This window comes from Peromyscus californicus, unplaced genomic scaffold (assembly GCF_007827085.1).
Source record: "Peromyscus californicus insignis strain IS unplaced genomic scaffold, ASM782708v3 Scaffold_9__1_contigs__length_137607984, whole genome shotgun sequence".
In the NCBI taxonomy this organism is placed as follows: Eukaryota; Metazoa; Chordata; class Mammalia; order Rodentia; family Cricetidae; genus Peromyscus; species Peromyscus californicus.
The window spans coordinates 120,574,773-120,646,861 of record NW_026294617.1 but is presented as its reverse complement, the minus strand read 5'-3'; the positions used below and the strand labels follow the sequence as shown (position 1 = coordinate 120,646,861).

The 72,089-nt window shown below is 38.4% G+C and overlaps 1 long non-coding RNA gene across 1 annotated transcript; it reads right to left on the bottom strand.

Moving 5' to 3' along the window:
• Positions 1-16,311: 16,311 nt before the first annotated feature.
• Positions 16,312-63,417, bottom strand: LOC128106454 (uncharacterized). The gene is made up of 4 exons (XR_008216715.1): positions 63,308-63,417; positions 61,974-62,102; positions 59,527-59,598; positions 16,312-17,032 (listed from the first exon to the last, which is right to left on the bottom strand). It is a non-coding gene; the product is annotated as an uncharacterized LOC128106454 (long non-coding RNA).
• Positions 63,418-72,089: the final 8,672 nt, after the last annotated feature.

Here is a 72,089-nt window from a genome sequence, read left to right as displayed (position 1 = left end):
TTTCATTGTTAAGAAAGTTAGATCTCACTCCTCAACCAAAATATTCATACTTCAGGAATTCACAGTTAGGAAAGATAGCAATAATTCTAGATTAGTGGGTTTTTTAATGTAACTGCACTGCAATAAATACCAGAAATAAGAGTCCATGCTTAAGATACTATATATCACACAAATGTTACTTTCTATCGTGTTTCTTAGTGGTTTATGGTTACCTGATAGATGTTGGACTTTTACATTCCTTTCCATGTCCCAAGCATCTATTACATTTACACGTTTATACATCTCTAATATTTTTGCAATACATTTTCCTGAATCAGCTGATGACATTTAATAGAATATTTAAGGCACAATATAAAACCTTAAATGTTCTTGCTTATTTTAGTAGGGGGTGCACATAGATTGGATTTCAAATTAAAACCTACGGTGGTATACCAGACATTTTTGCTTCTGCTGTGCATATTGAAAAATGACTGACTCCTTCTTAGGCAATACTGCAGCATCAGTACAGACAACAAGCTTTTGTACTTGGGAGCAAGCGAGATGATTAAGGAGCTATTAATGAAGGGAAACAAAACCAGAGTGCTGGAAGGTAATAGTCCATGAAATCCTTATTGGTAGAAAGGGGATCTGCAGTAAGTAAATATTAACCTAAATGCTATGGAAAATACAAAGCCAACTAGGGAAAAATGTGTTCTTTAAACTAAAATATAGGTTAAAAATCGCTGACAATGTAAGGAAAGTCGATTTGCATACAGCAGGGCTCCATCTGCTGTGGAAAGTATAAGCTGCAAGAATGATTTAATATTTAATAGAAGTAGTGGCCGTTGTTAATTATAATTTGCACATTTACAAATCAGCACTGATAGCAATACAAATTATGAAATATAAGGGTGTTCTGCCGGATACTAGGGAAAATAAGATGACAGACAAAGTTAATGGAGTATCCCTAACCACAGCTCTGTCAGAACACATCAGAGAACTAATCCAGTTACAAAGAGCCTGCAATGGAAAATCTATTTAAAATATTAAAATGCTGTTTTGTAAAAGCTTTTTCATAGTGCATTTTACTTAAACAGTTGCTTATTGCTCATGGGTCATTAGCCATATACTCAAATGCATTCTGCAAACTGCCATTTAAAAGAATAGTAGAAATTAAAGAAGAAATATATTTCCATGGCTCTTTTTTCCCCCTGATACATAGAAAGTCTTTGGTAATGTCTAGTCTGGATATGGAAAACCTGGCATGTGATCCCACAATAAGTGGATAGCTGTGGAATTAAGCATTGGTCTTTGCCTATACTGAGCTGTACCATTCCACACAACTTTTCCCTCTAGACCTGATCTTATTCCCATTTATATGAGATGCTAATCGTGATAATACAAGGAGACTCTTATTTAGTATGAAGACAGAAATTGTCATTGATTTTTTTCATTAATCTTCTATTTCACCCAATTTCTCTCATCATTGTATAATATGGATTAGCAGAGGAAGCATTTTGGGCACAATGTTTGAATGGTAAATTTTTTCCTCCTCTAAATAATAGACATTTTAGCCTCTGGATTCTCTAATTTATGGAATTGGTTCTTTATCCAAACTCCTTCAATTTACCATGATTAGGGAAACTTTGCTCCATGATCATTATTGTTAACGCATGCTAAGGATGTTTTTGCATCTTTGAAAAAAATATGAAGAACAACAACAGTACTAAACATTCACCTGAAAATATATAAGCCTAAGTGAGCCAAATTATTATAGATCTTACTTAAATATGAATTTGATCATTATCAAATTATATCAGGATATATTAGCAATTATTCATTTCAATTCAATGTATACTATCATGGTATTTGTTCGATTGTGGCAAAGGTTAAAACAGTCAGTCTTTGCATCAAAAATTTCCAGGGAATGTTTATTTTAAGCATCTTTAAAAAATGAATTTGAGCATTTTAGACAGTGTGCCCACCAGTTCTTAGTGTCTTACTTTTAGTGACTCTATGTCTTTGTTCTATTAATCCTGACTTTCAAAATTATTTCATATATTTTTCTATTTTATTTGTTCTTGGATTTGCTTGGTGTATTTTTCTTCACTTGAAAAATCTAGCACATATGTTCACAGTTATAGCCCAGTAATGGGTCCATGAGATGTAGTTGGGGCCGGGCAAAACAGCTTGACCACACAGCTGCCATGACAGGCTTAGAGACCTAGACACAGCTTCTGTCAGGCAACACCTGGACCTTGGAAAAGGAAATACCTGACATTCCAAACATTCCCTATACTAGACAAATGTCAGCCAATCAGGGTCCAGAACCCTGGAAATCCCCTCACCCCAACCTCTGCTATGATAAAATCCTACCCTTCCTGGGCTCTGGGCTCTCTGCTCTCACGGCTGCATTGGACAGAGAGTCCAAGCTCTGAGCTTGAAAATAAAGGATCTTTGCTTTTACATATGGGATTTGGTCTCCATGGTGGTCTTTTGAGGGTCCCCACGATCTGGGCATAATAATAGCAGCAATAATCTGACACTAAAAGGGCTATTTATTAGTTTAAAAAAAGATATTGAAAACATCTATGTACTAGAATGGAAGCTCATCAAAAAGTATCTGTCTTTATCAGAACTCTGTGTGGGAATACACACACACACACACACAAATAGAATGTTTCCTGAGAATTATTTCATAGACCTGTTATCAATCAAATCATGGTTTCAAATAAATATTTTCTTTACATCTGGAGACATTCATAGCATTAAGGTTGTTTCCAATTTTATTAAATAATATCTATCAAATTCTCTCTGTAATATAATGCCAATTAAGCATCCAAGATTCACACCAAAGTTCAATATCACATAAGTTCATAACAAAGTAATGTTAGTGTGGATATCAAGAAGTATTCTGTCATGTATGTATAAGTGAAAACATGAGCAAATCGAATCAAAGGATTATCCTGTCTTCCAATCCTTATTGTTCTAAAAGTATTAGTTATAGAATATGAAATAATTACAAAAGAAAATGCATGCTGTATGATCAAGGAACAAGAGACTGTCAAATATAGCCAGTCAGATATAGAACATATATACAGCAATTGTTCTGAAACAATACCACATTAAATTTTGAAAGTCTGTGGGAGTTCAATTTCTAATAATAGGCTAGATATTTCAAAACAACCCTAAAAACAATTAATAATTGTGATTTAATTTGGACAACATATGTGAATTCATTGAAACTACAAGAAAGCACAGAATAATAAATTCAAACTTTAGAAGTGATAAACCAGAGGAACCATATACTTGCATAAGCTTTCCCCAGTGAGTGACTGCTGCTGTGGGATGTTCTGCATGCTTTGAATGTGTTGCTCTGATTGGTTGATAAATAAAAAGCTGATTGGCCAGTAGCTAGGCAGTTAGTATAGGCAGGATAAACAGACAAGGAGAATTTTGGAAAGAGGAAGGCTGAGTCAGTAAATGCCAGCCCGCCATCCAGAGAGCAGCATGTAATGGCACACAGGTAAAGCCACAGAAAACGTGGTGACATATAGATGAACAGAAATGGGTTAGTTTAAATGTAAGAACTAGTCAGCGGTAGGCCTGAGCTAATGGCCGAGTAGTTTTAATTAATATAAGCTTCTGAGTGATTGTTTTATAAGCAGCTGCGGACTGTGGGGCCAGGCAGGACAGAAGGAAAACTTTCAGCTACAGACTGCTATTTCCAGGACAAAGAGCTGAGAGGCTGAGCAGAGCTTCTCACATGCTGAAGATACCAGATGGAGAGAAATGCAGGTCTAGAACTCTCTGAAAAGGAGTGACTGAGCAAGAATAAGCAAAGCATACACCTAACTTTAAGTGAACTAAAACCCTGTTTGAATCATAGCAAACTTTGATGAATGCCCCCTTAACTACAAGTTAGAAGTAAAAATAAATTTTCTTTGGTGCAATATGACATCACTGTATATGAAACTTACCTTTCCATATTTTCATTTACAATGACTTAAGTCAACAAAAAATAATCAGGATATAAGCAAGCAAGAAAATGTTGTCAGAGCCTAAGAGAAGAAACAGGTCATAGAAACATCCGCAGGGAATCCAGATAGCACATTTTTCTTATTGCTGAGATTAATTTTGAGAACTGTTGTCTCAACTCTACAAAATGATCATATCCATGAACATAGTCCATTTGTAATTTAAAGACACTTTAGAAAAGAACTTTGAGACTACACAAATTTGAAATTCTGGAACAAATTAGTATTACAGGCAGACTTAAGAATTTCATAGCTAGGCCAGGAAGAGTAGAGCTCTCCTTTAATCCTAACACCTGGGATGCAGAAGCAAACAGATTTCTGAATTAAAGGGCAGCCTAATCTATGTAGCAAGTTCTAGGCCATCCTAGGTTACATAGTGAGACTGTGTCTCCAATAAATAGTAATAATATTGACATTATATTATTTTTTTCTCATGGCTGAAATTAATTACAAAACAGACATAACTAAAGAATACTTAATAATTTAGAATGTAAACACATTTAAGATATCTTAAAAGATATGTCAACAGAAATAATAAATCAGTAAAAAAAAAAATCCAGGATGAAGTACAGAGCGTAATGAAAGTAAGTGAAAAACAGAAAAGAATGTAAAAAAAACAGAAACTTCAATTCAAAGTTTAGGGTTTTTTTTATTTATTTATTTATTTATTTATTTATTTATTTATTTTTTTTTTTTTTGGTTTTTCGAGACAGGGTTTCCCTGTGTAGCTTTGTGCCTTTCCTGGAACTCACTTGGTAGCCCAGGCTGGCCTCGAACTCACAGAGATCCGCCTGGCTCTGCCTCCCGAGTGCTGGGATTAAAGGTGTGCGCCACCACCGCCCGGCTTTTTTTATTTTTAATTGCATCTTTTTTATTAGCATTGGTTACTGTGCTAGCATACAGCCGATTCTGCTTTAAGAGTTTTTTAAATTTAATTTAATTTTATTTTACAATACAATTCAGTTCTACATATCAGTCACAGATTCCTTTGTTCTCTCCCCTCCCGCCTCCCTCCCCTTCCCCCCAGCCTACTCCCTATTCCCACCTCATCCAGGGCAAAGCCTCCCCCGAGGACTGAGATCAACCTGGTAGACTCAGTCCAGGCAGGTCCAGTCCCCTCCTCCCAGGCCAAGCCAAGCGATCCTGTATAAGCCCCAGGTTTCAAACAGCCAACTCATGCAATGAGCACAGGACCCGGTCCCACTGCCTGGATGCCTCCCAAATAGATCAAGCCAATCAACTGTCTCACCCATTCAGAGGGCCTGATGCCGTTGGGGGCCCCTCAGCCATTGGTTCATAGTTCATGTGTTTCCATTTGTTTGCCTATTTGTCCCTGTGCTTTATCCAACCTTGATCTCAACAATTCTTGCTCATATAAACCCTCCTCTTTCTCGCTAATTGGACTCCCGGAGCTCCACCGGGGCCTAGCCATGGATCTCTTCATCCAGATCCCTCAGTCATTGGATGGGGTTTCTAGCATGACAATTAGGGTGTTTGGCCATCCCATCACCAGAGTAGGTCGGTTTGGGCTGTCTCTCAACCATTGCCAGCAGTCTATTGTGGGGGTATCTTTGTGGATTTCTGTGGGCCTCTCTAGCACTTTGTTTCTTCCTATTCTCACGTGGTCTTCATTTACCATGGTCTCCTGTTCCTTGTTCTCCCTCTCTGTTCTTGATCCAGCTGGGATCTCCCGCTCCCCCAAGCTCTCTTTCCCTCGACCCTTGCCCTTTATTACCCCCACTCATGTCCAGATTGTTCATGTAGATCTCATCCATTTCTCCGTCATTGGGTGATCCCGTGTCTTTCTTGGGGTCCTGTTTTCCAGGTAGCCTCCCTGGTGATGTGAGTAGCAGTCCAGTCATCCTTGTTCCACATCTAGTATCCTCCTATGAGTGAGTATATACCATGTTTGTCTTTCTGAGTTTGGGTTAGTTTGGGTTACCTCACTCAGGATGATTTTTTCTAGATCCATCCATTTGCCTGCAAACCTCATGATGTCATTGTTTTTCTCTGTTGAGTAGTATTCCATTGTGTATATGTACCACATTTTATTTATCCATTCTTCAGTTGAAGGGCATCTAGGTTGTTTCCAGGTTCTGGCTATTACAAACAATGCTGATATGAACATAGCTGAGCAAGTGCTCTTGTGGTATGATTGGGCATTCCTTGGCTATATGCCCAAGAGTGGATCTTGGGGGAGATTGATTCCCAGTTTTCTAAGAAAGCACCATATTGATTTCCAAAGTGGTTGTACAAGTTTGCATTCCCACCAGCAGTGGAGGAGAGTTCCCCTAGCTCCACATCCTCTCCAGCATAAGGTGTCTTCAGTGTTTTTGATCTTAGCCATTCTGACAGGTGTAAGGTGGTATCTCAGAGTTGTTTTGATTTGCATTTCCCTGATAATTAGGGATGTTGAGCAATTCCTTAAATGTCTTTCAGCCATTTGAGTTTCCTCTGTTGAGAATTCTCTGTTTAGTTCTAGAGCCCATTTCTTAATTGGACTGTTGGGCATTTTGATGTCTATTTTCTTGAGTTCCTTATATATTCTGGATATCAGTCCTCTGTCAGATGTGGGGTTGGTGAAGACCTTTTCCCATTCTGTAGGCTGTCGCTTTGCCTTGTTGACCGTATCCTTTGCTCTACAAAAGCTTCTCAGTTTCAAGAGGTCCCATTGATTGATTGTTTCTCTCAGTGTCTGTGTTACTGGTGTTCTATTTAGGAAGTGATCTCCTATGCCAATGCGTTCAAGATTACTTCCTACTTTCTCTTCTAGCAGGTTCAGAGTAGCTGGATTTATGTTGAGGTCCTTGATCCACTTGGACTTAAGTTTTGTGCACGGTGATAGATATGGATCTATTTGCAGCCTTCTACATGTTGATATCTAGTTATGCCAGCAGCATTTGTTGAAGATGCTTTCTTTTTTCCATTGTACACTTTTGGCTTCTTTGTCAAAAATTATATGTTCACAGGTGTGCGGATTAATGTCAGGGTCTTCAATTCGATTCCATTGGTCTGCATGTCAGTTTTTATGCCAGTACCAAGCTGTTTTTATTACTGTAGCTCTATAGTAGAGCTTGAAGTCAGGGATCATGATGCCTCCAGAGGTTGTGCTTTAAGAGTTTTGAATGCACTGCTTTGCATTTGTGGCAGCGGTCTCTCAGGCTCCAAATTAATCACCATACATCAGCACAAGTTTATACTTATGAGAAGAAATGAGCTAAACAATACTTCAAACTTATACTGAAACTATCTTAGTAATATGCATGCATATTTCCAAACAAAGGTTCATTCATCTGTTAAACCAATAATGTGTTTTTGAGAAAGTGGGATAATTGATGTGACCATCCATGCACTTTGTACGTAATTTATCTGTCTTAAAGTGCCAGAAGAGAGAAAGTGTAAAGGCAATACAGACCCCATCTTAGGCTAGGGCCACCATCTTAGATTACCTGTTGTATTCCGTTCCAGAAAGGACCCCAGGAATGTGCCATGACAACTCCAACAGATACAGGGCAGTATGCTCCTGTAGACATTCTGTCTGTGGTTTATGACCCTTGAAGCTATCTAGACCAGTACAGATTGTCCTGCTCAGCAAGCTGTGGTTCCCTGCCAAAAAGTCTAACGCAATGGTTTCAAATATGGTTTCGCACTCAAAGTCTACACCAATAGTTTCAAAAAAAAAAATCACCTTGCCCCATATCCCTTCTACCCAATCCCAAGTTGCCAATTCCTGGATTATGGTTTTTCCCTATAAAAACTCTACACCTGGACTTGTCACTGCTGCCCCATTTCCCTCCATCTGCCTGGCAGTGGCCCAGGTTAAACTTGACAATAAAAGGACCCTTATGTGCTTGCATTGGAAACTGACTCCTTGGTGGACTCTGGGGGTTTCAAGAAACAGGTACAACAAAAGAATGAGCAGAATTGTAATTTGAGATATTGATGACAAAGAATATTTAAAACCTGTGGAGAGATACTTGGTCACATTTTTAAAAGTATGATAAATTTTAAATAAGGGAAACATTAAATGTACCAAATATAATTATATCATAGATTAGAAGAAAAAAGTTAGTCTTGACCTCAGACCAAGTAGTAACTTCTTAAAAAAAAATGGGAAATCCATAAGATGATAAGATAATTTTTCAAAGTATGGGAAATAAAGTAACTGTGCCACAAAATTTTATGCCCAGATAAAACAGGACTCAAAAATAAAAACAAAAACATAATGCTTTTCAGACAAAACTCAATTTAGGCCTGAACTACTATAATACTAACATATATTTTAGGCAAGAAATTTACAGTAAATATAATGTAAAAACATAAATGAATTGACAAATAAGTATATTTCATGGATAGGATCATTTAATATAGTTAAGAAAATAGTTCTCAAATATACCTCAGAGATAATACAAATTACTCATAGTCCCAGTCAAATATTTGAGAATTTTAATAAATTAATTGTGAAATATATATAAGCAAAGCACTGAAAACAAATAAGACATCCCTGAGAAAGGATTTCATCCAATCAAAAATCACAAAGAAGTAAAGTGAAGGAGCCACCAGTATGTTAAGGAATCATAGGTTCCTAATGTAGAAAGAAAAGGTAAATCACACAAATCAAGCTAGAGAATTGTGCTATAGCGTTATAATCTCAAAAACATTTTAAAATTATAAATGACTGTACAATACCCTGAAACCACAGAAACTTAAAGAGCTAGGCATAACAGATAGACAGCCAGGTGTACCTTATAAATATAATGTTTAACCATGGTTTTACTTTCTAGGGTTTTTGTTACATGTGGCCAATCATGGCTCAAACATTAAGTAGAAAAATCAAGAATTAACTCAAAAGTTTCTAAATTATGTAGTGTTCTAAATAGTGCGATGAAATCATATACCATCTCATTCTGTCTTTCCCAACAAAATGAATTATCAATTCGTCCTGTGGAGGATCCGTAGGGCATATGCTGCCTGCATCTAGCTACGTGGAAGCTGTCTTGTTTATCAAAGTGACGGTTATGGCATCTCAGTACTTTTATTTTACTAATATAGTATTTTACTTAACAGTGGCCACAAAATACAGTAATAGTGATTTTACCAGTATAATTATGGTATATTCTTATATTCATTACAAGTGCTCTATTGTATTTGGTTATTGGCCTCTTACTGTGCCTAATTTATAAACTATACTTTGTCATAGATGTGTATTTATAGGGAAAAGTTTGGTATACTTAGAACACAGAGCTATCCACAGTTCCAGGCATTCACTGTGGCTCTTGGAAAACTCTCACATAGATAAGGATTAACTACTACTTGCATTTTATAAGGCTGATGTCATACAGGCATACAAGGATACAAAACAAGCAAGATAATGAAAGACAGCAGATCAGAGTTGTAGGCATATTTTGCCCAAAGAGAAAGGGATGCAACTGAGGAAAGGCAGAGAGAACTACAGACTACCCAGCTGCTTTATGTCAGGGGATGATTCATGGTATTTATTTTATTATTATGGCTTATAATATGAATAAATGTGTTACATGTTTTCTTGTGCAACAAATGTTGCATATTAAAGACATCTAAGATAATCAGAAGGAAAAGAAAAACAAATGCAACTATAACCTAATCCTGTTTGAGAAATATCTGAAGTGGGCTGGCAAGAGGACTCAATAGACAAGGTGCCCTGCCACCAAGCCTGAGACCTGAGCTCTGTCTCTGAAACCCATGTGGTAGAAGGAGAGAGCTGACTCCTGCAAGTTGCCCTCTGATCTCCACATATGTGCTATGGCATTCCTATGCAATGCACACACACAGTAAATAAATGCCTTATTTAATGTCTAAGGGCTATAGATGCCGTTTGGTGATAGAACACTTGCCCAGCAGGCATGAGGCCCAGGGTTTTATCTCCAGCAGTGAAGAAAAATAAGTCAAAAATAGATGATGCCCTTGGCCTGTACTGTCTACAGATGGTATCTGTGGCCTGTGCTGAGGCAGAGGGCCATGTTGATGTCCATGGCCTGGCCTGCCACCAGAGATCATGCTGAGGTCTGTGGGACATGCTGATGCAGGAGAACAGGTGGATGTCCATGGCCCATACTATAACCAGAACCCATGTGGAAGTCTGTGATTCATGCTTACACTGACTGAAAAGGGCAAGGAAGCTACTTTTGCAGTGGTATCAATGACTACAGACTCACAATTGAGAAAGAGGGTCATAGAAGACTTCTGGAAGAGTTGGAGGTGGGGTGGGGAGGTGGGGGAGAGATTCAGTTTTCTTTAAGGGACTGGCCACTGGGAGTTTGACCATGCTCCAGTGAGGATATGGGCAACAGAAATTGGACTTCTTTCTTTCTTCTTCTTCTTCTTCTTCTTCTTCTTCTTCTTCTTCTTCTTCTTCTTCTTCTTCTTCTTCTTCTTCTTCTTCTTCTTCTTCTCCTTCTCCTCCTCCTCCTCCTCCTCCTCCTCCTCCTCCTCCTCCTCCTCCTCCTCCTCCTCCTCTTCCTCCTCCTCCTCCTTGCTGTGGGATGGTCTGTATGTCAAATGTGTTGCTGATTGGTCAATAAATAAATCACTGATTGGCCATTGACTAGGCAGGAAGTATAGGCGGGACAAGGAGGAGAATAAAGCTGGGAAGTGGAAGGCTGAGTCAGAGAGACACTGCCAGCCACCATGATGAGAAACAGCATATGAAGATGCCGGTAAGCCACGAGCCATGTGGCAAGGTATAGACTTATAGAAATGGATTAATTTAAGCTCTAAGAAAAGTTAGCAAGAAGCCTGCCACGGCCATACAGTTTGTAAACAATATAAGTCTCTGTGTTTACTTGGTTGGATCTGAGAGGCTGTGGGACTGGCAGGTGAGAGAGATTTGTCCTGACTGTGGGCCAGGCAGGAAAACTCTAGCTACAACAACAACAACTACTACTACTACTACTACTACTACTACTACTACTACTACTACTACTACTCCTGCTCCTCCTCCTCCTCTTTGTCCCTCTTCCTTTTCCTCTTCTTCTTTTCCGTTTCTTTTTCTTTCCTCCTTCTCCTCCTTCATCCATTTTTGGGGGGCAGGGTGGGTCACAAGGGTGAGGGGGTGGACCTGGGACAACTGGGAAGTAAGTGTGGTTGGGGTTCATGTTGTGAAATTCCCAAATAATCAATAAAAATATTGTGTTGAGAAAAAAGTAGAGTAAGTGGAAATTGTATATTTTCCTGCCATCTTGGTTGCTGCATCCCTCTAACTAACTGCATGATCTTCTTACTGGTTTGGTTTAGCAACCAGGTCTCTGGAAACAATAGTATTGCTATAAGAGGAATGACTCCGAGGGTTGAGAGGGAAATAATAAGGAAGCCTTAACATCGATAGTCCAAAATATGGTATTATTTGGAAATAGAGTCTTTATATAATTAATTATGTTAAGAAAGATTTCACTAGGGTGTACTCTAATTCAGCACAACTGGCATGTACATACAAGAGGAAAATAACACCTGGACTTAATATGACATATTACTACATTATATATTTTATGTATGTATTAAAGGAGCCCACAGTAACAATAATTATTATTGTTAGGATATCATATCACAGAAATGCACCAGAAAGACAATGTAAAGAGACAGAAAATGTTCTAGAGCTTCTTCAACACCTGCAATTTTTCCCCAGAAGCTGGGACAGACACCTGCAGCCGACTCTTTCTCCCCAGGTCTCAGAGGGCATAGGCACACACATACACCCTGATTTTGAATTTGAGCCCCCATAACTTAAGCGACAACACACTTTCTCAACCACTCAGTTTGGGGTACCTTGTGTTCAGAGCTCTAATTAACCAATGCAATCATTCTTAATATAATGCAATCATTCTCAATATTTTCAAATCATGAACTAACCCTAATAATTTCCACTTCTAACCTCACAATAAAACACCTGACAGAAGTATCAAATTCTTCTCAAGCTACCTAATACAAATTCTAGATTATTTGAAATGCAATGTGGATGCTGGTACATAGATTATTATGATATTAGGTCAACAAACACACATTTTTTTAAGTCAGGATCTCTAATGCCACATCTAATGAAGTTCTGAAAAACTATGTGTTTGAGTAAAGATGCCAGCCTCCACGTTGCCAACCCAGTGTTTACTGTCACAGTAGGGATGGCATCCAATCCCTGAGATTCTATTGGTGATCTTCCAGCAGCCACTATTCTGGATGACTCAGTGCTAATGCAGTAATTTAGCATATTTCTGCATGCCAAATAATAGATTATAAAAACGGTGTCATCTGAACTCCAAATTGATTTAGCCAATGGCAAATAAGTTGGCTTTGAGTGTTTTTTTTTCTTAAAATCTATTAAAAAAAATACTGTAGCACATAGGGTAGTTAAGAACACTTAAGTTTATCTGTTAAATAGAATTTAATAATTCAAGCATCTTTGTAGATTGACAAAATGAGTCGCAATATTCACTTATTTATTTATTATTTCTAGAGTTACTACAAAATTATCAACTGAACTTGAGTAAGCCCACCAAGATAACAACAAAAGAACCACCTTTCCATTCAGGGTGATGTTAATAAATTAGTGAGTCACAGCAAAAACTTGCCTTCTTGTCTGAAAATGAAGGATCAAAGCAATTTTTAAAAAACACACAAAATATGAAGCTTTTTGAAAAATAGCAGACTTGGTGTCTATGTGAATGTGACGTTAATCTTCTTTCTCATCTGCTACATAAAGCCTGAAGTTCAGTGGCTTCCCATGGTAGTTGTGAACGCAAATTAATAGTTTAGAAAGTACTTAGCAATAGAGAGTTCCCCATGTATGATGAGCATTGGTATTCGTGAAATAAAATGCCTTATCCCATTTGCTTTCTATTGCTGTGACAAACGACTGATTTAAACTAAATTGAGGGGGAAAGGGTTTGTTCAAGTTTACAGTTCAGAGTTTATCATCAAAGGAAGTCAAGGCAGAAACTCAAGGCAGGGTCTTGAAACAGAAACCATGAAGAAATGCCACTTTGTCAACTTCCTGTTAGGCTCATGTTCTGCTACTTTTCTTATATAGTATTGTTCTGGTCCACTTGTGTAGAAATGGAACACCCACAGTGGGGTGAAGCCCTCCTACATCTATTAGTAACAAGGAAAAACCCTCAGATATGTCTATCAGCCATACGACAGAGGTTCTTCAATTGAGGTTGCTTCTTCCTAATTGTGTCAAGTTGACAACCAAAGCTAAGTATCCCTAACGACTAGGTATTTTCTTAATTCTTTCCATACTGGGCAATATGTCAACTGTTTCAGAAGGATGCATTATGTGTATTATTGAGTCTCTTTTCACTTTTGATACAAAATAAGTAATTCTGTTTGTGGCTTAAACTGATTTAAAAAATTCTCAAATGTCTACAAAATCTTTTTTGTACTCTTTGGATAACATCCATTCTTTATGATACATTAAGAATAGTCAATATTCTTCATCATTCCATTTTTCATATTATTATTATTGTAATCAGTATTTTGTGAAATTCATTCACTAAGAGATGATGAGAAAAGTGAGGCTCAAGACTGGGGAGGTAGCTCAGTAAATAAAGTACTTGTCATACAAGCATGAGAACTTGAGTTTGGATCCTCAGAACCAAGGTCCAAAGGCAAGCACAGTTGGCCGAAGCCTGTAATCCTAACACTGGGGAAGCAGGGACAGGAGGATCCCTGAAGCTTCCTGGCCAGCCAGCCTAGCCAAATTCCTGAGCTCCAGATTCATTCAGAGACCCTGTCTCAAAACATAGGGTGAAGAGATATTAAGGACAACATTCAACATTGACCTTTGGCTTTCACACACATGTGTACTAGTACAATATGCACACATGAACATACTTACAATAGTAATAATGATGATGATGATAGTAAGTAATTCTGTATTTAGACTTGGCATTGAAAGAAAGTTTATAATGTGTCTCATCTCACCAACTCTGTACCTGTGGAGGATTTGCTTTAATGACATCTCTGGACAGTGACCATCTATCTAGACTTTAAACACTTTCATTGAAAGTATATTTATTGTGAAGAGGATGAAAGCCACTCGAGCTGCTTATAAAATAGTTAATTGAAAACTCATTCTCCAGTTGGAGTCCTCATTTGCTGCACTGAACTTCGAGCCATTCACTATGTTTCTTCCCTGAAATAATAGAGAACAAATCGATTCACACCATCACATGATCTCAGAATTGGAGGTACTTGTTCACATTTTCCAGTCTTCTCTATGTGGTTTCTGCAACATCCCTTTTTGTACTCTTACCAAGCTCCACTTTGCTTAAGGATCTCCAGCCTAAGACACGCAGGACTGAAGGCTCCATCTGACTTTCATGTTACTCTGCCAAGACTAATTTCAGGAAGATGGCTGTCCCCACAGTCTCTTTTTACGTATTAGGGAAATATATTAATTGGCCTTTGCACACTGGTGTCAGGAAGGGAAAAAAGTGGAAAGAGAAGGAAGAAAGGCAGGGTGAAAATTCTTACCTATTAGTTAATCTAGGATGTAAGCTCTGAAAAATAAACTTATTACACATTCACCATTTATCTCCACAGCACTCATCCCAATATTGAACCCACAAACAGAAATCTGTCTTTCATATAAAAACTAAGAACAAACCTTTAGAGACATGGAGAATGGACTTGATGTCATCTGTGAGCTGGTATAAGTGGACTAAGCGTACAGTAAGTAAAAGTTGAATGAACTGAAGTAAGCATGTCGTTAGGAGCTAAGCAAACACGCAGGCTCTGAAACAGCTCTCTAGGCATCCGGTAAAGGTTCTGACATAATTGAGAGGCTATTGAACCAATCTGTGAGATACTCAGTTGCTGACACAAAGAAAAAGGGAAAGGTTGCTCAGGCAGATTGATTAGCTAGCAGGCTCTCTACCTGGTGAATGAAAAGAACTATTAATGAGGCCAAAGTGAAAGGAAACCTTTGTTCTGGAGTTAAGGTTGGGGAGAAAGGTCAATGAAGGGAGTGAGGTGAACCCAGGGGACAATCAATTATAGGTCACAGTAGATCAATTACTGCCCTATCTGAGCATATCCAACCAGAAACCCAATGTCAGCTCCATCTCCATTTTTTCTCCTCAATCTCCTGTGGTTCCTAAAACCATCAATTCTAATCCTGTAGTCAGTTCTCTGCTCTGTGTTCATATCGTCCATGACTTAACAGAGACCTTGATCACCTCTTATCTGAAAATTGTTAATGATCTTTGAACTACTATCTATAGGTTGTAAACTTATTCTCCTTACTGTTGTAAGAATTTCCTTTAAATCACAAACCTGGCCACAATTTTAGATAAAGCTCTTTGATCAATTCTGTTATCTGCCAGATAACGTTCTAGTCATGGAATCCAATGTCATTCATTATCAGATCTCAAGATATTTTTCTAGAATCTCTTTCCCATCAGCCCACCCTACAACTCACACTAGACTTCAATCACAAATGACTTCCTCAGTGGCAGTGCTGGCTAGTTTGTAAGTCAGCATGACATAAACTAGAGTAATTTGAGATGTGAGATACTCACTGGAGAAAATGCTCCAAACACACTGGCCTGTAGGCAAGCCTGTCGGACATTTTGTTGATCAAGGATTGATGAGGGCAGATCCAGCTCACTGTGGGTAATGTCATCCTAGGAAGGTGGTCCTGGGTGGTATAAAAAAGCCTGCTGAACAAGCCACAGTAAGGTCCTTTATGGATTTAAGGATCACTCCTCCATGCCCTCTACTTCAGTTCCTACCTCTAGATGCCTGCCTTGAGATCCTACCCTGAACTCCTTCAGAATGTTGTATGATGACGTAAACTCTTTCCTCCTTAAGGTGATTTCTATCATGGTGTTTTACCACAATAGAAAACTAAGAATTGCTATATTTCTTTTTTAAGTTGTTCCCTCTGACTGGAAAGTTCTTTCTTCTCTTTACTAGATACATTTCTATTATAATTTGGACTAAATTAAAATGTCAAATTATTTCCTAATAACTTTTCACTTCCTCTACAAATTATCTCTCCCATTCTCTGTATGTCCTATACTGTCATGTATCTTATTTTTTACCTGTTGACTATGAAAGTCTTTGTCTTAGTATGCCCATCAGTTCCCAACTGATTGAATGAATGAATGAATGAATGAATGAATGAATCAGACAGCAGATAAAGCTCAAGAGGTGATAAGTACTCTCTTGATTATTACTTTTAATTACTCTTACAGTGAGGCCTATAAACCTCTAAAACATTGCAATATACATAATTTAGACATGCATTAAATTATAAATTTTACAGTAATATATTTTTATAATTTGTTACCAGTAACCTTTGTCACTGTGGGGGGGGGGGGAATAAAATATTTAATACTTCCAGAATCTCTCTACCTAGACACTTGAAATTACTTGTATTAGACTCTGCTCTAAGCATTGGAACTCCTTAGGGAGTGTGATAGTCAAGGTATTCTTATAAGGTTGACATTCCAGTGATACTTAAACTGGAAGGCAATAAGTAACTGAACAAATAATCTTAGTTGTATTGCTAAGTAGAATGGAATCATATGTTGGCCAGATTGTTAACAGGAAAAAAAAAGTGTTCATGGAGCTGGTATTTCAAATGAAACCTAAATGAAGTCAAAGCCGCCAGCAAGCACTGTGTCTGAAGGTGTAATGATCTTGTGTTTCAAGATAAGTTTCCTGTGGTTGGTGCTCAGCAGAAAGGGGGTCAAGAAATGCCATTAGGAAATGAAGTTGCAAAACAAGAAGGAGCTATACCAGATGCAACTTTATAAGCCAGGAAGAGAATAAAATTTATCTTTAGTAGAATAGGACACATGAGATTTCACAGTAGACCATTGAGTTACAGTGAAACAAATGTCTTCAACAGTCTTTAATTTCTGTCCCCACTGACTCGATTCGGGAGCTCCTGTCTTCCCTGATGAGTCACAGTAGCCTTTGCATGGTCTCCTTGACACTGCTGCTCCTGCCTTGATCTGAATTATTGTCAGAGCTTGTTTCTAGAAAACAAATGGGATCATGTTATACTCTGCTTACAGACCTATGAACTGTCCACATGTTCACCAAATTTTCAGTGTTACCCATTTTATGTGAACTATTTGACATGAATAGATTCAAAGACTCTGAGACTGATTCAAAGACTACCACATACAGAAAGTATGTTTTAGGTTTTATGAAATAATGTAAAACATCTCTCAACATATATAAATATATATTTATTAAAGAGGATGATAGACTAAAATTTACTCACATTTATTTAGATGTTGTTATATTTATGATACTGTTTGTCTAAGCCCTGATTACCATAAATTTGTCATGAATAACAGAAACATCTTAAGTTCCTCTTGCTCATATCTACAATCTACATGCAGATACAGACTCGAACCCCCCAGAAGCTCAGAATCCTACCTGAATTCCTGCCATTTTTATGTATCCTCTTTTGTTTTAAGGGTGCTCAAATGTTCTGTTCCTTTTTAATGGGATTATTTAATACTAATATTTACCACTAAAGTGTTCTGAAACTGTTTTCTGCACATAAGACCTGTATGAACTGCAAACACATTTTGTGAGTACCTAGATACTTCACTTTCATTTCCCTAACGGTGTCTCTTTGAGGGAGCTGACGGTTTTAGTTTTGATAACAGACTGTTCACCAAAGTTTTAAGTTTATATTTTCTTTTTTTTAGAGTAACAACATCATTTATTTCAGCTTCATGGATCCTATCAACCTCAGAGAATCAGCACAATCACAGGAATTAGCACTGCTCCACAGAAGCACGTCCAGACATTTTGGCAAAGTCTTGGAGCATTCTCAGTCTTAGGAAGAATCCGTGTGGCAAAGTCACTGAGGAAAAGTTTTAAGTTTATGTTTTCAATACCTTAAGAAATGTTTGCCTGTCTCAAGGGTGCAGATCCTCTACTGTGCTTTCTTCTGGATGCTTTACTGCCTGGGTGGGGTTACCATTGCTGCTTTAAAAACCTTTCTTCTTTTCTAAAACACACACCCAAAGCTATCTGGATGATTTCCTGTAGGGGCTGTTGCAGATGTTGAGGTTTCAATCACTTCTCATCTGTGTTTCAGCTGAAAATCTGTACATGGCATTCTCATAATCATTTAGTTCAAAGTATTGCCCGGCTTCTCTTTTGCTTATTTAATTGACCCGTGAGTAGTTTACATGTTTAATTTCCAATTATTTGGAAATTTTCTAAATGCCATTTTGTATTTGTAACTAACTTAAGTTGATTACGGTCAGCAAACAGTCTATGTGATGTCACTCATTTAAAATATGTGCGGATCTGTTTCATAGGACATAATGTAGCCCAGAATAGCTCTCGGCAAGGATTTGCATGGTATATTGTTGTTGGCTGTGCTATCCAGGAAATGTCCATGAAGTTAGCTTGATTAGTACTGTGATGATGTTTTTCAAGAATTTTACATTATTGACTTTCTGTCTATCTGTTCCCTCAACTGATGAGGGAAAAATGTTGATATTAACCATTATAATTGTCAATATTTTTCTCTTTTCAATACTGTCAAAATTGTTCTGTATAATTTGAAATTGTCATTATGTACATGTGCATATGAGTTTGCCATCTACTTAGTGAAGTGATTCTTCACAATGTCTATTATCTTGGTCTGTTTTCTATTATTATGATCTAATTCTGGAGGCTGTACAATTTCTTTTTTAAATTTTTTTTTCTTACAGTACTAAGGTGGGGAAGCACAAAAACATCACTACCATCTATTTGGCTACCAGAGATGGCCAAATACCAAAATGACAGGGTAGAAGAAATGGTTGGACAGAGCAAGCCTGCCAGAGAGAGGTCACTTTTGTAACCACTCCCTCAACACCTGTTTGTCTATCAACCTATCCCCTGAGTATCATTAACATGTGAATCTGGAGAATGAGTTTCCAGAGCATGAAGTTGGTTGAGGACACTAACCCCACCATTTTTCCAAAGCTCCTCTCCTTTCTCGCTTTGCAGTCTACCTTATCTGCTTCATACAAAGACAATCCAAATTCCTGCACACTCCTATTTATGTTTACAAATTATCTCTAAAACCCCTAGGCTGTCTTCAATCTATACATTAAGGTAGATATAATGCATCTATGTATATTAGAGCTTTTATCGGGTTAGATTTAGGTCTACCACTTTGCCATTTATCTCTTCTACCTGTCTTTGCTTTCTTTTTTGCTTTGTTATTCTCCCTTATAAAATATTGACTTTTCTTTGTAGTAATAAACCATCTTCTTTGAGTTTATTAGGTATATCTCTTGATTTTATTGTTACAGTTGTTTTTCTAAGGTTTACAGTATCATTAACCTATCAAAATCTACTTTGAAATGAGTGTAGAACTTCACATGTAATTTAAGGACCACACACATGTAATTTTCTAGTCTTTCCAACCTTCTCCATCATTTCACAATTACTTCTTATTTTTTTTTCAACTCTCCCAAACATTGATTCTTAAGAAGTTGGATGAAAGAAATGTTTACTATTTACCTATAGCTTGGCTTCTCCCAATGCTCATTATTCCTTTATAAAAATTTGAGTTTCCACCAAATATAATTTTCCTTCAGTTTGAAAAACTCACTGTAGTATTTCTTGTCAAGATGTAACAATGAATAATTTGGTCTTGGTTTTCTCAAAATGTCCTTATGTAGCTTTTATTTTTAAAAAATACTTATGTCTGATAAGGCCTTCTCAGATATCAAAGGTTTCATTGTTTTGGTCTATGTATTTGAAGTTATTTGTTTCTGTAGAAGAAACATGTTCTTTTGCCTTCTGATTGGCATTGTCTCTGGTCACTCACTCCTTTGTCCATCTGCAGGCAACATGTCCATCTTTATCTGGCTGTCCATGGATTATGTACAGAATTTCTTCAGTGTTTATTACATTTATTTTTTGTTGAGCCATTGAATTCTGTTAATTAATTTAGTTTTTCTAAAATCTGGAAAATTTTCAGCCATTATATCCTCAAATATTATTTCACCCACCCACCCCCAACTTTCTAGGCTGGTAATCAAATGTACGTAAAGATTACTTAACACTGAGCCCACGTCTGTAGCACTCTATTAATTTTTTCTAGACTTTTCTTTCTTCTGTGTTTCAGTTTGGACAGATTATATTGTTCTACATCCAAAACGACTGAGTTTCTTTAATTGTTCTGCTCTTAAGTACATCAAGAAAATTTTTTCTGAATATTGTAATTTTCATCTCAAGAACATCCATTTGTTCTTTTAAAATAATTTGTTTCTTATTTATTTAATTTATGTTTCCTCAAAATTACTGACATGTTCATAATAAACATTTAAGCTTGTATTCTGATTTCATTATCTCTCATTTTATGGATATGTTTCTATTGTCATGATTTATATTTTCCTTCTTTTTCAAATGTCATACAATTTTTATTTAGACCTAGACACTATGAACATCTTGTTATTTAACACTTGAATTTTCTTTTTCTTTTTCATCGCTGGTCTTGACCTAGTTGAATGCTTATCACAAGAAGATGAACTTGATTCTTTAGTGACCTTATGTAGTTGCTGTCCATGGATGTTTGGTCCTCACTTGAAGGTTTTAGTTTTAACTCTAAGGCTTGTGCTTTCTTCAGTCTTTATCAATGATCCTAGGTGGTCTTCATGCTTTTATGCTAGCTTGGTTGTTTTCATTTGACTTTCTGTGTGTGCCCCATTATCTTTTGATTACAGTTCTTCATTAATTGTTTTTCTTGTGTGATTACTCTGTGAACTTTGTCAAGTCTTAAAGGCACATGGAACTTATTCAACCAAATTTTCAATAGAACCCGAGGTCATCTTTTAAAATTATTTATCTGTGTAGCTCTTTACTCTTAATTCTACATCTTGCAATTTTTTTTTTTTTAGTTTTTTGAGACAGGGTTTCTCTGTGCAGCTTTGCGCCTTTCCTGGAACTCACTCTGTAGACTAGGCTGGCCTCGAACTCACAAAGATCCACCTGCCTCTGCCTCCCGAGTGCTGGGATTAAAGGCGTGCGCCACCACCGCCCGGCCTTACATCTTGCAAATTTTGACAGCCTTGGCTTCCCTAAAAATACAACCTCTGTGTCTTCAGTTCAGCAAGACCACCATGGTCTTCTTGATTTCCTTTTGCTGGGTCTAAGAAAATGCTTCTAAGGAAAAATGAAAATGGTAATCAGTCTTGCCTTTCTCACTAACACTTATGGAGTTGACGTTCTGCCTCTGTCAAATGTCTGAGGGTAGTTGTTTTACATGTGGCTACTTTTCTAGTTGTTTATTCACTATGTATGAGAAAAGTGCTATTCTCAAACCAACTGTTCCATAATAAGTTGAAGCAGAAGTTCATTCACAGATAAAAGTGATACTGTTCTAGAATCAGCCATCTTATAAACTAAAAATAACTAAGAATACCCACAATAATGTCCCATCAATGAGTATGACAATCACCAGTCTACCTGCTGCACCCAACCAGCTTCTTTCAGACCCAGAAGAAGATATCAGAGAACTGGTGAGCAGGGAAGATGGTACACTAGGAGTAAACACCAACTAATTTTGGTTTTCCCTTTAACCACAACAAGACTCTCTGTGAATTGTAGATGCACACACTTTCGTATGAATCCAAATGCTGTGTTGAGTCATACTTAATTCAAAGGAAAAACCAAGTTAAGTGTATGTCCTGACATAGGTCACATGATTCTCAGGGCTTCACTTCTAACAGTGCCTCCACTCTTTCCCCCAGTTACTCTCATCTCGACCATGCGCCAGCCTCCATTATCTCACGTCAGTTCTAGAACCCATAAGCTCTTTACTCACTGCCCACGTTTAAATGTACCACTGCTTCTCTGATGACTGTCTCTCTGATGTTTAACCCCTTTTCTGAAGTCAGGTCCTGTCACTTTTGAATAACCCCACCACCTTGAATTTAATAACTCATTGGACATTAAAACATTTACTAAATGCTTCCTGTTCACCAACAACTCTGAAAGTGCTTTATGTGTATGAAATCACTTAAATATTATGGTAACATTTTGTCCAAACTTTAAAGATGAGGACAATAAGAGTTTAAGAGCTTGGATCCAGAGAGAAGGCTTGGCATTCAAGGCACTGGGTGCTCTTGCTGAGGACCCATGTTCAGTTCCCAGTACCAACACGGTAGCTAGAGCTGTCCATAGCTCTAGCTCCAGGTCTGATGTCCTCTTCTGACCTCCACAGACAAAATGCACACATACCATGCACATGCATGAAGGCAAAACAATCATAACACCTAAAATAAAATCGTAAACACCTAATTAAATCTTAAAAAGACTTAAATGCTTTTTCAAAGTTATTCAATTATTAAGAAGAAAGTATAAATATAACCCCAGCTTTACATGCCTATGAGTGGTACACTTACAATTTTTAATTTGTCTTACATTATAATTAACTGAATAATTTAAATGTTTTTCAAACTAAATCAGAATTTCTGGGAATAAAACATAACTATCAGGTCTTAAAACCTTACAGATCGCCGGGCGGTGGTGGCGCACGCCTTTAATCCCAGCACTCGGGAGGCAGAGTCAGGCGGATCTCCGTGAGTTCGAGGCCAGCCTGGGCTACCAAGTGAGTCCCAGGAGAGGCGCAAAGCTACACAGAGAAACCCTGTCTCGAAAAACCAAAAAAAAAAAAAAAAAAAAAAAAAAAAAAAAAAAAAAACCAAAAAAAAAAAAAAAAAAAAAAAAAACCTTACAGATGATACAATTTTTCAGATATATTTGAGAATCAGTGTATAATACTATACTTTTTCCCCCCACATAAATTTGTTACTAGTTGATAAGAACTCAAGGAAGTAGCCAACACAATTTTATTGTAATGAAATTTAGCATTTGCCAAATGATTACTGATTGTACTGTGTAAAGAGGTCATGAGGGAAGCAGAAATCAATTGCTCAAAAAAGCAGTCTTAAGTCCAAGCACCAGGCAACTGTTGAGTAATTGAATATTAGAAGTCTACCATTAGGGCAATAATAAGACATGCCTCACTTGTTACTGTGGTTGGCTTATTCTGTCTAAGTTACTGTTCCCTGGGCATTGCAGGATACCATCAAGTAAATAGGAGACATTATGAAATTGCTTTGTAAGTGTAAGTACAGAATATAATACTGTTATGTTGTTAACTACAAACACTAGGCAATGTGTGCTATTAACATCCTTTGAAGGATAGGGTCAAATCTGGGCTTATGCTCATATCAGAAAAAATGCATTCATTTTTCCATAATTATTGTAGAATATAATATTAAAACACAATGCTTTGAAATCTAGTGTCCTAGATGACACTAAGAACACCCTAGACATAGTGATTTTGTAGAACTAAGTAGAGACTCTGTATGTGTTATGTGCCTAGTGACTTGTTTAGAATACATCTCTTTCTAGTCCCAGTAGGAAATCAGCTTCTAGATTAGAAATAATGAAATTCAATTAACTCCCTAAGTTGGTTTTTATGCTTACAACTACTTATGTCTCCAAATTCTAGCTGTGTCTATCCTCTTTTCAAACTCTGAGATACATATTTTTATGCAGTATTACCAATGCTCCATCAGGATGGTATTTTGCAGTATAATGGGTAATGAGACATTTTAATACTCTCTTCTTAAATTTTATTCATTATCATTATTTGCATCTATGCACACCTGCACAGCAGGAACACACATGCCAACAGCAAGAATATGGAGGTCAGGGGACAACACTCGTCAGTAAGTGTTCTTCCACTGCAGGTTCTGATGTCAAATTTAGGTCATCAGGCTTGCACAGCAAGCCTTTACCTGCAGAGCCATCTCACCAACCTGACACTTTTGTTATAGAGTAAGATTGCTTCTGGGGAACTTAAAAGGTTCTTTAGTATGAGAACGTATACCCCAATATTGAATAATAGTTAGGTGTTTAAAAAGAGTTTACTTCATCAATATTCAGTTGATAACTCTATTTTCTATTGAGGGATATATCTGTCAAACTCGGGTAGGCCATAATGCAGGAACAAATAGTCCCTGAACTAAGGATGCTTAAAAAGAACATTGGCTTATTTCTCAAATACACTCTGACCCATTTGAGACTTCAGGATGCCATGGTCTACTAGAATTGGAGCTGATGGAAAGATTCTTGAGACCTACTTGTACCAAAAGGGCACATCAATCACTTCCTGCTTTTAAGGCTTTCATGTAGAAATAATTTCTGTTTAAATCTTTAGCCCAAAAGAGTACCAGACAATTATAGTAAATAGAATTGATGATAGCAGTAACATGAACTCCTGACTACTAACGGTTGTCTTGTCCCCGTTCGTTGGGTAGATAAACATATCTACCCAACTCACAAGCTTCACTATTCAGTGTCAAGATGAAGGCCCAAGACCTAAAATAGTACATAGGTTGCTTCTCCATCATTAATTAACAATCTGTTCATTGGGTAAACAGCAGAGACCACAGGAGTACTGCTCAGAGGTAAATTTAAAATTCTGAGTAGATTAGCTGAAGGTTCCATTCCTGGAGGGGCAAATAGTCCTTTTTTTGGCCTTAACTTGTTCCTTCACAATTGTTTTCTGTGGTCCTTATTTTTCTCTTCTGGATTTTGTTGCTTTTTCATCATATTCCTAGGATACATACAAATGGGTATCAAAGGACACTCTACCCCTGAGGGCCAAAGAGTATCTCAGAAATCTTCTTGTGTACGTGTAGATATAATTCCTATAGATGTAACCCCAATAGTCATTTGAAGTGTTGGATTTCTATGGGCTAGCAATCCTATTGGAAGTGTGCAGTTTCTAAAACTTAGTAGATGTTATTCTTTTGTACCAGTAACTTCCATTTACCAATATGAAAGGTCCTTTCTAGATGGAACCCTTCCCCACTCTAACGCTGCTTTGTTGTCAACCATGTCTACCCTTTGCTGTAGTCTTCATTGCTAACACCTGGAATCTTAGACGCCTCTGGTTCCCTCTTCAGGCAATTAGTTTATGATTTCTTTCTCCCTTTTCTCTTAGAACCTTTGTCCTATTAGAAGTATTTTCTGGGTGTCAACTAACTACACCTAAAGGTTTTAATAATAAATGTGCCTTGTAATAGTTAAAAGAATTTCCTTTCTTTTCTCTTTGACTGTTTAACTTGAGAAGAAATTGCACAAGCACAGAGCTTTTGGACTGTGTCTATTTCCTGTCAATCCTGCTTGCAAATACACTACATCTTCCAGGGGGAAAAATGGAGTAATAAAGTCTTCCTTATAATGCCTCAATAAATATAATCAATAAAAAAGGCATACTATAGTTCTTGATTTTATATTCTAATTAGAACAACACCTAAAATTCTAGGTATAAATTTTAATGTCACTCAGGCTTATGCTGCAATAACAAATGACTCCAAGCTTCAGGGTTGAGAATAAACAGGGGACTTTCCAGTTTGTATTGCATGGCCACTGCCAACAGTCTTTTTATTGTGTCATTCAGAGTCCCAAACAAAAGTGAGAAATGACGAAAAGTTGTTGGCTACAATAGCAAACTCAAAGAGAAAGTCTGTTAGAGGATACATTGCTTCTTAAAGCATTTCCAGAAGTGATATGTGTTCTATACACCAAAGTAAACCATGTAGCCACACTCAGTCCAAGAGAGTCAGAAACGGAAAGATTTCAGGGCGTACTTGACACTCAGCCCTGAGTATGACCTGAGTATGAGGGCTCAGCACAATGACTTAGTGACTTCATAACTGATCAGGGCTCAGCACAATGACTTAGTGACTTCATAACTGATCAGGGCTCAGCACAATGACTTAGTGACTTCATAACTGATCAGGGCTCAGTACAATGACTTAGTGACTTCATAACTGATCAGGGCTCAGTACAATGACTTAGTGACTTCATAACTGATCAGGGCTCAGCACAATGACTTAGTGACTTCATAACTGATCAGGGCTCAGCAAACAGCAGGATGAATCATCATCCTTGCCATCAACTCCTACATAGAAAGTTCCCCTGTTGTAGAGATGACCCCAAAGGAGCAGAGTCCTCTTGGAGAACAGAAATCAAATTCACTTCTTATTTCAGCAAGAATACCTTTTCTCTTTCTACATCTGCTTTTCACCCAAGGTCAGAACTTAATCTGGAAATACACCCCAAATGAAAGGACTTACTACTTTTTGTCCATTTTTAAAAATGTATTTGTTCTACATGGTTCTACCAGCAAACTCTAAAGCCTCTTGAGATAATATGAGCTATAGAAGAAAAATCTGAGCTAAGCCTAGCACAAAAGAGAAATGAATGCTTCTCTTAGCCACAACCTTGGGCAAGTCTCTTATGACTCACTAAGGAGTCCTCTTCATGAGAGGTTGACAACCATGTCCCAGCAAGGGTGCTGGGAGGATGAGAATAACTTTGAACTGCCAAACACCAAGGCATTAGAGCCAGGAGGAAAGATCATTTTTTTAGTATGATTTCTTATTCCTCTACTAAAAATATTAACAGGAGCTACAAAAAAAAAATGCCACTGTTTAGCTGAATTAGCAGACAGTTCCTTCCACGTGTCAACTGCATAATCAGAATGATTGCACTCCATTATCTTGCCATTTTCCCGTGCTGTTCAATACCTAAAAGCTCTTCAAGCTTCGCTATTCAAAAGCTGAATGTGGGCCATCAATTTCTCCTCCTGTGCAGCTTCCAGTTGCCATGGTCTGAAGAGATCCTCAAAAAAGGGGGTATTCACAGGGCCCTCAGTCTCATCAATAACTCATTATTCCCATAGTCGGCAAAGCCAACTGGTCTGTGCCCACAAGATGGAAAGCAAACATGAGCCAGAGGAGTGCACCACAGAATGACATAAGCAGTATCAGTGTCCATCGGGGCTGACCTTGAACTTTCATCTCTCATTGTGATTTTCTACTCATTGTGCTCTCCTTGGCCTTGTTTTAATGCCTCATTCCATCACACTAGCTCAGTGCCTGGAGTAACTGTCTAATTAAGATCACTTTCATTAATCATACACCAATGTATGCACTAATGCAATTCTTCTTTTCTTTAAAAAGTAATTTTTTTCTTAAGCTATTAAGATTAAATTAGGGATTTTTTTTTTTTACAATTTCATGAGATTACTCAAAGCCCAAAGTCTACCAATACCACATAAAATAGAAATTCTTATTATATTATCTGTTGTGAAATGTGGTATGTGGTCAACAAAATAGTCATTATAATGTTAATAAATAGTATCTATTTGTGAGTTAGCAATTTATAAATAACAAGAATAAGATCAACTGATTTCCAAATCAAGATGAACAATATATTGTTTTTCATCAAACGTTTCATTCAAAACCATAATGAAACACAAGTTCATTTTCACAAAGTGGCTTAAAGGTATATCAGAGATTGAAGTGGACTAATTTTGTTATTGTCTAAATTAATGACCTTTGTGTATGAATGTCTTTTGCCCTGTGATATTGTTGTCACCTCTGGCTCTGTGTCTACTCTCATGAGTGCCCTTGACAAATTATACAGAGATAAATTTAACAGTGGCAAAGGTTTAGGAAAGTTCTTCTGCATTCGTTTGCCATTGTGTTCTGCCATCACTGTGTGACTCTTCCCAGGTTAGCCTCCTAGGGGATGAGATACATGGAAATGAGTGCTATTTTCCCAGCCAGTGCTGTAGACACTAGAGACCATAGCTACCCTGCTGACCTGCTGTTAGCAAACCGCCTCACCCATCTTACTTTAGATGTTCTGAACCATCCAACCCACCAACTCATGAGTAAAAATGGTCATTGTTGTATGTCGCTTAGGCTTTAAAGTTGTTACATGACATTTTTATGGCAATAGATATCTGCAACTTTGAAGAACTGTTTAATAGAGTTTTGAGTTTAATAGAACATCAGACAATAGAATTCATGATGCCTAAATTTAGTCTCAAAATCTGTCAGTACAAAATTCTCTTCTACAGTTACATAGTAACATATTATGAAACTTCTGAGGGAAAAATATTAATTTAGAATGTTCCTTAAATGTCACTTTACCATATTGAGCAAGCAAACATGCCTCTGAAAATCATTCAACTCCTTTCTCTCTTCTTTTTTTTCCACTCCCAAGCAAATAGAGAGTCAAAGAAAGAGAAATGGTTTGACGGAACAGGAAAAGTTCAAAGTTGAAGAGGAAAGGAAGTTCTAAGCCCATACCTACTCTGCTTCAGTTAAAACTCTTAATGCTTTCAGATCGGGACAAAAAAATGAGAATAGCTATGACAGGTCCCTAGAAGGTTTCTGTAATAACCTCCCTGAGACTGAAGGTGTGCACAGGACACCAACCTAAAGGAGAGGGCTTGTTAGACTCTTTCCTAAACAAGAGCTGCTTAAACAATAGGATTATTCTCAAGGCTCAGGATTGTTATCCCTCTGACTCCAAAATGGGACAACCTCAAAACCAAAGAGCCAAGCCTTCAGGGATCAGAAGGGTCCAGTTTAGCTTTAGCTGTTCATTTGATAATGCCTTGACATCTGAGAGCATCTCAGTTGAGGGACTGCAAGATCAGATTGGCCTGTGCCCATGTCTGCAAGAGACAATCTTGACTGGTGGTTGATGTGAGAAGGTCCAGCCCACTGTAGGCACACCAACCCTAGGCAAGTGGCCCTCACCTGTATAAAAGAAATCTGCTGCTCTACACGAGCCAGTCAAGAAGCCAACATCCCTCCATGATTTCTACATCAGTTCTTGCTTGAGTTTCTAACCTGAATTACCTCAATAATGAACTATGATCTAGATGTGTAAGTGAAATAAACCTTTTCATCCCCTATGCTGCTTTTGGTCATGGTATTTTTCACAGCAACAGAAAGCAAACCAAAGCAATGGGACACCATACAAGTTCAGCACGCTGTTAAACCACATTATAGAAATGCGTTTGATGGCAGGAGGATATCTTGGGCCTTGAAACACAACTTGAAACTTGAACTGCTACCTCTACCTTGTGCTTTGGAACTGCAGGTGTCTCACACATCTTCTTAACCAGGAACTGCAAAGAATGAAGGTATATTCCTTTGAACATAAGAGGGATGATGTGGTTGCTCTGTCTATTCTCATCCCCTTGGAAATGAAGCCCCCAGCACCTCAAGACCCTCCACAGCTCACAATCTGAAGCTTAAAGTCCCTCCCTCCCTTAGCAATCCACAATACATTGACATGGGATTGCATATCTATGTGAGCAATTCAGTGTTGCTGCCTTCATTGAACAACTAGGAAACAAGACCAGACAAAAGTTTGATCCTTGAAACAAAGTAAAAACAAGACTAGAAAAGAATTTGAACTTTCTAATTCCCAATCCAGTGTTCTTACCATGAATAGTAACTGATATTAGTTGTGAGGAAACAGTATATTAAGCCACATTAACATGACATTTTCTAGTGGGGGAAAAGGGGATTAGTTCTGGGCCAGAGGCATTTATCTGATGGACACTCATAGCAGTAATCCTCCACTTAGTAATTGTTGTTTGAATGTATTCTCCAAAGTCCATGTATTATAAGGCTGGCCTCCACATGGTACCTTTAAGTATGGGTGGCTAATGAAAAGTCTTCAGGTTGTTGTGGTTTTGTCCGTGAAGAGGATAATGGGACCCAAACCTCTTCCTCTTCTTTCTCATTACATAATGTAAATGGGCTTCCTCTGTCATACACTCTCACCACAGACTTCATCCCAAGCAGTGGAATCAACTGGCCATGCACTGTAAAAAATAAATAAATGAATAAAATTTTTCTCCTTATGAGTTGATTAGTTCCATTGCTCTCTTAAAGAAATGAAAAGCTAACAGGAACATTTCTAAAATCTATTTATTTTTTCTTTCAATAGGACTTATCATATCCCATTCCTCTTTCCTCACCTGTATTCCTCCACTGCCTCCAACTCTTTCTTAATAGTATCACATGGGATTTACAGGTATAATTCAGAACTTCAAACTTCATTACTGGTGAATAAATGCATTGGTCTCACCAATACATTTCAGACTTTGAAGAGAAAAATCCAAAAGCTCTTGAAGAAAGTGTGCAAGAATTTTATGCTAAATGTTAGATGTCTGAACTTCACTGGCTTTGGATATATCACAAAGAATTTAGGGAATGAAGTGAATTATGTAACATACAAAATCTGAATATGCAAATTCATAAGCCTTTCTTGTTAGGCAAAGTTAATGCACATAAAAAGATATAAAATGAATAAGAACAATATTTAAAGAACTCTTTATGCATGCCCATATGAATTTCATACATATTTTAAGTTCCATATTCTACTATTCTTGCAAAAATGTTTTCCTATATGCTTATCTTATATTTAAGCCATTTATATGACATCAGTAGGATGAATGACTAGAAATTCCTTCCAATCTGCCTCCCTTTCCCCCCAGAAAAACAATGAATAAACAACTGCAGGGTTTTTTGTTTTGTTTTTTAGCTTTTTGCCAAAATTACTAAAAGAATATACCATATAACAGCCAAGGCATAGCATAAATTCTGTAGAGCACTAAGACCAGAAGAGCCACAGGCGGAAGGTAAGAAAACACCCTGCTACTACCCTACCATCACCACAGTCAGCTCTCAACCAAGAGTTGCTTCTCCCTGAGAGGAAAAGCCTGAACCACTGAGTCAACTGCCGTCATCACTAATGTCAATGATAACAAATGATGCTTCAAGGAAACCATATCCCTGCATCTAACCAGAGCCAGCCACTATGCCCCGCCAAAACACGACCCTCAAGTTTATCTTCACATGAAAATCTGCCCCTATTAAACAAGGTAAAATTTATAAGAGAATCAATGGAGGGAAGGGGGACTGTAAAAAGAAAATATGATGCCACCACAGGAACACAATAAATTTCCAGTAATCAAAACAAAAAATGTGGGGATTTATGAATTTCTTGAAAGGGAATTCAAGATAGTGTTCTTTGTAAAAATTCAATGAAACAAAAGAGAACACAAATAGGCAATTCAATGAATTCAGTACAGCAATTCATGCTCTGAAGGAGAAATTCAACACAGAACCAACCAGAAATTGTGACACTGAAGAATTTAATCAATGATGTAAAAATTCAAGAAAGACCCCATGAACTTGAAAGTATCCTTAAATGATTCATTCAGAAGAGGAAATGAAAATGAATGAAAGGGAGAGAGAAGCTACAGAACTTAGGAGGCACCATTCAATGAATAAATACTCAGATTATGGTCACTTCAGAAAGAAAAAGGACAAGAATAGAAAGCTTAATTAATGGAAATAGCTACTGAAAATTCGCCAGGTTTTAAGAATGATACAAACCTCAAAATCTAGAAAGCTCAAAACCCTGGACACATATATAACCATAGTCTTCAGGGTACATTATGACAGAATTACCCAAAGTAAAAGATAAGGAGAGAAGACTAAAATTAAAAAGTCACATAGGAGAGAATTCCCATCAGGACATCAAGTGATTCCTCAGCCAAACCTTATAGGCCATGGGAGAACTGGGTGATATAATCACATTGAAAGACAAAATAGCCATCTAAGAAGCTGGGATATGCCAAGGCTGTCCTTCAAAACTGAAACAGTCTTTCACAATCAAACAAAAGCTGTGGTAATTTATCACCACCAGAGCTACCATATAAGAAATGTTTAAAGGCATTCTTGAAGCAGAAAACAAAGAATGAAAGTGACTTTCACAAATACATACCTAAGTATAAATCCTATTGATAAAGGTAATAGCAATAACGTCTACATCACACCCACACACACACAAAAAAAAAATAGAAAGACCTAGATGTCTAGATGTGGTGGCTCATACTTATAATATCAGAACTCCAGAATGAAAAGATCACTGCAAGTTTGAGGCTAGACTGGTTTACATAATGAGTGTGTCTCAAAAAGAAAGGAAAGGAGGAAGGGGAGAGAGCAAGAGAGAGGAGGAAAGGACCAAATTGTTTGACACGATGCCTTGGGGAACTAGAAGAGTAAAAGCAAAGTGAAATTCAGATAGGCCGAATGAAGAAAATAATAACCAGAATAGAAATAAGTCAAACCGAGAACTTTAAATGAGCAGAAATAAGCAAGTGTAGGTGGTGCAGCGCAGTGGTAGTGTTCTGGCCTAGTGTGTGCAATGTCCTGAGTATGCAATGCCCTGAGTTCAGTCTCTAACAGCTCAAAAGAAAGGAAGATGTGAACTAAGTTACATGAACAGAATGAATGCTAAAAATCACATAACCCTCTCAATCTACACAGAAAAATCATCCAACAAAGACCAATGCTTTCCTTCGTAAAACTTTCATCATTTTAAGTACAGAAGAAAAGTTCCTCAGTATAATAAAGGTCATGTAGAAAACAAATTACAACTCAGATTAAAACCATTAAAATGAACAGCTTTTCCATAAAGATTTAGTATAAAGTAAAGATGCTTTACTTGTTTTTATTCAAGGGAGTACTGGAAGGTACTGATCATAGCAGTAAGGCCAGGAGAAATAGGGGATCCAAATCAGAAATCCAGAAATAGAAATAAAATTACCTGTATTTGCAAATGCCATGTTCCCTGTATTTAAATATACGTAGTAGAAACATACATTCCATGTAAGAACTGCTAAGCCTAATAGCTGAGTTAAGTACAGTTACAAAATACAAAATCAGAAGTATTTTGTGCACAACTGATAGCCTCACTGACAGAGAAGTCAAGGAAGCATTATCATCTATGGTAACATCAACAATAAAGAAAGAACTTCTTGAGAATAAATCTAACTAAGATGAAAGATCTGTGTCTTGAAAACTATGAAGCATTGTTCTAACACCCAAGGAAACACAGATTCAGTAAAGTTGTTATCAAAATTCCAGGGACTTTCTGAACAAAAATGGAAACAATTCTAAAGTGAACGTGAAACCCGAAGGGGCTCTAAATAATCAAAGCCACCAGTGAGAAAGACGGACTTGAAACCGTCATATTTCCTCAGCCATAGCAATCCTGTTACTAACTTTGGCATAAAAACAGTTACGTAGACTCCTAGAGCCCTGAAATAACCTGAACATAAATTCAAACACACCATCAACTAACTTTTGATAGAGTGCAGAGAGGACACAGTGGGGAAAGGAAGCCCCTCCGATGGATAGTGAAGGGAAAACGGAATTATCACATGCAAAAGAATGAACTTGGACATTTATCTTGTACCAGATACAAATGTCAACTCACAATGGATAGAAAACGGAAATGGAAGGTCAGAAATTATAAACTCCTAGATGAGGACAAAGGAAGACTTCTGTACATAGGCTTTGAAATGACTTTTGGATATCACACCAAAAGCTCAGACCACAAAAGATAAAATGAATGAATGGGACCACACTGAGCTAAAAAAAAACTTGAGCAGAGCAAAGGAAAAGGAAATGAAAACTGAAAGAGCAGCCTGTGGATTGGGGAACAGTGTCTGTAATCTGTCATCAGATACATGTGTAATAAAAAACACACGTAAGTCAATAATGGAAAAATATAACACAAATTTTAAATGTGGCAAGAAATCTAAATATACATTTCTCTAAAGATGACAAATATGGGCAAAGGTATATGAAAATATGCTGAAAATCCTCAATCATCAGGGAAATACATAGGATAATTATCGGGGAGAAAGAAGAAATCTCTTTCATCTTAATATATATGAAGGCCAGAGTGATGGCTCTTCAGGCCAAGGCGTGGTTTGCAAAGCCTGGTGACCAAAGACTAACTCCAGAACCAAATATGGAAGGAGAGAATTGAATCCTGCAAGTTGTTCTGTGGCCTCCATATAAGGGCTTCACACACACACACACACACACACACACACACACACACACACACACACACACACAGACACTAAATAAGAACATTTTATTCTTACTGCTAGCAGGCTGAGCCTGGAGGAGACTGTGTTAAGTGAAAGAAAACAGATACAAGAATAAAAATTTGCTTGATCTCACATGTGAAATGTGAAAAATACAAACTTAGAAATAAAAATAGTGGAGAAGCAGGTTGGGAAGGAAGTAAGGGAGGTAAATTACACAATGGCAAATATGCAGGAGGAACATTCTAGAGGTTTTCGGCACAATTGGAGGACTTCAGGTAATAAATTTGCTATGTGTATAATTTCATAGCAAAGAAGCAGATTTTAGTTGTTCCTGAAACAAAGACAAAGAGGAGAAGGAATAACTATGGGAGATGATGGCTGTATTAGCCTGTTTTACTATAGTAACCTTTGTGCCATGTCTGTATATTTTAAACATACAATATTTTTTATTAAAAATTCAATCATTTGATTATATTCTGGATACTCTCTCTTTCAATAGTGTGTGTGTGTGTGTGTGTGTGTGTGTGTGTGTGTGTGTGTGTGTGTGTGTGATTTTTTTTCAAGTCAGGGTTTTCTGTGTAATAGTCCTGGCTGTCCTGGAACTCTGTAGGCCAGGCTGGCCTTAAATTCACAGAGATCTGCCTGTCTCTGCCTCTCGAGTGCTGGGATTAAAGGCGTGCGCTACCACCGCCCAGAGACATTTTCTTTTGAGGGGGAACTTTGATATATAACAAACAACTTCAATTTTTATCAAGATAACTCAAGAAAAAAAGTTTATAACATACTGATGTTGATTCTCCTTCTCTTCCCAAATAGCATCACTCTACAATACCAGAAAAACCTAGGTGTTACTGCCTGTCCTGTTTGCCTCGTAGTTACTACAGCAGAGTAAGTTTTCATTCTTAACAGTCTTCAGACACAACCTAAGTCTCCCAGCCTCATCATGGGCTAGCACTGCAAACACACCATGTCTTGGATCATGTCCAAACCTATCACAATTTCACGAGTGATTTGTCCTACTGATAACGTCTCCCTGCTCAGAACAATTCACAGTGGAGTCATTTTGGAGCTAGCTGCTTGTTCTAATTATTTGAAATACACTTTTGTTTAATATCATAGGAGCACTGGAGCTTCCTGAAGGTTCCTATGGCTGGTGTCAATTCAGAAATCATGCATTTGGGTCCCTTCCATCAAAGCTGGAACACAGACTGCCCCTTCTCAAACCAGGCTTACTAGAGACACAATATATATTTTGATTTTGTTTTTCAGAGCATGTTCCCAATTTTCACTTTCAATAAGAATATTTTTAGAGACCTCAGAAAGCAAAATGTCTTGAAAATGTCTACAAAACTTCTCTTAGCTTCTTTCCAAATGTCACGATTTTTTGGAAAAGACCACGCCAAGTGGTAAGGGAATGGACAAGACTGCAAACAGTTTTCAATCTCCTTGGAGATGTTCCATGTACCACATTACATATGAACTGAGAAATGAAACATCTGTGACTAATACAAAATTGAGTCTGTCTTAAATTATAATTAACAGCAATGAGAAAATGTTGCCTGTTCACTTCTTCAGAGAATCAAGTCATCTTTTTACCATTAAAAAGCTTGAGCCGATGATTATTATTTGTATAATTGCTCAGCCCAGCGCTCTTCCAAATTGCAGCTCAAGACAACAGAGTAGAAAGAGTGAAGACTCTTTCTACAATTTAATAAAGCCTTCAAAAATTAGGTTTTTTCAGGAGACTTTAAGCCCTCCATAATATTTAATCTGCAAGACCTCTTTTTGGCCCCACATCAAATATTCAGATCATCATTTTCTTTGTACCAAACACTGTTGATAGGATTTAGGCGTTTAGCTTTAGAAAATATATAGTCCTAATTTTTCTCCTGACAAAATTTCCAAGAGGATGTAACAAAGGAAAAGAGAATAAATTAAATTTCTTTGGGGACCTACACTGAGGCCTCTAGGCTATGCTTGTGGAAGAGAAAATGAGGCCCTCATACATTGGTACTTCATCACAGGCATGGACATCAGATGTCCAATGCATGCCTGGTTTCTTCCCTTTACTTCAATAGCATAGGACACAACCATGCTGCCAACAGTCCTTGCATCTTGGGGCCCATCACCACTCCTTTCTCACTTTCTAGTCATAATTTGTTTCTCGGTCTACCTGCAGGCTCACCTTCTATCTTGGAGGTCCTTCCACATCCGACAACACAGCCCTATTTTAGCCATCCTCTTCTTTTCCTCTGAAGTCCTACCATCACCCTAAAGTCTCACCTGTCTTCATGTGGGAGGTAGCGCCCTGTGCTGTTGTTTAGCTCCTTCAGCAAATGGTACTGCATCTCTCCAACTCAACAAATTATCTGAAGGAAGGATACCACTGTCTGATCTTCAGTCATAGGGCTGACAGTATCTTTCAAGTTTGAAAGTACTTTGCCTTCTGAATTCTTAAATCCCTTGTATAGTCTTTCTCCTTCTGCAAAGTGCACAGGATTAAAAGTCTTGGACTGACACAGATCAGGAGTGAAAACCTGGATCCCCCACTTGCTGAATATGGAATGTAAGATAAGACACAGTCTGTCTGAGACCATACTTCCTCTGAAAATTCGGAGAAATAATTCTGACCTCAACAGTAAGCCTTGAGTGAGATAACAAAGGGAACGTACTTAAAACAAAAAGATTGTCAACAAATGCTATTTTACAAGTCCCACAATAACCTGAGGTACTCTAGGACTGCCTCTTTATCTTCACATTGTACAGATCTGGGAAGACTTTGGAATATTTAGGAACAAGCCAAAGCTATTCTGACTGTAAATAGCAGCTATGTCTAGTGCTCTATGAGTGATCTATTAGGGTCATTATTGACATAAAAAAAACTTAGGTTCCAAGATGTTAAGCAACCTGTTTAAGGTCACTATTAGTAGCTATGTCTAGTAGCTATGTCTAGCGTTAATTTGGAGTTTCAAAATTTTTAAAATTCATGAGCTCTTCAAACCATTCTGATTCCTGTCAGTCTGGCCTCTGCCACGTGTCTTCTAATCATATAGAGTCCCTCTAACACTCAAATATGCAACATTAGCCATGGCTCCTCCAATGCTGTCCCCTAGGTCTGACTCCTATTGGCAGACTCTTCAGCTGCCATCTCAAATACCCTGTGTAGTAGCTACTTTTGTTTCAACGTTGGTTAAGAGGAGGAAAACTTATTTTTTTCTCCTGGTTTCAGAGTGTTAAGACCAGGAATAACTGATTTCACACACTATGGTGGAACATTATGGAAGATGAAACATGTAGAGGAAGCCTCATAGTAGACAGGAAGTAAAGAAAGAGGAAGTGACTAGAAGCCAGTCGTAACTACCAAAGGCTCTTAGGACCTGTGTTCTCCAGCTAGGACCCTGGTCCTAAAATTTCTACCAGTTCCTAAAATAGCATTACTAGCTGAGGACCAAGTGTTCAACACATTAGCTTGTGGGAGACATTTCATACTCAAACTGTAACATCTTACAATGTAAATATTAGCGTTTGTCAAAGAATTCACCCCTTTTGCAACTTCTACTCAGACCTACATCTGGATGTTTGAGACTATTCAGTTGCCTGACTTGGGAAAAGGGATTCCTGCACAGGCTCTCAAGATGCTTAATCTCAATATATCAAGCATCAACATATAAGGAGCAAATATTAAAACTTTGATTCTCAAGAAGTTACCAGTGTCAACAAAAAGCCCAGATACCTACAAGAGTACTTAGACAGAACACGATCTTAAAGTAAACAAGACTCATACTTGAACACTTTCTGTGTGCCCTCTGATTATCACTTCTCCTTCTTTCCTGCTGCTAAGGAGCATTTTTCAAGCCTTCATTTGTCTTGAGCCTTGAAGCATATGATAAAAACTAATCTATATAAAATGAAACAAAGTATTCTAGGCTTTTTATGGACAAAGGCACAAAAGCATGGGTAGAAATGTGTTCATATTAGAGGATGGTCTAGAGTTGGAGAGTTGAATCTATCATTCTGTGACTATAAACAAAGAGCTTAACATCTTTGAACCTCAGTTTCTTTATATAAATAATGATCATGATGGTTCAGTTATTGAGCATTAAGTGACATTGAAAAACCTAAAGTATGGTGATATTTCAGTTGTGCTGAAATGTGATTTTATTTGTATATTAATAAATAAAGTTGCCTGGGGGTCGGAGCTAATAGCAAGCCATAGCAGAAGCCGGGCGGTAGTGACGCAGGCCCTTAATCCAATCACATGGCAGGCAGAGTCTGTGTGTTCAAGAACATAGCCAGCTTGGAGACACACGCCTTTAATCTCAATACCAACCATAGAGACTTGGTGGTCTGTATAGACAGGCAGTGACGAGGAGGTCATGTGGTTAAGTTTACAACCAATGAGAAGGCAGAACAGAAAGTCAATAAAAAGACAGACACACAGTAAGTTGGTCTTTTTCTCAGGGGAAGGACAGCAGCGGCAGCGAGGGGTAAGAAGACGGTTTTAGTCTCAGCTCTTAGCTATTGCTCTGACTCTTGGGCTTTTAACTCTGCATTTGGCTCTGTGTTTCTTATTTAATAAGACTGTTACATCTACACTAAAGGACTTAGAATAACATATAGACCATATTCAATGCTTCCCAAAGCCTGGATGGTTCATCATTTCTGTTCTTACTGTGGTGAGCAAATACTTGAGAAACAATTTAAGGGAGCAGGTTGGTTTGGGCTGTGGGTTTAAGAGGGGATGCAATCCATCATGATGGGAAAAGTTCCATTATGCAGAAGCATGAGACTGTTGGTCACAATGTGTCCACAGTCAAGAACAGGAAGCAGACAGGAAGTTGGGCCAGGCTCTAAAACCTCAAGGCCCACTCCCACTGACCAACTTCCTCCAGCAAAGATCCACCTCCTAAAAGATCCAAACCTTTTCAAACATCACCAAAACTGTGTCCAATCACTTGAGCCTGTGGGGACACTTCCCATTCCAACCAGGAAAGACTGTGAATAGATAGGTGAGCTTAGAATGGCCCCAGCCACTATGCTTAGCATCCTACACACATTGCTTTTCTTTATTTTCTCTGCAGTGAGCAGCTTAAATCTCCGAGAGGCTAAGAAGCATGCTCAGTCAACATCACACATGTATTAAGTTGTAGAACTCATCAGTCACCTGAACATGCACTGTTAATGATGCTTCCAAAAGACTGCTGTTACGTGCCAATGGCAGAGCATTTCCCTATTTTGTGTAGGTTGTGAGTTCAATAACCGGCATTACAAATAATAATGATAGATCATCATCATCATCATCGTCATCACTACCACTACCATCATGATAATGCTTCAGTGATGTTCCTGATCATGGAGAGTGACTGTATACCAAAAAATCTCTATTTTCTATACAACTGCAGATATTCTAGTCAGAAAGCAATGCCTACCTAATCTTTCAGAAAGGTTAAGTGTCTCTAATTCACAGAAAAGTATGTGGGAAGGGCTAACCAGTAAGCTCCTTACACTACTCCAAGAAAAAGGTGGAAAGGCCTGCACTCATGTAGTGCAGTGAGTGTGGAAGGTAAACAGGCTGTGACTAAGGAATCCTGGAGGTTCTGAGCAATACACAACGTATAAAGATTGTGGAATGGGTCATAACAATGAGACAGGGAATTGAAACAGGGAGAGGGAGAAAATATTTCTTCAACCAGAATATCACTTTACCTGCTTCTCAATTCCAGAGAATTTTAACAAGTGTCTCCCACCAGGAGTCTCTGCAAATTGTTCTGGTGGAGCCCAATGATGTAAGCACAATGGGAAAAATTTCTGCCTGGTAAATCTGGGGTCTTCAAAGTTTAACTCTACTTAGTATCAGCATTAGAAATTAAAAGGAAAAACATCTTGACAGTTAATACTAGAACTCAGTCCCATCCCACCCAGGGAAACTGAAAAGTATTTATTCTGAGAGCCACTGGATCTGCCAGCCTTAAACTTCAAGCAAGAAACAGGGCTTGTGGTAGTGCTCTATTCCACAGGGTGCTGCTGTGGAACAAGGACTGGTGGTATTTCTCAAATGCAGGAGACATGCACAAGAATTCTCTAGCAACCTCTGTGGCATGGACTAATTGACCAGCTGATTATTATACAAATCAGTTTTTCCTGATTTCTTTTCTTTTCCCATTAGTGTTCCCCTAAGATCTTTGTTCTTTCCAATATATCAGATTGAAAATATCAACTCTGGCTCCATGTATTAAGATATTCACATTAAAATCACTAGCTTAAAGTTTAATTGTATTGATCTGATATTTAGAGGCAGCACTTACAAAAAATATTAGCTATGCTATGCTGCAGTGCAACATTGACTCAAATAGGTATTGAACATAAAACCCATCCTGCAATAATGCAATCTGTAATTGCACAGGCAAAGATAAGCATGAGGTGGGCTGGATTCCATTACCTCCCCTGGGGCTGTGGTTTCAGTGTGTTCTCAGATTTCTATGTCAGAACCTTAATTCCAAATGCAACAGATATTGAGAGGTAGGACATTGAAAGGTGATTAGACAGACCCCTCTTAAGTGCTGTTGCGCTTGAGTAGCTAGTTGTTACAAAAGTGGGTTCCTTTTAATGTGAATGAATTCAGCTCATCCTTACCTCCCTTTTGGAACATGACCATACATCTTGTGTCTCTCACCCTGACTTTCTACTACCAGAGAACAATGCAACAAAAAAGCCCTAAACAGGTTCTAAAGACCTTATGGTCAGACTCCCATCTTCCAGGTCTGTAACAGATAGAGCAACACAAAACGGACAGAGGCACTTGTTGATTCTTTTTTTTTAACAATCTCTATTGTAATCTGTTAAAGAGTTATTTAGGTGAACAAGGAAATGAGAAGACAGACTGCTGGCTGAGAAACTGAGGAGTCAATGGAGGTAGCAAAGTACAGATGTCTTCAGAACAGAAAGTCAAAGGAAGGTTGAAGTTATAGGAAGTACTGTGGTTGTGGCTCCATGGTAAAGTACTTGTCTTATGTGCATGAGGCCCTTTATTCAGTGCCAGTCCTAGCAGAAGAAGAAGTGGGGGTGACGGAGGGTGGAGAAGGAGAGGGAGTGAAGGAGAGGGGAGGAGAAGAGGAGAAGGAGTAGGGAAGAGCAGGAGGAGGAGTCACAGAAAGAATGTAGGTCTAGAAGGAAACACAAACATATATAAAAGTCTGGGTGGTGACATTAACTTGACTGAATAATTACACACCTGTTACTTATCTACATCTCAAATTTTGACAAATGAAAGAGGAAAATAATAATGATCTCTCCCCTCTCCATCTGCAAAGTGCACAGGATTAAAAGTCTTGGACTGACACAGATCAGGAGTGAAAACCTGGATCCCCCACTTGCTGAGTATGGAATGTGAGATAGGACACAGTCTGTCTGAGACCATACTTCCTCTGAAAATTCGGAGAAATAATTCTGACCTCAGCAGTAAGCCTTGAGTGAGATAACATAGGGAAAGTACTTAATACAAAAAGGTGGTCAACAAATGTTCTTTTCCTTGCTTCCTACTTTAAAGCACTGTTGTAGGGGACCTAACTACAGTGGGAGTGAACAAATTTGAAAAAAACCTCAAATTCTACGCAAATGCAGTCATGATGATGAGGATTCTTCAATTGGATTTTCTTAGGTTTTACAGACACTGATATCTTTTTTTCTCTTTCTTTCTTTCTCCCTCCCTCCCCAACTCCTTCCCTCCCTCCCTCCCCCTCCCTTCCTTCCTTCTTTTTTTCCTTTCTTCCTTTCTTTCTTCCTTCCTTCCTTTCTTTCTTTTCTGTAAATATGGTTTATGGATAAAAGACAAGCTGAATGGAGAACCATTTAAAAGCTGAGGCAAACAGTGAAAAGCTAGTGTCCTGGTTGCATGGTGCTTAATAAGTCAGCGAATAAAGCCAAATAGCATCAACTGACATTGTTAGAAGTGGGGAACTCAGAATAGAGGGGCAGGCAACAGTGTGTCATAAAACTGTCTTGGTGCTGACAAAGCCACCAGTGAAAAGAAAAATAACAGATGCCAGGACATTCCAAAGAAAATGATGATTGCACCAGACCAACCAGTGACTGGGCTGAGCACTAGCCTCTCTGGGGGTGTGGCTCTCCTCCAATTGTTATCTGAAAAGATTCTCCTAGGCCTGCTGCCCTGTGGTTATCCAAGAATTTTTAAGGACTGTGCCCTAACCTCAGAAATAATTGTCCCTCTACAAACAGCATAGACTTCAACCCACTTGTTGTGTGAGTTTATCAGCCAGTCAGGAAGATGGACTTATCAGCAACAGCCAGGAACACAGAGCCTCAGGAGTGTCCGGGCCGGTAAGTCTCAGGAAGTCACAACAAGGAACCTGCTTACTCCTCACCATCCTGGGAATAGAGGGAAGAGACTAGAAATCTGGTACCCAGTTGCAGAAGAAAGCCTTCTAGGCTCAAGTCTTCAGATAAAATAAACCCATAATATTGTTGTTGTTGTTGTTGTTATTGTTGTTGTTTTATCATTATTTTATTTTAATGTTCAGAACTATCTTCAATATGTCTTCGTGACAGACATACAGACAACTCCTCCAGAATCCTGCTGCATCCTGTAGAACCTCACGCTTCCTTTAAGTCATGGAAGTACCATGTGCCTCTCTTTAAAATGTGTTATGAGACAGAAAACGTAAAATAGTCATTTAAAGCTTACCACCCAAACAGCATCTTCTCCATGTCAGCTCTCTCCACCAATTTCTCCACCTCTCTCACGGGTCTATCTTATTCTTCTGGGGAGTCCTACATCTTAAAATCCAAATATTAAAAGATAAGTTGGCCCTCTTGTTACTCCTACTTCTCAAGTAGTCAGTCCTTCCCATAGATTCTTGAACCCAGCAATTTCTTGTTTAACTATTGCAGCTCGGTTGCGTGTCGCAGCATTCAGCGTTAGAACCAGTAAACAAGAGACTGGTAGCCGAAAGAAAAGTAAAATAGCCCTGGCAGCCTTCACTTCCAAGATTTTACATTTCCATTCTCTTCACCATGGGCCTTGTTCATCGTTTTGAAATTTGGAAAGGGGGTGAGATACAGGCTTGATCTTTTTTTTTTCTAAGTTCACACCATCTAGGAAAGCCATCCAAATCATTTTGTTTCTAATCTTTCTGTGCAAAATGTTTTGTTAAATCCTGATGACAACTTTTATGCATAATGCATAAAATAAACTTTGCCAAAATCTGAGGCGCTTTTAAAATCATATAAAACCTCTTTAGGAGCAAAATGACATTACAGGGTATGTGGTTGCAGTAGACTGGGAAAATGCCACAGCGAGACTGACGAAAAGCATTGTGCTCCATGTCATTAACTCCCAAATATCTAATAGGTGGAGTTCCCTTGGTTTAGTTGTGTTCAAAATTGCATGTTATTTCTTATGAGATTTTCCATATATTGATGCCTGGTTTATGTACTCTATAAATTCAGTTCTGCCTTCAACACTTCTGGGAATCTTCACACTTAAAAAAAGACCAGATACTTTTCCATATAACTGAGAAAAAAAAATCTTGTCATTTACCAAAAAAGTAATTTAAAATAACATTTTTTGTGTTTGTATAAATTAGCATTGGTATGCATGGATATCCTTTGATAAATCATGTAGGTAAATCCAGTTCAAATCTTATGGCTGTTTTTGCTTATTTAAAACCATAAAAACAGGAACCAGGGAGGAAAAAGACTTAGCATTCAAAAGTAGGTGCCATAAATCCTGCCATGCTCCAGCCAGATAAATAAATAAATAAAAATGGGAATAATAACAATGTATCACTAGCCAGTGTCACTAAAATGATTTGCTTTATTTCTCTAATCTGTACCATATCTAAACTGACTATAATAAATGAATAATAGCCTTGACTACACAACCATTAATTGAAAAACTGCACCAAGTATAAAACCAAGAAGCCATAACACGAAATACAAGGTTTCCTCAGTGTTTACGAACTTGTCTTTGTCAATATTTTTAAGGTTCAGTGTAAACGATACTGCTTTCTATCATACATCACAGAGCATCATGAGTTACGTGAGATGTCCCATGAATATTAATGGCCCTGCATTCCAGGACGTTTCACCAGCACATAGCCAGGTGTGAGAGTTCGATGGAGCTTGGTTTCTTCATGAAAGGAAATGGAACACTCTAGATGAGTTTTATCTTTGAACCAAGTTTCTAAGGGAAGGCTCTGTGTGTTTGAATCTGACAAAGGGTGGGCTCCTCTTTGAATGTGGAAGCTGTGGCCTCTAGACTAGCTGTTTTGTGAAGCTGCCCTCTGGACATTCATTTACCATTGTGTGTTCACAACAATTCAAGTCCTAGGAGGGAGCAAACAGTAGAATGCAGAAACAAACCCTACATTGTTGATTTCAAATCATGTTTTCCTGGGAGAACATACATTTGTATAGCCATCCCACAGTGGACAAAATAATTTCAAAAATTAGTTGAATGAAAGCAGAGGCACAAAGACGAGTAGTTAATTATCTGGGCCACTGAAAAATGTTCTTTCTGGAAAAATCTTTGAAAACCTATAGCATCCAAATTTGCATGAAAGTTGTATTATAAGAATACTTCTTTATTGAAAATAAAGCACTCCAGGCTCAGTTCAATAATAACAGCTTACAGGAGAGTAATTGAAGTTATCCAATTTGCCTCCCATAGAAAACGACCTACAGTATATGCACACAGAGATGCGAGAAAAGAAAAAAAAAAACAATATGTCATGCAATTTTATTGAGACAGAAGTAAGAAAGGAATTGGGGTTAGACACTGTGTGAGCATTTAACACACACGAAATGATGATATGGTCAGGGAAAATTATCCCCTTTTCTTCACATTTCTGTTCCAAATTCTCATCTTGCACCACCCCCTGCTGAGCTCCCATTGACTTCAAAGGGAAGTCCATGGGGGTTCAGAGCAAGATGAGAATTTGGCCCTGCATGCATAATTTTTGTTCTCTCTTATTCATAGCGTGCACAATAAGCACTGGCTTTGAAAGGACTCTAACAGGGCCTGATAATGGCTCCAGAATGATCACGTATCTTCATAGTGTATTAAAGGGTATCACCAATTGTGCCTTCGGACTTACTGAAAGCTCCAGGGAAAAGATCATGCCAAGTCATTATTATCCTCATCTGTTATTATTCCACTAACTAATAATAACAATATTTTTGTACTATAGCATCGTGGCCCCATTACTGTAGCTTTCATAAGACCACAGGCACATCCAACCTTTTGTATTCAAGAGGCAGTGCAGGTTTTGAGGTCTTTTCCCAGGAAACCTTACTATCTCCATGTCTAAGATATCTTGTGGACCAACAATAATGACCTGAACAATAACATACAATCATGAATGACAATGATGTAGAAATAACAAGTAGACTAAACCCACTTTTCAGAATACTGATAGGAAAGACACATTAGTATAGTCCAGGCTTGAAAACAACAGAGTAACTGTCAGAAGAAAAGTCAAGGAGAGTCAAGGCTGTGGTCGGGTCAAGGGTATGGGAATGAACCAGCAAACTATTCTAGTGTTGTAAAAGGAATCACATGAGAAGAAGAGACTGGACCGTGGGTTTCTTTGATTATATACAGACCACAGTTGACAATGTTAATCACATGTACCCAAAAGAGGAGCTTGTAGTGACAGATCAACTTCCCCAGCAAGTGTTTTAGTCCATCATCATCAGTTCCTCCCTCAAACTTTTTGCCTATGCATGTGGTTAATCCAATATTGCTTCTTATTCTCACTGAACTGATAGATAATTCATCTTTGCAAACATTGATGACTTACCATCTAGCCTAAATTTTCAAAGACAGATGAGACTATGGAATGGCTGAACAGCTTATTTACTTACATAATTTGGGGGTATTAATCATTTCAGTTTTTCTTGATTTCAGAGATCTTTCTAACACAGCTGTATTCCACTTAAGGGACATTTATAACTCAGATGGGTAGCAAAAGCGCTATCCTCTATCTGTAGATAATACCTACAACTATCCACAGATAACACTTACAACTTACAGAAGGTAGTTAGCCAAATTAAAACTGATGTCACAAGTTTATGAAGTACTGTATGGCATGTTTACAAAACAGTCTCCAACATATCATTTCATCTGATCCTCACAATACTATGGGTCACTTGAAGAGAAGAAAATGAAACTTCTAATTGCCAAGAAAGCTTCCCACAGACCTCTTTGCCCTAACAGGCATGACACTTAATTAAGAACTAGACTCACTGCTTCTTTCGCCACTGACTTTACTCTCCTGGCTATGTTGCACAATCCTCAGCACGTGACCTTTTTCTCAGCTTTTAGCATTGCTATTATCACACATACATGCAAGAGGAAAAAGAGCTGACAGCAACTCAGGGATGCTATTATAGGTGTTAGGATAGTCGTCTATGACCCTGTTTTATTTCTTGGAGATGTGCATTATGTAGACACAACATTAACTCTTGTTCTAGTTATAGGGATCATTAAGGCAGGCTTCTAAGGACTAAGAAAGAAAATAGAATTCGCCCATGCTCTCTATTTTTCTTTACCTAGTTCACTATGGAAAAATGAAATCTTAGGACTTGGGGTTCTATGGGTCGTCACTTCCTGTCTAAGAACTTAGTGCTGAGGAAGAGGTTGACAAGTTCTGTAAAATTAACAAACCCATCAATAATTTCACATACTGTGTGCAAAGATACAATTATGTTGGAATAATTATACCATCACTTACCTCGGAGAAGTCACTCTCAACTTAAAATCATTTTAAAATTTTAGCCTCTGTGCTTAGGTTTTCTGGACCCAAAGAGCTGAACTTAAGACAAAGACACAGAATGCAAACTGGGCACAGAGTTCTAACCCAAGGCTTTCTCTAGTCAATGAGGAAGAGAAAGAGAGGTCTGCCTTATGCTGCTCTGGTGATGGACAATGTGCTTCTGCATGCTAGAGAGGTGCTCTCCCACTTGACCCCTATGCCCACCACCAAATGATTGATTTCGAAAGGGCTTTCTTTCTACTTTCTGTGGTTGAGGAGCCAACACAAAACACAAGAAATGAGTGAAAAAACATGGCAATGGCTGAAGCACGCAGCATGCAACTCTCTCACATTCCCACAGCCTTGCACAGTAAGAGATTATGTTTTTAACGAAGACTATTTTATTTTTCACTAGATATCTATCATGGAACAGCACAGCAGCTGGGACACTGGAACCTACATAATGCATCGCACATTTTAATCACGTTGGATACAACACTCTTTCTCTGGATATCAATTACACTAATGACTCTTATATAATACTCTCATGTGCCTACAGGATATGTACTGTCACCTCTCCTTTGTCATAAAAATAGTCGGGAGTTCGGGATCCACACTGAAGTACTTGCTTTCATTTTTATATAATGAATGAGTAACACTGTAAAAAAAAGACATTTTATCCCATATTAGCTTAACAGAGTGAAGAGACTTCACATATGACAGTGCTAAATATACTCTTAAGCTGCTAATAAAACCAAAGCCTGCGGGGAAAGAATCTAATGATGAGCAGAAGTTTGTATCTCTGAAAGGAAAGCAAAAATGTTCCTCTTAGGTATAATTTCTAAATATCTTAAAAAGGACTCGGGATTTCTAATAATTTCATTTCCAATAAATCTCCCAAGTCAATTTAGAATCACTTTATTTGCAATAAATCTCCTCTGTCAGCCTAAATGGTGAACACAACTTTCTCTCCCCTCCCTTCTCTCAGAGTGCAATGTTACAGAAACTTCTTTGAATTTGTCCTTAAAATTAATCACTACGGAAACTCTGACTCTTAGCCAAATGACTACATGCTTCTTTTTGTTCACAGGACAAGAATTTCTGCCCAAATGGTGGGAGATGATTCTCCTGGAAGTAAATGGATGACCCCATGATCAAATCCTCAGGCTGTGTTCCAGAAATGCTTGTCACTGTCTCCATTCTGCAGAGGACCTGCTAGCCAGACTCGAGTTGATGCCTTTTGAAAAGTTCCACTGTAAACTTTTAGTTTACAGGATTAATAAATCAGTCATAAAAAATGTGCTCACACCTGAAACTTGGCAAAGCAATTTAAAGGAAAAAAGAAACTTTGGCCTTGTCATTTTTAAGTTACACACATATAAAAAGATAAAGTGGGGCCTCTTAGACGTATTTTTGCTACAAACAGTTTTAAAGGCCGATGATTTTAATTATTTAGAAAACTGGCCAAGTGATAGGCTCATATATAGTTAGAATACTTGGGGTGGTTTGAAGAGAAAGGTAGAAATAATGCAGTTATTTAAATTCCACCAAGAAGCATCTAGACGTGCATTTGGAATACCATATTCTTGTCACTTCTCCTGGGTTTTTAAAAGAAAGTGTTAAAAATTACATTGCTTATTTCCTTTGTCCACCTACAATGTTGGAAAAGATCTCAAAATATTCTAATCGAAGAACTGCCATTTTAAGGAATGTGTATTTAATTATTTAATTAATAACTCAAGTCTATGGAATTATGTCAATTCACAGAGCTTGCTGTTGTCTCCTGTTTTCTTTCTATGAATTGCTTCTAAGTTTTGTGGGTGAACTCATTGAGTATCAATGGACTCTCTGAAGTACTAAATCTTCAAGTATATCATGAATATTTCTTAGACTCTCAGTTCACATGATCAATAGATATTTGCTAGTTGGCTGTATCCCTGTCCAAGTTTGTGGTCACAGAAGGGGCAGGTGGTATTAGGTCTCTGAAACCTAAGCCTTAATACAAACTAAAGATTCAGAAACATTTTTAAGGTAAGCATCTTTGTAATTTAAATTTTTATCTCCTCCCATCCACAAATAGACACAGTCATTTGTTGGTATTTATGGGTTGATATTTTTTTTAAAACTACTCAGGCCTATTTTCAAACTTCTTAAATAGTTGCTTTAAAATTTTCCTGACAATCATTCTAAAATTAGTATGTAGGGAAAAGTATTATCTCAATGAATGAGTGAAATCAATGACTTAAAACCCTCAGACTACTTCAGCTTTGTTTCCTGACCATATTTATTAATCTAATAGTAACATATTTGTTTCTTTGTGAAAATATATCCTATAAAGTCCACCTGACCAAAAAATCTAATCCTAGATACTCCCTTTTGAGTTGTTGGCCAGGGATGTCCAAGAGACTCCTAAAACATACAGCCTATTGCTTGATTACTCCATAGAGGCGGAAGGTAGGCCCTATTGCTGAAGACACCATACACTTCAGAAAGTAGACCCAGAAAGTGTGGAGCTTGAAATGACCTGAATGTCCCCTTCCTGAGGACTAGCTTTAATGGTACCAGAAGGTACCATGCAAGCTTCCAAATGAGGGAGGCAGGCAACAGTCCTACCCAGCTGGGATATCTACAAATCTGATGAAAAACCACCATGGCACAATAATCCCAAGGGTGCAGTAGTGGCAGTAACCAGCAGCTCTCAAATTGAACTTAAGACTCACTCAACAAAAGGGAGATCATGCCTGGTACTGAAAACCTAGGTAACTACTCAATGCTAGTGAAGTCATGGTTATTGGGGGAGAATACACAACTACTCATTTACTAGATAAGTATAACAGCAATCTGCAAACACATGTCCTCAGAACCACAGATAAGTTTAGCCTTCACCTTCATCAAGAAAACTTCTCTTTACAATAGATGGAGATCACTACAGAAAACCACAACTGTGGTGATATTTTATCTTTGTCCCCCAATAAAGTTTATCTGAGGATCAGAAGAAAAAGCCAGCCACTGTATTAAACATGGAAGTCAGGGAATGGTAGTACACCTTTAATCCTATCACATGGGAAGCAGGGATCTGTCTGGATCTCTGTGAGTTCAAGACCACACTGGGAACAGAGCCATTCATGGTGGCACATGCCTTAAATTCCAGCACTAACCTTAAAGGTCTGGAGGTCTGTATAGACGGACAGGAAGTGACAGAGCTGGGCTGGAAGAGGAAGTGATGTAGCTGGGCAGAGAGGAAATGAGGTGGCAGAACAGAAAGGCATATAGGCGTGGGTATACAGGAAGGAGGTCTCTTTGGAGACTGAAGGTCGGTGAGGTGAGGTTGGCTTGTGGCTTGTCCTATTCCTCTGATCTCTCAGCTTTAACCCCAAATCCTGGCTCTGTGTTTTTTATTAATAAGACCGTTTAGCAATTTGTCTATACACAACCAATCAAAATACAAAATTGTGGAGCCCAGTCCCAGTGGATATGTCTACAAAAGACTCCAGCACTTAAGGATCAGGGAGCATTGCACAAGAGAGGGTGGAAACATTCATATTAGAAGTTACACCCATAAGGCCTCACCAACATAGTTGCTGAGATGTGAGGAGAACAAGGGTAACGCCAAAGAATGGGAGAAAGCCCATGAGGTCTCAACCCTATACAAAGGACTATAGGTAACTAAGGAAAGTAAAAAAAAAACAAGAGAGGTGGCCTTTCCTCAAGTAAGAGCACATCAATTGGTTGTCCATATATACATGCAATAACAATTAGTAAAAGAAAAGGACATGAATCTGAAGGAGAGCAGGGAGGGATTTATGGAGGAGTTTAGAGAGAGAAAAACAAAGAGAGAAATGTGATTAAATTATAATCTCAAAATTTTTTAATGAAAATATTAAAGAAAGGTCACATCCTGAGAGTAATATAGACTAACAACTGTTAGTCATAATGACTATTAGTCAACAAACAAAGGAACAACACAATATAGTGTTTTTTGGATTTACATTGCCTGAGTTCAAATCCATTTTCTATTTGTACAAGTCTGGTGAATGATTTAATTATTCTAATGTTCGATTTCCTCATCTAAAAAATAAAGAAGCAGACATAATCTTATATCTCCTCATAAGATTTCTAGGAGAACTAAATGAGTTTGCACTTAGCAAAGTGTCTGACATTGGTGCTCAGTGAACTACTGACACTGCCATTGCCTTCACCATTGCCAGCATTATTGAGAACTAGAAGAATTATAGAGATGAGAATCAGCCGTGCTCCCAAGGATCTCGAGAGAACGTCCTGATGCTTTCATGACAACTATTTGACTAGGTATTCATTATACGTAAGCAAAGTTGACAGTGGAAGGTGTGTTCCTGTAGTTGTATTCCTATGATTTCCATCCTTGAAAATACTTTTCTATAAAGGTGGGGAAGATACCCACAGGCTCATGCACATTCACATGTATACTGATTAAAGCTATTTTTCCTGTCACTTTTTTCATGTGCGTTGTGTATGTGGTATGTGCCTGCTTGTACACCTATCTCTACTCCCTTTTTTTTTTGAGGCAGAGTCTTTCACAGAAACTGCAGCACACTGATTGGCTAGAATATGTGTCCATTAAGCCCCTGGACTCTGCCCATCTCCAACTACCCTATGCCCTACCAATAGTACTGGGGTTATAGGTGTGAACCACTGCACTCAGCTTTTACATAGGTTCTGTGGATACAGATCCAGGTCTTCATGCTTGAACAGTGAGCGCTTTACCCACTGAGCCATCTTCCCAACCCCTTTTCTATAAGGAGCCAATAATGTCTACTTCCGGGCCATCTCATGTTCTGGACTAACCTGGTTCCTGAGCTAATGAAGACAAAACAGAAATGGCACTAGTATACTTAGTCCCTCAGCTTTCTTCACATCGGAATGGATCACCTATTTAGCAAGATACTGATCCATTTTTGAGTTCTTACCTCTCAAAATATCCTGAGCCTCTACATGTCCTATCCCATATAGCGATTAGTCTCCAAGACCAATGACTCTGTACATTAATTCATAGTTGACATTGATTGGGATTATAGTCTTTTTGCTTCTATACTTCTGCTGTCTTGCTCCTTAGGATCTAAATCTAGATTTGCCTCTTGTCTGTAGGCCTCAGTTTCCCTCTCTGTCATGCACCCTAAGAGCACCTCAAGGGAAGCTTCTGTTCTTGCATCTTCTTTGTTCTGATTCTCCTCTCAGGACTAGGTTTTTGTTCCATACTCGTACCCAGATTGCTGTATTATGCCCCAAGTGTGGCATTCACAGTCAGAATTATTTTTGTCAGAAGGATATGAATCTCCTATCACATTTTTTTTCAAGATTATTAGGAATGAGCCATTCAGTCAGTGTTGGCAAACCTGTATCATTTCCATTTGTCTTTGTCACTTCTTACTCACCTGTCCCTCTGGTGTCCTCAAAAACTCCCACCAAAGATATCTCAAGATTTGACAGTTCTCACTCTATGTCAGTGATTTTTTTTAGACCATCTTCTGTCAGTTCCTTTGAGTTCCCACTCAACTCCTTCTGTGCTAAACCTTCAAGAACAGATTGCCCTTGCAACACAAACCTAAAGATTTCATGTTCACCTACTAGTCAACAGCAAGGATAGTCTAATTCACATTCAATTTGTCATTAGACACCTTTATCAATGACATGAGTAAAGCTTGAGAAATCATACCCATGAGATCGCTACATTTCACAACATTGATGGGAGTCACATTAGCACTAGATGATGGAATCAGGATAATAAAGGATCTTACAGATGAAAAGTGATGCCTTGAAACTAACAAGGTGATCAAATCTCATTTGGAATATTGGGTTTTGTTCTAGGCAATGACAAATTAAACCATACCCAAGTTCTAGAAGAGTGATGAGGCGACATGAAGTTCTCTCTATGAGGAATGGTGGAAATATCTGTTGCCTTTTGATGCCATGTAGGAAGTCAAACAAACAGCTATTTCAAAGTTCTTATTTTGGCTAGCAATTGCTCTTTGTTTCTGTAATAGTTGTCCAGGGCCAAGGAATATACACTATATGCAGATTTCAGTCAGAATTTTCTTTTTATAATTACCACACTTTACCATGAGGCACTCATGAAAAGCTGTATCCCAATTTTTATGCCTCAATCTTTGTGCATTGCTCTGAGCAAGTATGCCCCCCATATCCCAGCCTCTCTCCTAGCCTCCCAATCTAAATTCCAAATGGGTTTACAATGGATCCCTCAGGGAAGAGTCACAGTCTGAACACCCCTATGTCCTCATAACTCTGTGCCAATCTCACTTCCTAGGCAGCTCGGGCAGAGTGACAAAGATGGTGGCCACTAATTTCCATTGTGTCTGAGCCAGTACACAACTTTACAAATACTGTTTTAGGGTATTGTTACACGGACTCTATCCTTTGCTCACTCTTATTTCCATTTCATAGAGATAGGTAAGCAGAGTAAACAGAGAGTCCCCTGGATTTGTGTTGAATGCTCTGACTGCAGAAGTGCTATAATATCCACTCCACTAAAACCTTTCCATGGAGCTATCTGTATCTCAGAAAACTCCCATTGAAGGCGTTCTTTCTTGGGTTCATTTGCTTTCTTATTCTTCCCGTGTCATCCTAACTTAGGAATTCTGCTTTCCCTGAACTCTCCACTGTGGTATACCATCATTCTACCCATGATGTTTAACACCACCAGGTGATTTTCATACTCCCTTATTTACTGCCAAATTTTCTTGAAGAAATGATAGCTTCACATCAAGGTTCTTGGTATATTCCTAATACAAAGTAGTGGCAACTTTTCCACATTCAACCAATATTGGTTGAATATTGATTTAACAATGTTCACCAAATGATTGGTTTGTTGCTTTCATGTTTTTCACACATCCCCTCAAATGCAGTCTTCCACAGCTGGCCCAGTGGAAGCCCTCCTTGTCTTTTTACTTTCACTGACTCTAGTCCCTTCCAACTTTAAACCAAATGCAGAAAGAACCTTGTCCCCTGATCAAAACTTCCCAACAGTTCTCCTTTGATAACAGAATAAGCCCAGACACCTTTCCTGGCATTAAAAATGTATTATTCACACCTCAACCTTCTATATGGCAGCCATCCCTCATTATCACCATTGGATGAGCGATCTGTAGTTTCATATCTTTGAGTCTCTTTAATACTGCTCTGTTCCAGAAATTCCTTTATCCCTCTCCTAAAATATTATTAAAGACCCTTGAAGATCCACCCGTTTTGCAAAGTTTTTCTCAGCTCTGTCCCGAGGACAGTTAGCCACCATGCTTCCATTGCATATTACTCATGTTTTCATTAGTATGTATGACCTTATATTGAAGCTGATTATGCACTTTTCTTATTTGCTCAACTAGTTTTAAGACTAAAGTCTTAGCTATAATAATTTCTAGGTAAATGACTGTGTTTTGAATAAAGAAAAGTTGAGCATGATGACACTTGACACCTTTTCATATTTGACATTTCATATATCTTTAATGATTTTGTTATTTTTAAAATGAAAACTAATTTGAGTAGCCAATAGCAAATTCTCTTAATTTGACACCATATCTATTCATTAAAAGCTATGAAGGTTAAATAAAACATCCTTACTGCCTAGGAGAGAGAGGACCATGCAAAGATATTCTGGAGTCTGTAGATGCTGACTCCTATCCAGCAATTATGTTCGGTTACTTAAATTAAAACCCTCCCTTACATTTCTGATTTAGAAACTTAAATTAACAGATCTATTCAGTGCATGGTAAGCTGGTAATGTATTTTAAGAGTTCTATAAATGTTTATGGCCCAGCATTTGACTTCTAGGAAATAATATAACAGGAAGACAAAGATCCAAAGTCACTTGTATCATTCATATACCATTACATCATAAGGCATTTTAGCTTATTATACTATACATAAAATTGGAAACAAAAGACCAACAACAAGAAAGTGAAGAATGGTTAAAGGAATTAGAATGTCTCTATACAGCTAGACCATGAGATTAGACATAACAATGTGAACAAAAGTAGCAAATAATTTATTGTTTAATTCTAAGCATATGCACAATACAGATACATATGCATGTACTCATAGGCATGCATATGTGTACTGAGAAAACATTAGCATTACAATCTCCAGGTGATGAAGCCATGTTCAATTATGATTTTTCTTCCCTACATTCCCTACATTTTATAACATATCAAACATATTTATTTTTACTCATCTGATTTTTAAATATATTTTAAACCCTTATATCTGTATACCTCAAACTATCTAGAATCTCTCCCAAATTGAAGATTAGTAGAGATGTTAGCAAAGTAAACATTGCATATTTGTTTTAAACAAATGTATCCTTTATACCAAGTATCTTCCACACAGCATGTTATAAAGTCTTTTGAAAAATTAACAATTGAAACCAAATTGATAGGTATAAATGGTGTAAAGAAGGAGGATAAATCTGAGATACAAAAGACATTCAAAACTTTCTGATGAACTTGATACATGAATGTGACGAATGGTTAACATAATGTGTGAAGGAGAGCAGGAGATGTGTGAGAGAGCTGCCCTAATATATCATATGTACATATTCATATCTCAGTAGAAAATGCAAACGCTATCCCATCTGTTTTCACCATCTTTGCATCCTCTTCCATTCCTCAAACAGCTGGCTGTGCAGCAAAGCTCTTCCTTGGCAGTATCTTCACTGAAGGAGGAGGAGGATCCATTATTGTCTTGAAGGATCCATTATTGTCTTGTGGATGGACAGGAGATGGCTAATGAGGACAATCCAAGATGTCAGCCTTTACCACAGCTTCAAGAACACATTTCCTGGCATAGTGAATCATCCTGGGCTGTTAATTTGGTCTTTAATTTAGTATTCTCGCCTGGCATATTTTTTCTAGCTTTGGTTATAAAATTTTAAAGTGTCAGGAGACTTGCAACAAATCCCTCCCTCAGGTGAGATGAGAGTAGTCAAGTGACTTGTGCAGACTGATCTTAATGTAGTTATAACTTCTTATACACGATAGAGGCAGCATTAGAGAAAAAAATCATAGCATGTATTAAAGATGATGAGACAGATTTTATTCAAGGTGTGTGGTGAAACTACTGAGATAGGAGCAGGGAGCACTGCATGGGATTTTGTGGGGAAGAAGAGAGATTAGGTTCAGCTCTAAATATAGTCTGGGCAGGTCAAGCAAGGTAGAAATTAGAGTTTTTTTAAAAAAAAATCCTGAAAGGAAAGATCAATGATTACAAAGGATTTCTTTTGATATGTTTATTTACTTATTTCTATATCTGTGTGTACTTGAATGAATTCACATGCTTGCAGGTGCCCACAAAAGCCAGAGAGCATTTGGATGCCCTGGAGTCACAGGCAGTTATGATATACCTGATACAAGTGTCCTGGTCTTCTCCAAGTCCAATGGGCACTCTTAACAACTGAGTTGTCTTTCCAACACTCTTGGAGAAGATTTTCGCTAAACCAAACTAACAAGAATCTTGCTGAAAACAAGCTACCCTGAAAGACATCACCTAAGGGATGGCGGGAGGTGAAGAAACTCACTTAAGCAGAGAGTGATAAGGTACCAAGTTGGAGGTATGAGTTATGAATAAACTGACTTTGCAAAATTCTTACTGAAAGTGTACAAGGTAAAGATAAATACAAGAGCCCAAAAGTTAAGATTCATTGAAAAGTGGTTCAAGGAAGTCAGAATAGCATGTAGTCAATGGGAAAATATCAGTATTTAGATGTTACTTGGTTATCATTACTCTGAATGCCTTCATACTGGCTTTCAAATTATTTCATTTCATTCATATAAACACTGTGTTCTTTCTGAATAAATTCCAATGACCATTATCTTAAGGATCCCAGAGCATTTTTTAGGTAATTAATTCACTTGTTTTGGCATCAGTAGACAAGAAATATTATGGAAAATATGCTAAAACTTAAAGGTCATTACAGGAACCACAAAATCTGTGTATCTGGGTTTAAATACTCTTCTGATCATGTCATTAAGCCAATTCACCATCAAATTTAATACCTACAAAAGCCAAATCAGAGTGGAAACCTGGAAGTCCATGCTTTTGCTCCAGAAAGTGGCTTTGCATTTAGCCATGTCTGAAGATATTTTCAGTTGTTATAAGTGAGGGATGGGAATTGCTGATCTAGACCTAGAATTCAGCAGCCAGAGTTGCTCTTTTTTTCCTCTTCTTTTCTTTTTTCTTTCAAAAATGTGTAGCCCAGGCTAGTCTTGAACTCGGGATCCTCCTGCCTCCACCTCCTTCAGCAAAAGCTACCAGCATGCACCACCACAACCAGCACCAGAGATGCTCACAAATATCCTAGAATGCACAGGATAGAACCTCACAACAGACAGTTACTTATTCCAACAGTTCAACTACACAAAACAAAAACAAGACAACTCTACAGAAACCCTGTTTAATTATACTATATTATAGGAGAGAAACTTCCAGTAATCAACACAGCAGAACCTTAATCATTCTTTTTCCCAATACTGAGCTTTGAAGTCTAAACTTATCATATGTTGACTGGTGATAGTCCATGGAAAGTATTTAGAAAACTCTGGAATATTCAAATCCTAACTTAAATTGTAAAAGTAGTCTTTCACACATTAAACACCAGATTCATTCTCTTTTATTTCTTTTTATTCTGTGTATGCACGTGTGTGTGTGTGTGTGTGTGTGTGTGTGTGTGTGTGTGTGTGTGTGTGTGTGTATGCATATTATACAAGTGCATGGGGAGACCAGAAAACAATGTTCAATGTTGTTCCTCAGGGTCCAACTCCCCCTTTCCCCTTTTCCAGCACCTGTGTCATACTGTCCCCTCTCTAAATCTTCCTCTCCCTTCTCTTACCTCTCCACCTTCATAGTCCCTCTCTGCTTTTCTGGCTTCTGCAGTTACTTCAGGTTAAATATGCAAATTTAAAAACTCAGAGCTAGGATCTACAAATCAGAGAAAGCAGTTGGTGTATAATATATTCTAATTCTATTAATTCCCTAAGTTTCATTATTTCCTTTTTACAGCTGAGTAGTATTCCATCGTGGGTTTGTATCATCTTTTCATTATCCATGCATCAGTTGCAGGACACTTAGATTGTTTCTATTTCCTAGCTATTGTAAACAGAGCAGCAGTGAACATGGCTGAGCAAGTGTCTGTGGAGTAGGGTGTTCAGTCTTTTAATTATATGCCAAGGGGCACTATAGCTGCATCATACAGTAGATCTACTTTTGTCTTTTGAGAAACCCTTCATGGTGATTTCCAGAGTGCCAGTTTGCAATCACACCAACAGTGAATGAGGGTTCCCTTTTACCCATCATTCCTCCAGCATTTGCTGTCAGCTGTGTTGTTGATCTTAGTCATCTCAGAGTAGTTTTAGTTCGTATTTCTCTCATTGCTAAGGGTGTTTAACATCTTTTGAGATATTTCTTGGTGAATTTTGTTTCGTCCTTTGCAAACTCTTCATTCAGATACATACCACATTTTTTTATTTGGGTACTTGTTTTCCTGATTTCCTGAGTTTTTAGTTCATTATATATTCTGTGTGTTAATCCTCTATCAAATGTATAGCTGGAGAAGATTCTCTTCCATGCTGTGGCTTTCCCTCTACTCAGGTGATTGTTTCTTTTACTGAATAGCTTTTTAGCTCTATGATGTCCCGTTTGTCTATTGTTAGCCCCAGTTCCTGAGCAAACCAGTTCTTGTTCAGAAAGTCATTGCCTAAGCTTACATCTTTTACATGCTGCCTAAGTTTATTTCTTTCTTCAGTGCTTGATCCATTCGGAGTTGATTTATATACAAGATGATAGATATGGTTTTAATGACATTCTTCTATACATAGACATCTGATTTTCCAAGTACCATTTGTCGAAAATGCTGTCTTTTCTTCAATGTGCTTTTTTTCAATATCTTTGCCAAATATCAGATGGTTGTAATTATGTGCACTCGTGTTTGGGTCTTCTATTTTGTTCCACTGATCGGCACGTCTGTTTTTGTGGCAGTGCCATGATGTTTTTATTATTATAGTTCTATCATATAGCTCAAAATCTGGTGTGCTAGACCATCCAGCATTGTTCTTTTTGCTCAGGACTGATTTGACTTTTTGCTCAGGGTCTTTTGTGCTTCTATACAAATTTTAGTAATTTTTTTCTGTGTCTGTGAAGAATATCATAGGGATTTTAATTGGGATTGCATTGAATTTTTAAATTGCCAGCATTTCATTTTTACATGGTTTCTGGAGAGCAAGCTCAGTTCCTTTTGCTAGAAAAACAAGTACTTTACTGACAGAAGTATTTTCCCAGTCCTCTCATTTTCTATTATCTCATCAAAGACATTCTAAAAATCTGCCTCACAACACTGAAGGTGACAGCATCATGGAAGGAACATGATCTAGAAATCAGTGTGGGTGTTTATCTGTACGTCAGGGTCTGTGTAAGGAATGATCTTTTACGTGGTCATTTACTTATCCCTGCCTGACCTTGGTTATTTTTCCCAACACTGGACTTATCAGCTGTGAGGTTCAGTATATAAAGGATAGATGATGGTACATTCATGCTGTGATTTAATTCCTAAAAGGAATTTAAAAAATGCTATTATAAAAAAATACTAACTTACAGGAAATCAACAGTGAAGAATCTATTTTTAATTATGTTAATATCTAGAGTTTTATGCAATTAGCGAAAAGTCATATATGGAAGATTATATTTGCTCATTGGTTTGTTTCCCTGTCTTTAAGTGTAAAGCAATGAAATATCTGTTACAATAACACAATAATGAAATATGCTGGTTGAAAAAAAAGAAGTGAAAATTTTGCTTTTTCTTTTTTCTTTAAAATTACATAATTTAAATTAATCTTCATCTCCATAGATCTTCAAAAAGCAGTTACATGAGAGAAGTTTCAGCACTTACCTTATGAATCCCTCAACAAACCTGTCACCTTCAAAGATCTTGTTCTCCATTGGCTTCTTGTGTTGACACACCCTGTTGATATAGTGACAGGCTTGCAAGCGTACCACATAGTAGATGCTCCAAGAAGAAACTGCAAACTGAATGTAGATCTTAACAAAAGTCTCAGCTAAACATTTCTTGTGAAAGCTTCTCAATAAACACAAAATGATGTTTTTTCCCTCTCATTGATCAATTTAGTCCTCAGGGAGTTCCTGAATCTGAGGACCATAGAAAGTTGTAGAAGAAACAAATGAACTTTGATGGGAACCAGAGAGCTGTCAGATGAATGTATATACACTTGACCAATCTACCATTTGCTTTTTATGTCACAGGCTTTCTTTTGAATCTCTGCGTAGATCCATCCATTTCTTTCGCTTATAGTTGATGCAATTTTAGCAAGCTCTAAAAGCCTTGTGCTGACAGTCAATCAACCCTCAAAGTGCCTCGTCATTCTTGTCAAATCAGCTTTAATGTTTCTTGGCAGAAAATCCAATTGTTTCCATAATGGTGGACTTAAAGAAACCCTAAGTTAATACTCAGAAGGATTCTATACTCTCTAAAAGAAAGACGTGCAGATACACCATGTTCATTTGAGCATCAAACCTTTAGTCATTTAACAATATGAATTTTGCTGTCAGTCTGATGTACTAGACAGAGAAATAAAGTTGAGTAACAAAAATCTGGCTTAGGTCAGCAAGATGGCTCACAGAGGAAAGGTGCTTGCCACCCTATGATGAGCCTAAAGACCTTAATTCAAATACTGGAACCCACATAAATGTGGAAGAGGAGAATCAACTTCTCAAAGTTGTCATTCTGACTTCTACCTGGGTGTCGCAGCATACCTACTCCTATACACATCGTATACAACCACACAGTAATAATAAGTACTTTTTAAAAAAATCTGGCTTAGATTCAATCTGCACTACTTAATAGTAGTAGGTCCTTAGGCATATTACCTCATAGTCTCAGTCACCTTTCGTAGCTAAAATATCTAACTGAAAAAGATATTGTTGGCATTAAATAAAACTACACTGTGAAAGTACTTTGTAAATTGCAAGCCACAATACAAGTTATTTGTGTAATAATACTGCCTTTAATAATTCATTAGATGGACACAATAAGCAAATTAATTAAGAGTTAGAAATGGCACATATCACTGTGACCCTATGCATTAAAATCTTAAGAAAATGTCCTTACATGGTTTGCAAATAATCCATTTATGTAAACTGTGGAGATGAGCCAGTTCCTATTTCCCAAGAAGATCACTTTCCTCTGTCCCTGCATGTTAATTGAAGCAAGAAGATGATGTAATGAGCTTCTATTTTACATGCAGTTTAACGGGTGAGCATTTCTAATCTTACAGATACACAATAAGAAGAAACCTTTGCTAGTAGACATATCACTACTGGGGAAAGTAGTCCTTGGTATTCACTGGAAGGGCTCAGCTTCTTACTTTTTTCAAAATAATGTTAGATGTTACAAGCAGAGCTGAAATATGATTTGTTTACATTGACAGTACTTTTGGCCTCCAAATATGTTTACAAGGTTTCTATAGGACTTCATAGATTTCTGTTTATCCCATCATTTGCTCATGGTATTCTTCCCATAGGAAAATATATTTTAAGTACAGTGGTACCTTCTTAGCCCATATTTTTCTTTCTGTGGCTTATTGCTCATATCATCTCTGTTCCAAAAATATTAAGTAAGAACTTCCAGAATTAAGCCACCCATAAGTTTTCAACTGTCAGTCATTCTTAAAATTCATGATGAAATCTTTCAACATCCTTCCTCACCCTACCTGAGATGAGCATCCCATCGTCTGTGCCATCCACACAGAAGACTGGCTATCAGGTGAACTGCCATGCCATTACAGGGCTAGTATCCAGGCAGCCCTTACTTAATATTGGCCCCAAAGTACAAGTAATAGTGCTGGTGATTCATCTGTGTCAAAGATAAACTCTAAAGCACACATTGAAGTTAGAAGGTCAGAGCTCTCCACTTTAAAAAGAGAGCAACCCCCTTCCCAAGGGTGCTAGCATCTATATTACCAAATGTTCTGGCTGTGAAATAATGAAGACAGGAAGGGAAATCCATGATAGTTTTGTTATTATTCTCTGACAGCAAAAGTTACTTTCAGAGTGTGGTAAGAGATCAGTTGAGAGAGTATGTACAGAAAGAAAACACAGTAGAGGTGGTACCTATTTAAGGTCTTGTAGTATTTCCTGTGGATAAGTGGGGCTACTATACAAACACTGATTTAAATAAACACTTAGAATTTGACTCTGCTCAAAGTTAGGATCTGTGTATAACCTATCAAATATAAGGTATATTGTCAATTCTACCAGGGTTAGATAGACTGAGGATGGAATCAGGAAGTTGCTAATGCATTTGCTGTGGTAGACTGTTACCTCCAGATATTCCATTGAGAATCATCAGAAGAATAGCAGGCTGCTTTGGTACAATGGTCCTTGTTTGAGTCCTGTCTCATGAGATGCTTTCCAGCCAGGGGGTGATGTTCTTTTTTTCTCTTTCCTTCTCTGGAACAGTGACATCATGAGTTTGTTGTGGGAATCCTCAGGCTAGGTTTCAACTCTAGATCACAGGACACTTGCTTGTCTCGATGTGAGACTTGAGTTTGTATATCAACTGTGTCAATCTCTCAAGACTTCAGGTCTCACATCTGAACAGTAAATATGATACTCATCTAACAGTAAGACAGTGTTTGTAGAACACCCAGGAGGTAGGAGTAAGTCAGGGTGATCCCACCTGCCTGTCTTTCCCTCCACTTCTGATTTCTCTCAAGAGTTAAATTTGATGTAGGCATGCTGCTGATATATCTCACAACCACTGTGATTTAAGCTTAGGAAAACGGGGAAAGTAGAGACATTTCTAGAAGCACTGATTAAATTACTTGCATTTGAAAAGGGACATAATCACAAATAACAATATTCATTCAGGAATACAACAGAAGGCCTATGTGTGCCAAGCACTCTTCCAGACTTTGAGTTTCTAGTACTTAACAAGATGGACAATAGGACTTTTAGTCTCATGGTCTTCATTAAATGAAGAAATCAAAGTTGAGGAACAGTTTACATTTTCTCAGCATGTAGGAAAGATTTGTGTGTGTGTGTAATCATTTTGTAACTGAGGAAGAGTTTTCACAGTGGGTTATTTTTCACAGTGGGTTATTTCCCCAAACATTTTTTAAAATTATTTATTGTGTGTGTGTGTGTGTGTGTGTGTGTGTGTGTGTGTGTATTCACACATGAGTCTAATCACAACACAATGGTGGCAGACAAGGGACAGCTGTCAAGAGTCAGTTCTTTCCTTCACTATGTCAGTCCTGGGGATTGAACCTAGGTCATCAGGCTTGGTGGCGAGCAACTTTCCCCAATAAGCCATTTCATCAGCCACCTCCATCCCAACACATATACATAAAAAGCATATTTTTAAGGTTATCACAGAATTTCTATTCAAGAAAACTTTTATTAAATTAACAAGCTTTAAAACAGCATTTATTTTTGCTTTTAAATTACTACAGAGACATAACAATCCCAGAAAGACCTTAGAAAACATCACCAGATGTTGACTGAGAAACAGAGTGTAAGTTCCATGCATCATGTTAGCCCAATTTTTTCTACTTGGAAAAACAGACAGGTTGCCTACCTAGATAAGGAACAATTTCTCACAGCTGATGATTTTGCTATTGAAATATGAGATAAGAAGAAAGTGTTTTTCTTACCGGAGGAACAGAAATAGGTCTCACCCACTGGAATGATGCTGAGAAGACATGACAAGAGAGAAATGGAAAAAATAGTCACCAACTGGCCGCAAGAGTACTCTAAACATTCATTCCATGGAGCCTCCTGACAACTTCATCCCTCTGCCTTTGTGACGGGACCTGGAAGCTTGCCCTTCTTGCTCCATGGAATAAGTGAATTCTGTTGAAGCTGGGATGGCTAATGGTACTTCATTGAGTCTCTCCATACTTAGGCTGTATCTATATTTCTGCAGGGAATGGGGCCCTCCTTGTCTCGAATGATGAAGAATACCCTTGTTCCCATACCCACATGGCATTGTGCAGTGTTCACAGAGGCAATGTTAGCTTCATGCTCAGTACTGGAACGATGGTGAAATTTGGAAGCTAGAGGTGTACTTAGGATTTCTTAGTTGTTTGATCACATCAATGAAAGGATATGTAATCAATCTCCCCCTTAGACAGTGAGTGGTATTGGCCATAACTCATCACTCCGCCAAGGATTTGGCATTTCAATCGATGGGAAATGATGTGTGATCATTCTAATTTATTATACATCATTCCCATCAATCGACGGGCTGAAGCCTTTACATAATAAGTACTTACAGACATTGTCAATCATTCTTGGTTCAAATGCCTCCCAATGTTGCCATTTGGGATATTCTCAAAGCATCATGAAAATGGAATGTACCCCTCAAATCACAACTGCAATGATTTCATTCAGCAACAGACACTGAGATGACCTTTTATTGGAGGATTCCACTGGCAATTGTTTAAGGCTTGGGCCATGCTATAATCTAAAGAATATGAAATGGATGAGTATCTGGATTAGCCATGATTTCATATCCAGCCCACCCAAACAGATTCAAAGATGGTGGGTGGTATTGGCAGAATTCTTAGGGTTCACTTCTCTTTAAAAAAAAAAACAGTCAATATCCTCCACCTACTTCATTTTTTTTTAAAAAATGCTATTTCTTGGATGCTTTTTGAGATAGTGTCAAAGCATATTGATTTCCTGCCTTTTGTCACTGAGAATGACATCACAAGAGAAGATCAAATAGTATCAAGACAGGAGAGATCATGAATGGCTTATACTTTCAAATAAGATTCCCCAGCTGCTATTACTGCACTCACTGTACTGGATGGAGCTGTCTGCTTTGATTAGTTCTCTTTGTTTGAGATTTGACTCTCATAAAAATAAAATAAGAAAAGATGTGCTTGGGTACATGTACTTAAGCATTAGTGCCAAAAGTCATGATTCTAGCCATTACACAGTACATGATTTTCATTCCATGCCTTCTTCCAAAAATCTACCTGATGCTTCACTGTGCTTGGTAATTTGAATTAAAATGGCCCCCATAGACTCATAGGGAGGGGCACTATTAGGTGTGGCCTTTTGGAGTAGGTATGGCTTTGTTGGAGGAAGCATGTCAATTAGAGTGGGCTTTGAGGTTTTGGATGCTCAAGTCAGGTCTCTCTCTTCCTGCTACCTGCCAATCCAGATGCAGAACTCCTAGCTACCTCTCCAGTACCATGTCTGCCTGCATGCCAACATGCTTTCCACCATGATGATAATGGACTAAACCTCTGAACTGTAAGCCAGCCCCAATTCAATGTTTTCTTTTATAAGAGTTGTCATTGTTGTTATGTCTCTTCACAGCAATAAAAACCCTGACTAAGATACTTACCTCATCACATTCTATAGGTTATATTTCCAGTTTCTACTTATAGAGCAAAAACATGTGAATCTGTGCACATACAGGGCATACAATTCCTAGGAAGAGCTAAGGGACCATCTTTTGAAAGGAGAATGCTACACTTACCTTCCATCGTGACACACATGTCAACATCTTTGGGAAAACAAAAGGAAGTATGTGCCATTTTTTGCCTGGAAATGTGTCCCACCCAGCCTAGGATTGTCTTCTGTAAATTAATGTACAGTCAAACTGCAGAGGACTTTTCATACTTAAAAATATTTTTTAAAGGAAAAAAGAGAGAAATAAACTTTGTCTTTTTTCCCTGTCAGCAGCGTTTGTGCTAGTAGCTACTGCTTCTCCAGATTCTAGCTGAGGACATCTAAGGGCTTTGGAGAACATAGCCTAACACAGTGCTTTGCATGTGGGGTGTGGGGATGGTGGGAAAGTCAGTTCAGGAATTCTGCAACTCGAAAGAAAGTGTACTCCCATCTCAGAAGAGGACCAGTAGCCTCCAGGATTGGGAATAAAAGACAATGGATTCTAATAGACTCTTGCTCCATGGATTTCAAAGCATTCATTAGCTCATCAAGATTTACCTGAGCCAACAACTTCTAATTCTGGAAGGAAAAGCCTTCCTCACTCCCAGTACCAGTCTTTCCTCTTTGCTTCCTCATCAGCAATCAGTGGGTGTTGGCAGAACCAGGGCTTCCTGGGAAGCCAGCTGGCTCTGTTAGCTCTTCCTACACTCTAGGGCTTCTCGAGGCTAATGGAGTATCACAGTTCATTATCCACCTTCCTCCTCCAACCCCCATGAAGAAGCTCCAGTGAATACCAGGTTTGGGGCAGGAAGCATCATTCTTGCTGAAGCTGCCAAAAACAGATGCCAATATCCTGTGGAAGAGCTAAGGTTTATCAATATTGGTACAAAAATGTTCCCTGACCTTGAAGAAGGCTACAAGGGAGTCTGAGCATGAATAAGAATTAATGTCATCCACTAATTCCACCTTTTCTTAAATAAATAGATCAATAACAACTAACTACTCCAAGGCCTTGCTTTATGCTAAGCATTCTGTGTGTGTGTGTGTGTGTGTGTGTGTGTGTGTGTGTGTGTGTGTTAGCTTCCCTAGATCTTAAAAGCACGTGAAGACAATGGTGCTATAGTTGACTTTATGTTTCAGGTGAGGACCTGGTAACAACAGGGCCTTATCAAGGCAAAACAACTTGCCTAATGTCACAGAGCATGAGGAAGAGCTGACATCCCATCTGCAGTGTCACTGTGCAGACATCCTCACTCAAGGAACAGGACAGCCTTTAGGGAGGGACAGTTGCCTCCCTAAGCTCAAAGACAAAGAACAAGTCAAGGAGAGCTTTGTTGGGCAGGAACAGGAAAAGGGAAAGAAAAGGGAAAGTGGCCAGCATCAAAAATCATCCAGAAGACATTTCAGTGTCCAGGAGCACAGAGGCATAAATTGTAAAAATCATTATGATTATTAGGTCATATCTTTTCCTATAAATATTTCTAGAGAAGAAATGCTACAAATATTCAAACCCACACATTCAAAGAGAAGGATTACAAAACAAAAAAACTTTCTCTCTCTCTCTCTCTCTCTCTCTCTCTCTCTCTCTCTCTCTCTCTCTCTTTCTTTCTTTTTTCTTCAGAAATCTGAAGCAAGCCAATCATGGTCCATGTTAATCTAGGAAATGAAGCCATTTCAGAAGAGATGAAACAAAAAAGAGAAACAATACCTAGAATGAGTGTTGATGTGTCTTGTTTGAGTTTGATAAGATTGGAAAAACTTAGGTAATAAACTCCTAAAAATGGAGTTTGGTAATGAGCAAGCCTTTAACTACATAGACACATTGCCAGGTACCACTTTAATAAACTATTACAAATGATCGATGCAAAGGTACTCCCAACAGCTGTTTATGCAAGGTAACTGGAAGAATTCGTCCATAAAGGAGCTGTTAGTGGGGAAATTGGTTATGCACGATTGTGATGTCAAATCCATACATAACAAACTTCTTCCTGTCAATCAACAACCTTGCCATAAATTCATCCATTTATAACAAGCCTTTTTTTTAAAAAATTGACAGCTTCAATGTGGAGAATAAAAAGGACTCTCTTAAAAAAAAAAAGTGAACTCAGAATGGCTTTTTGCTACCTTTTAGACACAGACACGGCAAAGCCTTGTGACTTTTAACTTACATTGAGAGAGGTTGACAGCAGTTCCAAATGCCAACGTACCTCTCCAAAGCTGGCTGAATGCAGCAAAGATGGCCAGCCTCTCAGGTTTGGCTCACACGGCTGTGGAGGCAGTGCACATCACTGATAGATGAAGACAGGTGCTAGAGGGTTCACTTTGACGACCAGGGTACAGAGATCAAATCCAGGTGCAGTTATGTGAGTTCTCTCTTGCTGACTTGGGGCACTGTGGTATAAGGGCTCCACATAGGCAAGGAAGGCTTTGCAGTCTGGAGTATTACAGTAGGACTTCAGGCAGCCCCTTGGACCCTACTGCTGAGTTCCACGATCCTGGCCTTTTGATCTTGCTTTTCACCCCGAATGTTCCTCAAGCTCTATTGCTAGTTTTTGTTGTCATTGTCCAACAACTTCCAGTTACGAAGAGCACTATGTTTCACAGAATACAGGTAAGACATCAATAGTGTTCTCTGTGTAACAGATCTGACAGCAGTCTGGAGGCAAGAGGACCGTGTGTGTGTGTGTGTGTGTGTGTGTGTGTGTGTGTGTGTGTGTGTGTGTGTGCAGGTATGCCTGTATGGAGTGCACATGTGAAAACCTGGGGTAAACCTCAGGTATAATTCCTCAAGCATCAGCTACTTTGTGTTTTTTGAGACAGGATCTCTCCCTGGCCCTGGCCCTGGCCCTGGGGATCCACCCATCTCTGCCTCCCAGCACTGGACTCAGAAGCACACCCTTACACTGTACTTTGGCCATGGGTTCATTCCATAGGGAGTGAACTAAGAAGCTCACACTTGCATGGCTAACTTTACTGATTGAGCTATCTCCACAGTGCAAGAGTTACACTATTAAACACGGTCAGAGGTAGGATGTAGTCCCTTCAAGAATCCTAGGCCTGCATTCCTAACTGTGCTAAATTCTTATTTTCACATAGTAGAAGGGCCCCTCTGTCATCACTAGAGGCAAAGAGAGCTAGTTTACTTTCATTCCTAAATTTTACATCTTTTTTTTTTTCTGGCCAAATAGCACCTATTTCTCGAGCCAAGGTCCTTTCTGCAAGGTTCTTTTAGTACACAAAAGATCCCTGCCCTCTTTAATCTTCTTCTCACCTCTCTTCTTAATCAATCTGACCAAAGGGAAGATATGAATAAATTATCATAAGCAGGGTTGAAAGCCAAAAATGATTTCATATACCAATAAGACTTTTAAAATGTGTCAGCAGGAGTCTTTTCCTTTTTTCCTCTGAAATGGACAAGAACCAGTACAATTCATTGCCTTGAACCTGCCGACCAATGCTTTCCTCTTCACAAAAACTCTACCACTCTATTAGGCAAGATCCTCCTAGAGCTCCTGTTCTGCCCACACACATCACACATTTCGTGGGCTGCCCACTATCATAAACTCTCCTGTGTCTGCCTGCTGGAGCCTCTCCACTGGCCTTAACACAGACACAGGCCATCAACACCTCTCCAATTTGTTCCCAGAGTCCTTGAATTTGCCATCACCCTTAGTCTCTTCCTCCATGGCTTCATCTCCTCAGGGATGCAGGAATTCTACATCTTTTCTCTAAATGGTCTACAAGCTCACTTCAAGGTGCATAAGGCTTGCAAAAAGCACATGCTCTCAATTCTACCATCCCAGCCTTTGAGGAAACTCACCAGGCCTGATCTTAGCACAGAGTCTAATGGGCTGTGGGGATTTCAAAAGGAAGTGAAACACTATTTGAAGGACCATGAAAGCATTCGGGAAGCATTCCTTCTGTCTGTCAGGTGGTATTTGGTAGTGGTCTCCCTTGTGCTTGCTCAGAATGAAGGAAAGATTAGGCCAAGGGCAGCAGCCACACAGGGGCAAGAGTTTGCGTTCTCTAACATCCTTGCATGTAGATTCGATTTGAATGGTCTCAGATTCATAGTGCAGCATGGATAGACACCCCCATTCAAGTATCTTTAGAAAAAATAATTCTCATAAAGGCCTTTGTGACATTTTTGTCTCTTAATACAAGCATACTTTGCCTCACAGAGCTACCAAAGGTCAAAACATTTGTACATTGAGGAGACAATCACAGACTTAACATTCGGAGCAGACTAAAGCAAAGTTGTACTTATTTTTAAGAAATGCATTTGTCCAAAATGCTTGGAATGATTTATGTGCTTATTTTATTACTGTATTTCTCTACAGCACTGGAGTTCACACCCTGTGCATGCTAGGTAAGTGATGTCCCATTGAGTAGCACCACAACCCCGATTTATATATTTTTAAAGAATTTATTTTTTTTAATTACACATATTCATGTAGCATGGGGGTAGAATGAGTGGATATATACATGCATATACACACATATATATGTAAGTGCAAGTACCCCAGGAGATCAGAGGTGTCAGAGCCTCCTGGAACTTTTTGTAGTTTCCTGACATGCATGTTGGGAACTGAACTCAAGTCCTCCAAAAGAGCGGCAAGGGCTCCTAGCTATGGAGCCTTCTCTCCAGCCCCTTGATTGCTTTTAAGCAGCTTTACATGTTGAGACATGTTAACAGGTTCATGCTCAGTACCTCAGTTACTACACATACATGGATGCATGCCATCCTGTGTAAAGCAAAACTTTCCTTCCTCTCTTCCTTTATTTCAGTGCTCAGTGAACTCTCAAGGCATGCACATACCAGGAAGGCTGATCTGTGACTCCTCACTGCAGCAACCCGGCTAGGCTCTGGCTGGTGGCAACACAGATGCCAGATAGTGGGCAGTGGGCTAACAGTAAAATTATTTCTTCTGCACTCCTTCACCAATGCTGACTGAGAGCTATGCTAAGTGTAAGCACTGTGTGTGTGTGTGTGTGTGTGTGTGTGTGTGTGTGTGTGTGTGTGTGATAAAAAGAGGCAAAAAAACAGTCCCTGCTATCATAAAACCAAGCACAGGCAAGCAACCTCTCCAACTTAATTATTTCTACATTTTATTTCACCGATTTAAATCATTCAGATAATACAGAAAAAGGCAACCAAAGGGTGACAGGAAAAGAAATACAAGAGAGGAAGTCAGGAAGACAGGCCATGATTATGTAAAGAGCAGAGGCTTCCTCAGTATGTGGAGTTTGGGTCATGCTGGTCTCCAAACAGAGAATCTTGGCATTTACAAAGACAGCAGAAGGACTCTCATCCCAAAGGTCTTGGCCCTCAACCTCAAAGAGTTTGATGGAAACTTTCATCTCAAAGCGAATAAGATGTAGTTTATCCTCAAACCAAATTTGAGTAACTATGGCCCAGAAACATGGATGTAACTTGCCCTGAATAACATGTTCCCACATGAAAACTATTTCATGAAGTTATTATACTTATACAACAAAAACAAAAAAATCATGCATCAAGGTAGTTTTCAAATACATTAGTAGAAATATCAGGTAGGCAAGTTACAGCAAAGTGGAGAAACATCTGCTATTGCCTCAGGTTCTGGGGTTATTCTTAGCTTTGAGGTTGGTGGAAGCTGCTGGTCTGTTAATAACATTCCAAAAAAGTTTTACCTGGTTGTCACAGGGATGTTAGGTGACACATGCATGTGGGCAATGAATGGCTATCAAGGAGACCCAAGCTAGCTCAAGATTATTTGGTTCTGAATCTACCAATGATCTAATGCTTCTCAATCTTGATGCTCTGTCCATCTGCCTTGTAGAATCTACAATATGAATGTGGCATTCTCTGGGATGCTCAGTTCACAAAGACAAAAGCGTTCTTACCTCTAAAGACAGAGGGAGCAGAAAAATTGGACATGCATGGCTAAGTGCTCACCAGTTGATTCCCTTCAGTGATAACCTTTGCCCAGTCATGGTTGTCTACAACTATTCTTCATTGAATTGAAACATAAAAACGCACAGGTTTTCCTGTCAGGGCTATCAATTCTGAAGACTCTCAGGTCATGTGATGCTTACTAAGTTACTTTGTGCTTTTCTCTTGCTCACTACTCTCTTCACAACTGGCAAAATTTCTGGCCAAGAAACTGAAGAAAGGAAGGAAGCATCTATTTTGGCTTACACTTTGCAGAGAAGTTGAAGATGGTGTGGATGTCAGAGCAGAAAGAGACTATGGCTGCTGGTCACATGAATCTGCAGTCCGTGAGCAAGGACGGTGAATGTTGGTTCTCAGCTAGCTTTCTTCGCTTTCCTCAGTCTGGCCCCAGCCCATGGGCTGCCTGTTGTTAGGGTGGGTCTCCCCATCTCAGTTAAGCTCATCTAGATAGTCCCTTGCAAGTTTGTTTCTTTGGTGATTCTAGATCCAGACAAGGTGGCAATCCATTTTAACTGTCATAGCTGTCTAGTTATGGAAAACTTTTCTCAATCCTGTTCCTCTGACACAGTGGTTTTCAACCTTCCTAATGCTGCAATTCTTTAATACAGTTCTCCATGTTGTGGTGACCCCCAAACATAAAATTAATTTGTTGCCACTACATAACTGCAATTTTGCTGCTCTTATGATTGTAATTTAAATATCTGAGTTTTCCAGTGGTCTTAGGTGACCCCCCGTGAAAGGGTCATTTGACCCCCAAAGGGGCCATCAACCACCAGGTTGAGAATCACTGCTCTAACAGACCTCCCACCACTGATGGAGTAGATTATAAATAAGAAATGTGTATTCATCTCACAGTTCTGGGGACAGGGAAGTCCTAGAGCATGATGTTAGGTAGCTAGACAGAAATTACTAGCCTTGAAGGCCACTGAAGGTGGGCCTCTCCCACAGTCAGCTTTGAACCTCATCTCCCGTTTCCTTGATAAACATCAACTTTGCCACTATTCAGGCCTTCTGATTAAAAGAATAGACTACCTCTGGCCTCCGGTGAAGACATGACATTTCAATCTGCTCCTAAGATTAGAACATTACATAGCATT